At 34.4% G+C, this 72,089-nt stretch overlaps 3 protein-coding genes across 4 annotated transcripts; all 3 read left to right on the forward strand.

Annotated features, from left to right (window-relative positions):
* Positions 1-33,351: 33,351 nt before the first annotated feature.
* On the forward strand, positions 33,352-35,077 carry LOC132266987 (cyclin-D5-1-like). Of its 2 annotated transcripts, none has more exons than XM_059768021.1 (5): positions 33,352-33,827; positions 33,995-34,081; positions 34,258-34,489; positions 34,651-34,784; positions 34,891-35,077. In XM_059768021.1, exons 1-5 carry the CDS (start codon positions 33,558-33,560, stop codon positions 35,020-35,022), a joined length of 855 nt encoding a protein of 284 aa, XP_059624004.1. In that variant the 5' UTR covers positions 33,352-33,557; the 3' UTR covers positions 35,023-35,077. The 2 variants fall into 2 exon arrangements, with proteins under 2 accessions (XP_059624004.1, XP_059624003.1); XM_059768020.1 differs by having other exon boundaries at positions 33,355-33,827; positions 34,258-34,552.
* A 5,567-nt stretch (positions 35,078-40,644) lies between these two features.
* Positions 40,645-46,216, forward strand: LOC132266989 (mitochondrial outer membrane protein porin 2-like). The gene is made up of 6 exons (XM_059768022.1): positions 40,645-40,805; positions 40,966-41,033; positions 44,816-44,926; positions 45,018-45,104; positions 45,205-45,413; positions 45,529-46,216. Exons 1-6 carry the CDS (start codon positions 40,757-40,759, stop codon positions 45,833-45,835), a joined length of 831 nt encoding a protein of 276 aa, XP_059624005.1. The 5' UTR covers positions 40,645-40,756; the 3' UTR covers positions 45,836-46,216.
* Positions 46,217-48,107: 1,891 nt separating this feature from the next.
* On the forward strand, positions 48,108-51,864 carry LOC132266990 (protein SRG1-like). Its single transcript, XM_059768023.1, has 4 exons — positions 48,108-49,062; positions 49,315-49,562; positions 50,582-50,906; positions 51,339-51,864. Exons 1-4 carry the CDS (start codon positions 48,811-48,813, stop codon positions 51,603-51,605), a joined length of 1,092 nt encoding a protein of 363 aa, XP_059624006.1. The 5' UTR covers positions 48,108-48,810; the 3' UTR covers positions 51,606-51,864.
* Positions 51,865-72,089: the final 20,225 nt, after the last annotated feature.

The raw sequence follows: 72,089 nt of genomic DNA on the forward strand, positions 1-72,089 counted from the left end.
ACAGAGTGTTTATAGCATTGACGGAGGCGAGGACGATGACATAAAGCAGGGGCAGAGCCGGTTTTCAAAGGAATAGAGCCGGCTGCATAGGATTTTTGGACTACGACTCTTTGTGAAAGAGGGAGCCAACTCCATGGAATTTGGGAGCCGGCTCCCTAGGTCACAGAGCCGGCTCCCAAAGTTAGGGAGCCAGCTCCCTTGTGTGAGAGCTTACTCTCACATTTTGAGAGCAAGCTCTCGTGCGTAGTAACTTTCTGGAGTTTTTTATTTTTTTATTTTTAAAGCACATGTTTGTTTTTAGATTTCTGGACTGGTTTGAGATATCAATGGGGGTTCTAAATATTAATTTTTATGGTATATTAAAACCCTAGAATGCATAATCTTCAATTATATGCTAATGGTTTGCGCAGTATGAAAGGTTAAATAACTTTGCATACTGTTAACAAATGTAAGGGATTTAAATTACTTCACTTTATTTTAGTAATTTAATGGACTGTAATATAAGTTTTAAATTTGTGTCGGATGCATAATAGGGTTATCTACTTCTTTGATTTTATTATGCTTTTTTTGGATTTTAATTGATGAACCATTTAAATTATGTTCTATCAATTATGTGAATATTGTTCGGGATTTTAATTGATGAACCATTAAATTCTATTATATCAATTATATGGATATTGTTCTGGATTTTAATTGATGAACCGTTAAATTCTGTTTCTATCAATTATATGAATTTTGGAGATTTATTTGATGTACTATTTTAAATGTTGCATCATTTAGAGATCATGTGCATTATATGCACTGGTATAGGACGGTGGCATATTATGGATGAATTAGATCAAAACGTTAATTCCTACCTACTCATACATACGGAATGGATTAACTAAAACAGTTAAATCCTACATGGATTCATGTCTTGTTAACTTAAATAGTTGAATGACATACTGGATATTTGTTTATGTTTCTGTATTAGGATAAAGTTTATTCTAAATCCTAATTATATGTTGTGTCTTGGTGATGAACAGTTGACTAGCACAACATTGATTTTGGATGGAATTTATATATATAATTATGGTACTGCGATATGAGTTTGAGTCTCAGAGTCGACGGTTAGGGAACGTATATACAGTGGATGCGTAGCTGGCTATGATAGGTTGAGGTATACCCTGTTAGGCTTAGGTACTCATGCCCACTCAGGTGCGTTTTGCATGTTACCTTCTATTCAGGTTGAAACCCCCTTTGTAGTTCAGTGAATGTCCCTTAGTGTGGATAAATATATTTATAGTTATGGATTATATAGCTATTGCTGAGTTATCTAGGATGTATCTGCGTATCGGATATCTACTTAGACTGTAGTTAGAATGGAACTTGTTTGTGGGCCTGACCCACCACCATTTTTTCAGGTTTTCATCAGGGGTGGGGATTGTTCGTGCTGAGCAGGGATCGTCTACTTCACTCTTCCGGATTTGTTTTTACATTGAAGATATCTTTATATTTCAGTGTTCTGATGTAGTCACTTATTCAATTGGGATTTTTCTAGGGGTCCACATAGTATGGATTCCTGAGTTGTATATTTGGAGGATTACTTGTATTAGAGAAATTTATTAATGGAAATTTATTTATGAGGTTTTATTTATCATTTAGTTTCTGATCAGCATTTTTTTGGTTATTCTCGTTTATCCTATTTGTACTCTATGTTCGATTATTGCCTAATTGTTTTGATATCCTCGGGTATTTAGGCATGGGCCTGGCCAACCCGTATCTGAAAATTCGGGGGTATCACAGTTGGTATCAGAGCACTTCAGGTTCAAGTGTCCTTAGAAGTGTCTTTCGTTATATGACTTCCGTGTTGCATCTCTTAAAACTTAAAGCCTATATTAGGATTCGTTGTACTCTTTCTATGGTTCGTTAGGAGGACCTAGTGTCAATTATATTCTGTAGTCACAGAATGGTTGACACTAGGAAGATGATGGGGTCCAAGGCAAAAGCGATAGAGACCCAATGGAGTAAAGGAGTACGTCATCGAGTTCTTTGCCAGAAACAAAACTTGGGATCGAAGGTTTAGTTTCGGGGTTGGCATTACTTAAAAAGTATAAACCAATGAAGGATTAAGGTATATGTGTTAGGTTACCACATATCGGGGCCACACGACTTTAGGTGATCTCAAAAAGGAGACAATCTCCGAAGAAGATCCTAATAGAGGAGATTTCAACGTATCCAAGAAAGAGGATACTAAATCTTAAAGATAAAGGATCATATGAGGGTAATCTTATTTGCTAGTAGTATAGCGAATAATATTAGTAGAGTTGGTATAGATCAATCTACATATAGTTAAGTTTTCTTATCATCTCTAAAAGAGGTGTATAAGAAGTATTCTTCAGGAGTTTGGGGATTTGATGGAGTTCTTATCAGAACGAAATACATGATTTTATATCATGTTCAGGAGAGTATGGGGATTATGTTGTGACGTTCTAAGTTAATTTATTAATCCACGTTAGACGGTTTGCATTCCGCGTATAAGGAGGATATTGGTTAAGCCTTTGGTATTTGCTTAGGAAAATGGATGTTACTATTAAGCTATGTTTAAAGTTTTTTTGTTTCAAGGTTGGATGATTACCTACGAACCTATAAAAGGAGATTTTGTGAAACAATTTTTTTTGTAAGTTAATTTCGGAGGAGATTTTCTTTTCTAGAAAGAGCGATGTATTCAGTAGGATTCTATTTTGTTTTATTGTCTGTATCATATGTGTTTTATTTTCGTTAATTTTTTCAGGATTGGGGATATAGTTTCGTTGGGGACACAAGTAGGTGATCAGCCAACTACTGTTTTAATAACATGGAGTAATAGCGCTATTTACGCTAGGATTGTAATACCCTGATACAAAAATTACTTTGGTTAGCGTAATTTAATTTTAATTTGACATGATTTATATATGATTATTATATGACGTAGTTTATTTTGTGAATTTTACATTTTGTATCAAGCTTACTAATTATAGCTCAATTAGAAATAATATTAAGAATATAACTCATAGGAGTGGAAGGAGTGATACATTTGTGTTGGTAGAATACCATGAAATGGGTATTGTTGACCTTAAGGATTTCATCCAATGACAATCTATATGTTTTGATGATAACAAACCATTAATGGTGTTTAAGGACTAATGTTCACATTGAGTATTATAGATGATTTACATTTAAAGAAGAACCTCAATGAAGCTATAGAGATCATTCCAAGTATTCCATTATTCAAGATCACATCAAGGAAAGCAATGGATACAAAGAAGACTTGAAGTTGTAAGAAGCCAAATGCAAAGTCCATCCAAAAATAGTTTGGACTACAACGAGGAAGAAAGCAACTCAAAGAAAGGATGAAAGCAAGGATACCTCAAAGTCTAAAGATCATGGACAAAGATTCAAGAAAGGGGTAGATAGAATGGTGAGTGTTTAGGATACAATGTCAAAGTATTTGTGAATCCATTTGAAGCTCATCTCTATAGGACCATGCATGTCATCATTCATAAGTTCCTATGACCATTAGCAATAGACTATGCACATCATTCACATATATAATAGACACATGAAGTCATTGCTAAAGAATGAGTTAGTTCAAGCTTGCTTAAGCTTTGAAAGAACTCATTACTTGTGCTAGAAATGTTAAGACCATGCACATCAATTACATGATTCACTTTGGTCTCTAGAAAGTAAATGCTAAGGCTTAGAACATATTTGCTCATCTATAAAGCCTTCATTACAATGACTTGGTAACGGACTTTAGGACCCAATATCCGCCTGATGAAAAACTATCTTTTTGGTTAAGTATGAAAAATGGCTAAGTGTGAAAAATGAATTTTTGAAATAATGATTATTTCAAAATAATTTTTCCCGGTAATAACTCTTTATACTTCAAATAGCCTAAACTGATTTTATGGGATTTTTTCATCCATTCTACAATGGTCTACATACGGATTTATTTTTACCAAAACTGTCAAAAATCCAAATTTGTACTAAAACTAAATTTCTACATTTTGATTTAGTTGGATTTTAATTTCCTACTATTTTTTATTGAATCTAAATGGGGGGTACTTCCTTATTTACATTGTTAACTTAAAGTAAATGGACATATAAATACTGTAAAGACATTTACTTAAATGTTTTCAATGTTTAAATGAAAATAAGGTGTATTCAGAAGTCCTGTAGAAAAACTGTCCAGTTGAACTGTCTGACACACTGTCCCTAAAATCTGATGACCATATAACCGGTTAGGAAGTTTCATCTAACCGTTTAGATGAGCTAAACAGAAAGCAACATGGTCGAAGCCACCTTATAACCGGTTAGGAAGTTTCATCTAACCGTTTAGATGAAACAAAACAGAAAGCTTGATCGTCTTATCCGCACCTTGTAACCGGTTAGAAGAATTGTTCTAACCGTTTAGATCAACATACAAAATATTGCATCTACCTTCTCGTAACCGGTTAGGAGAACTCAAGTAACCGTTTACATGTACTTAAACAGAATACGATTTTTTCTTAGCCAATGATGTAACCGGTTAGAAAAAGCTATATAACCGGTTAGATGTGCTTTAACAGAATGAAACTTTTCTTGGCCATTGATGTAACCGATTAGGATGAAGCTTGTAACCGTTTAGTTGAACTAAGCCAGAATAATGTCTTCAATCATTTGCATTCAAGTAACCGGTTAGACAACAACTTGTAACCGGTTAGATGAGATCTAGATTTCATCTACTCGAGTAGTTTAAGCCTTGTAACCGGTTAGATGAATGGGCAGAAGCTTCCCAACGGCTATTTCAACCATCTGACTTCCTGGGAACTTACCATAATGCCCTCAAACGGCTATATTCTTCCAAGGGCCTATAAATACACAATGTAAGGACATTGTGGGCATGCAAGGGAGCCAACACTTGAGAGACCTCATTAAGCATTAAAGAGAGCTTTTGTTCTCATTTTTTCTCTCCATCTCTTTCATTCGTTCATATACTATACTTGAGAGATTCAATTAAGGATTCGAAGAGCTTTTGCTCTATTCTATACTTGAGAGATCCTATTGAGTTCAAAAGAGCTTTTATTCTTCACATATTTCATCTTCTCTCATTCATATAATTCATAGAGTTTAAGCTTCATTGATATTCATATATACTCTAGTTGAGAGCTAAATTTGTATATCTATCTTGAGAGAGATTCAATCTTGTATTTCAACTACAAACTTTTCTACAAACTTGTAAGGGTTGGTGTGACCCAAAAAAAGCTTAGGAGAAGGGTGTTCTCCTAGCAAGAGAAGCAAAGAGTTGCTTCACGTAAGAAGAAGCCATAGTGGATTGGGAAGTCTCAAGAGGGGTCTAAAGCGAGGAGTAGGAGTTTCCGAACCTCGCTAAAATTGTCGAGTCATTGTTTGCAATTTCTCTTCCCTTATCTCTTTTATAATTGTGCTATTAATTGTTTATTTTCATATCTTGAATTTTGCATAATTGCTCAAGTGATTGATTAGAAATTGTAAATCTATAAATTGCGAAAATTGGCCATTGACTCTATTCACCCTCCCTCTAGAGTCAATCATTGGGCAACAATTGGTATCAGAGCCTAACTCTATTTAAAGGACTTAATTATCTTAGAGTACGATCATGGCCAACAATGGTAGTATCACACACTTAGAAGGATATTGCAATGATCAACCTCCTTGTTTTGATGGAAATGATTATATCTATTGGAAAATTAGAATGAAAGCCTTTCTAAAAAGTGTTGATATTGATTTGTGGAAAGTTGTTGAAAATGGTGATCATATCCCAACCAAAGTTATTGAAGGGAATAAAAATCTTAAATCAAAAAGTGAATGGGATGAAAATGATCATAGATTAGTTAAATGTAATGCTTTAGCCATATGTTATCTTTATTGTGCATTAAACAAAAATGAGTTCAATAAAATTATCTTTTGTAAAACGGCTAAAGAAATTTGGGACTTGCTTGAATTAGGCTATGTTGGATCAAGTCATGATAAGGATTCAAATATAAATGAACCCTCTAGCATAAATGAGATGCATTTTAGTTTTACTAACATTGCTAATCATTTGAATGTTATTGATAGAATTAACTCATCCACCTATAGTGAAGATATTGAAGAAATGCAAAAGAAGAGTATAACACTCCAAGCTTCTAGCAAAGAAGTAAATAACATCAAAGATGTGGTTAATCTTTGTCTCATGGCCAATGAAGATGAGGTAAATTCTAATCATGAATTGTTTTATTTAGAAACGTCCTATAATGAATTAGTTGATGAGCAAAATGAATTACTTGATGCGTTTAAAGAGTTACAAGGTGTGCTAGAAAACATGCTTGTGAAATGTGCTTCCTTTAAAAAGGAAAACCATGATCTCCTTCAAAGATATGAAAAAGTCCAAACAGAAAATGACTCTTTGAAAAAGGAAAATCATTCTCTTATGCAAAAATTAGAAAAGATTCAAATTGAAAATGAGTCATTGAAAAATGAAATGAAATGTTTATTCTCTAAAGAGTCTTCATCAATTGATCTTATTTTCGAAAATGAGTCTTTAAAGAAAATCATTGATGATCAAAATGATATTTTAGCAAAATTCACTAAAGAAAAAGAGAATTTGAGTATTATGCTTGGTAAGCAAAGAAATGTATTTTTCAAAAATGGAATATGATATGATTCTTACAATAAAGATGCATGTTTATTGAAAAAGATAAAGTTCTTAAATGATTCATTTGATAATAGTTCTTTTCAATATCCTAAATGCAATTATTGTAAAAAATTAGGACACATAATTCAAAATTGTCCATTTAGAAAGAGGATAAGGACTAAGAGAATTTGGGTTCCAAAAGGAACTTATGAGCCATTATCTAACTTCCATGGACCCAAGAAAATTTGGATACCAAAAGAAGATTTTCTAAATTTTCCTTGTAGGATTGCTTGATGGCATTGTATTTATTCAAGGATTATGAAGGAAGCATCACACCTTGGAAAAACTCCAAGGGCAAAGTAATCGGTAAATGCTAAAGAATATTTTCATGCTCAAAATTAACTGACTATATACTTTCATGATATGTTGAAATCATCTATGAGCATCAAAAATGAGAATGCATTCTCATGCCAATGATCATTATATATGAAGAATCCTTAAAATGAGAATTATACTAGACCATTGAAGAAGATATACATTATAGATTTTTTTGGTATAATTACTCATTGTTTATGCAATTTGTTTAAATTCATGCCTTCATTGATTGTAAAATAATTTTTCATGTATTACATTTCTTGAAATTGCATTTGAAGATTTTCACTTGAATTAGAAGAAAATCGCTCTAAAAGGTGTAAGTCTTGAGAAAGAACTTACTTTCCAATGAGTTAACATTCTTTGAAAGAGAAATCTATTTTTGGAAAGAAAAGCTCTTCCTTAATTGTTGAATCCTTCAAGGATTTAAAAAAATGGGGCACTTATTTCATTTTTGCCCACTTAAGAAGAATTTTATTCTTCGAATCATTTCTTGAATTTAATCATGGATAATACATATGGAAATATATTATGATCCATATATGAAATTATGATTTCCACTCAATTGTTACTTATTTCATATTGGTTCATTGGGTTGTATTTTTCCATAAGCATACATACTTATTGAATTGACAAATGCACTAGCATGCTAGAAACATTTAAAATTCTTATTTTGCTTGAAACATGTTAATTAATGAGAGTACCACATTTGCGCTTTATTCAATTAAGTTTCAAAAGGAACCATATCATGTGTACTAACTAGTGAGGACCCTAAAAGAATTGGGTACCAAAGAATACCACTTGAGTATGCTTTGTAGGTTAAATACCTCTTCCTTCAAGAACAAGTGAATTCACAAATATGGATGGCTAAAGCACATGAAGAGAAATTAAGTTATGATTTCCCATTGCTAACAAAAGGATGAAGGATACATTACATTGAGAAAACATGCCAAAGCTAATGCAATTAATTGCTTTAGTAAATATCTCCTTCTTCATCACAAATGTGTTTTTAGTTAATAAGCTTGAATATGACTTGATTATGCTAGATAAAAAGTAGTACGTGATTATTTTCATAGCATAATTAATGTGGTTGGTGATCTTGACATAAATGCTACCTGTTGTAAAAATGTGTATATTATAGATTTTGGTATTTTTGCATGAAAGTAGTTTATTTTGGCATATAAGTTATGAACATGCTACACAAAATGATTTTCTATCTTTCAAATGATTTTTAGATTAACTATACCCAATCTTTGTGAAAGATTTACTTTTTGGAAGATATGCCATCAAAGGAAAGCATACACTATCTCATGTAGACCATCAATACTATTTCATTTGAACCTTATCAAATCTATCAAAGTAGCAATGTCTAAAAAGTCATCTATATGCTTTTGCCATCTTAAATGCTTAATCCACTTTATTGGGTCACTTCCATGCATATAGAAAATAAGATTGTTCATCTTGAAAAGGTTTTGAGGGACTTAAGAATCAAATAAATCCTCACTTGAAAACCTAAAGGAACAAATCTCATTGAAAGAGCCATCTTATGAAAAATAAGAATGAAAATTTCTAATTCTTTCCTAAGAATTGATGTATTCACCACCATCCAATTGATCATTCATTGGTGAACATTCTATATGTTTTGGATAAAGGAACTAATTCTTTCTTAAAGTTGTTATATTTTATCCTTGTTCCTTTACATTCACATCATGATAGGCAACATGTTTCATTATTGGTAACTAAGCTAGAATATATCCCCAAGTCTTCAACCAAGAAGAAGAAATTAAATGAATGACCTTGCATATATTACTTGAATTGAAGCAATAAAAATACTACATGTTTTTGCATTAAATGATTTTTAGCAAATGCATTTTTAATTGACTTCACATTCAAAGGTCTTTAAAGATAAACCACCCGGAATTGAAATGCATATATTTTGAACTACAAGTTTAAAATGATCAATAGCCTTAAGTGTTTAAAAATTAGCTCCTAGAGCTCCTTTCAAAAGGCTTTGTGGTTTTCTTAAGAGTGATGGTTTTTGATAAATTACTATATATATATATATATATATATATATCATCATTTTCAAAACCACTCATGACATTATGTTGATTGCACTCATATGGATGATATTGTCTTTAAATCAACATTTATGTTTTGTACAAAGAAGTTTACCCAAGCATGTAAAATAAATTAAAATAAGCATGATAAGTAAACCTGTTTTCTTTTAAGGTGTGAAACTTATATATTGTTTGCAATTTCTCTTCCCTTATCTCTTTTACAATTGTGCTATTAATTGTTTACTTTCATATCTTGAATTTTGCATAATTGCTTAAGTGGTTGATTAGAAATTGTAAATCTATAAATTGCAAAAATTGGCCATTGACTCTATTCACCCCCCCTCTAGAGTCAATCCTTGGGCAACAGGTATGTACCAAAGTTGTGTGTGGGTGTGTTTGATACCAGGTGGTGTGTGTGTGTTTGGTGACTGTAAGTGTAAATGGGTGTGCCATGAGGTGATAACATTATATATATATATAAATACATAGTATATAGTATTAAATGAAGATATATGTGGAGGTTTCCACACTTGGCCTCACTGGTGCTTGAAGTTTTCTAGATATATATTCATTATTATATTAATTGAATTAAAGGTTTGAAATAAGTTTTGTTGTTTGAGTAGTATATGCATATATTATTATATTATAAAGGAGGTGATGTTCCAAGCTTTCTAGAAAGAAATTAGCTGCTAGCACATGGGTTTATAAGCTGCCAGCACACACACAATGGACTTATGCATGCGTAAGTTGAAGAGTTTTAAATAAAATTTATATTGAAAGAAAAAGGGAAAAAGAAAAGGAATAGAACAGAAGGGGTTTTCGGCCATAGTAGGAGAAAAGAAAAAGAAGATAAGAAAGAAGAAAAGCAAGGGTTGCAGGAAAAAGCTCCTGTAGTTGAGGTGATAAACTGTTCTTGGAAGGAATTCTATGTATTCATTAGTTTTCTTTAGTAGGTTGTAAATTCCTTTTAAATTATACAAAGTTTGCTGCAAATTGTAAGTATTGTTTGGAATTTTCATCTACATGTTTAAAATTTGAATTTTCATTTCAATTGTCTAAACAAGTTGAGATTTATTTTTGAAGTGATGACTATTATTAAATTCCTTTAGAAATAAGTATATCTGGTTTAGGGATTTTGCATATATCTTGAAGTATTTCACTTAATTAATTCAATTACTAAATTATCTAAGTTGAGATAATTGTTAGTTAGTGGAGTTGTGAATTATCAGCCACCATAGACTGGTAGTAGTTAATTAAATGCACCATTGAAGTGTTTTGGAAAGAAGCAGCTAAAGAGAAAGGAAGAAAGAAAGAGAAAAGAGAGAAGAATGAATTATTAGTTATTTAACTTTTGTACACTAGCAGTACATGATAAAGAAGTTTTTACTTCAAAGTTTAGCTAAAAAAATTTCATTGTTTGGTCTTTGGTAATCAATTCAATTAATTGGTTATATACTTAGTAATAGCTGCCATGGATGAATTGATACCATGATTTTTCATTCAAAGTATTAAGTTGGAAGTTAATATTTGACCCGAATTCTAATTACAATTGTATACAAAAGTTAGGATTTATTATGAAGGTTGTGATGAATATTATTTGTTTCTCTTTAGACATTGATATGATGTGATTATAATTTTGTTCAGGCAAGGAAAAAGAGCAGACAACTTCAACAATACCAAAGGATAAGTGAATAAATTGGAAAGTAGTCAAGGTGAGTGTACTCACTGGAAGTTTTATATTTGAATGTGATAATTGATGTATTGAGAATGTTTATATGAAATGAGAATTGTTGATATAATATGAATATATTATATAAGTTCCATACTCTGGTCTAGAAGGACAGTAATATATTATATAAGGTCCATACTCTGGCCTGAAAGGAGAGTACTACATTAAATAAGGTTCATACTTTGGCCAAAAAGGAGAGTACTATATTTAAATAAGGTCCATACTCTGGCCTAGAAGGAGAGTACTATATTTTAATGTCTGTAATATGTTAATGAAGTTTAATTGAAGGCATCAGATAATATTTGTTTATATTACTCTGATGTAGTAGTGTTACATTCAGTGAGCTTTAAGCTCACTCCTTCCATATCTATATCTTTCAGGTGTCAGGTTGGGTTGCTACTGCTAGGTCTAGAATCTTGATCTGTGACTGGGGAAAATAATATTGTAGTAGAAGTTAATATTGAGACTTGTAAGTAACAGTTTAATTTTCTTAGAACTTGCAAGGTGGATTTATAGTTATTTTTAATTGTAACCTTTTAAGCAGGCACTCTGAGATATGATGATGTCATGTATATATGAGGTTAATACTGATGGTTAGATACATTCCAATTATTCAATTTATTGAATATTGTAAATTAGGTTGGGGTGTGTCAAGGATTGTGAGCATGAGGTCATAGGATTTGGGAGATATACATAATTCTAGCCAATCTATTTGACCTAGACATGCGTCATTGTGGTATGTTATTTGGGATGGGATAATTAAACCATCATTACAAGTCAAATAATCTCGTACGATTAGTTTCATATACTTTAACGCCATGATGACTTGTCAGAGGTGCTGACTTTGCTGAACATTTTCTTATAAATTTCAAAAGTTGTTCTCAAGTCGGAAGAAAGATTTAGTACTGGATTAGGTACTTATTAGAATGACGCCAAGTAAGGATAACAGATTAAATAAATCTTCATCAGTCTATGTAACGGCCTTGGTTTTTCAAGCCAGTGCATCCTGTGATGAACCGAAAATTGACCCAATAACGGATCCGAATACGTAAGCAAAAATAGAAAACAAGACTCTAAGAAGTCAAATTGACCTTCTATGAAGTCGTGAAACTCAATGAGAACTGATACAGAAACAGAAGATCGAAAATATAACAAATAAGCCCGTAGGGGCAAAATAGTCATTTTACATAAAAATGACGTCCCTAGAATGTATATTAATCCCGAGACACATCCATGACTTCCCGTGAAGTCACGGAACTCAAAAGAAAGTAGCGGAAACAAATTAAAAGAAAACTGGACAAATTTAACACCAAGGGCAAAATATGACCTCTCAATGGCCAAAAATGCCTTAAAATACAATAAATGAAACAAAAATGCAAAACCTATAACAAAATGGTGTTTGGGCCTTGGCCACACCTCATACATGATTATAAAGACCCTATGAAAGAAAAAGAACGGAATTCCCACACACGATGCAAACATGGTGAAGCAAGGACTTAACATTTTCCAATATTTTCATAACATTTCGTGACATCAAGAATTACATAAGATGCAATATAAATGTCATTGGTGGCCTCATCACAAGTCAGATACATCGTAAAAGGTGTACTTATGTACACATTGCATATATGGAATCAAAGATACAAGTTTTGACATACAAAGCTACAAATAGGATTTCATGCCAACATCTTCATGAAAATGATACTTCAAGTCTACGAAACTTCCATGGCTTAGTGTGCATCCCAAATCAAGGTCCCTGTACCTGAAAAATGTCCCCACTACGTGGGTGAGTAACATAAAGCTACTCGTAGGAAATAAGCAAGCATCGACCTAACGTTTTACAAAGTTATTACATTAACTTAAAACAATTCAAAAGGGTCATGCCACCTAACATCTATGTCAAATGTGAGACTCAGGGAGCATCCTAAGCTACCTTAAAACATTTCTAGAATAAATCACATCACTCATGAATTCAAACAATATAGAAGCATGTTATACAAAGTAACAAGATATAGATCTTCAAAGCCATTGGCTTGAAATCTAAAATGTGAAAATAATTAAAGTGGGTCATACCATCTAACATCTATGTTCCAAATGAATCTATAGGATCATTCCAAAGTTACACTTGAACAATATAGCATAGATGTACTTAACAACATCAAAAACCTGCAATGATTCATTAGAAATCATAATGCCTGAATGTACTTAACAAAATCAAAAACCTGCAATGATTCATTAGAAATCATAATGCCTGAATGTACATAACAACATCAAAAACCTGCAATGATTCATTAGAAATTATAATGCCTGAATGTACTTAACAACATTAAATCGCCAATAACCAAAACTACAAGTCACATTTAAACATTGGTTCCCAACTTGAAATTGGATGCGAAATCAAGTAGTGGAAGACTTGGACATCAAATCTTGGATAAAGCCAAGACCTAAACGGTTATTCCGGGCATTAACTCGCTGGGAATACCACCCTAAGTGTGCACTATAAAGGGGGAGAACTCATACCTCCCGCACTAGAGCCAAACTCTAGCCATGTCTCTGTAACAATGTCCCAAGTGACTCCAAAATAAATAAGTCAACTACTTATAAACGAAATATATATAAAGCACGAAACTACATTCCATGCACAAGTAGGTTGTAACCACACAACTCATGTTCTAAATCCACAACTACTATAGGATGACAAATGTCGAATCTTCAGAGCGCGATTCGTTACGCGCTATAATAACAACACATGTCGAATCTTCAGTGTGCAATTCGTTACACGCTATAACAATATAATTCAATATTGAAAGCATAAACTGAAGAATCTAATACAAGTCTAAAATCATGCTTTAAACATACCACCAATGTCAACTCATGATTAAATCAATAATGCGATAGAAACGGAAATTAATCAAGTAAACTAATTAATTTATCTAAATTTCAATTCTCAACCAAATGGTCCCTAATTAATACATGTCATACAACATAACTTGATCATTACATATATTAATTCAAAAACTTAATTAGGCTATTGAAACAACAAATTGGAATTTAATTAAATCATGATAATCAAATCCCTAATTTCTAAAACAACATCAAATGGTCCCAAATTAACATACGCTAGTATACAAGTCTTAGTCATCAAAGTTATCAAATTAAAAACTTGATTAAGCCAATGAAACCCTTAAATTGACTTTAATTAATCCTTTTAATTAAAATCTTTCGATTTTCAAACTCATCCAAATGCTCTCAAATTAAAGTATATTAAAGAATATATCAAGACTTAACATGGGAATTAATCTTTCACAAAAGAAAAATATTAAATAAAAGTTACAATTCTTATTCAAATGACCCAAATTTAATATATGTTAACAAACATATTAAGGCCTAATTTATCATCATGCCACAATTTAATTCTAAGCCATATATATCTTTGTAAATTTAATCTTCTACAAAGAATTAAATATTACTAATTTTCTAAATTTGATATAAGGCATGCATACAAGTTGTATAATCATGAAAAACACTCAATACAACACATACAAAATCCTAAAACATCCCCTACCTCAATTGGAATGAAAATCCCAATTACCACCGAAATGAAATCGCCCCAAATTTTTGATCCGCAAAACAGATTTTTCAGCTTGTTACCTTCAACTTGGAAAATTCATAAAAAATTCAATTCTAATCCAAATTGAATGAATCCAAAGCCCAATGAAAGCTTAAACACTGTTATTTGATAATATCAATTTAGTTTAACAAAATATTTTTCCAATTGAAACATTTTTTACCCACAACTTCGAAACAAATTCTGCCCAGAAAACATATTTTCAGCCTGTAGCTTCCAACTTTGAAAATTCTTGAAAAATTCATTTGACATCCAAATTAGGCAAACTTAATTTAATTTTTCAGCCTGTAATTGAATTAATTGTTTAATTTTCTGTGTGCGTAAGTATTTTGTTTACATTAAGTGTTGAATGAAATTATTTGTTATTTGATTTTGATGTGTATTTTATTTTATTTTATTTTTTTTAGTTTAAAATGATGGATTTGGATAGTAGTAATAGACCAACAGTAGGTCTCATGGACTACTTGAATAGAGGTTACAGATTGGTACGAATAATTCTTATATATGGTTGGTTGTATATATATATACTCGCGTATATAGATTGGAGAATATAGATTGTTATTATTGTTTGTTATTTATTTTAATGATGATAATAATAATATTATGTTACTAGGTTATATATATATATATATATATATATATATATATATATATATATTAATGAGAAATTATATGTATATAATTGGTTAATACGTATAGGGCAGTATATGTATATGTAATTGTATTTTTATTTTATTTTCTTTTTTTTTAGAATTAGCCGACTTAGTATTAGGTTGGTTTAAACCTATATATATTTGTAATGTTGTCTGCCTTAGGGTTCATAAAACACTATTCATGCCACCTTATAGACAAGAGTGGTAACAGAGAATTAAGAGAAAGAATAGAGAGGGGAGAAGAGAAACCCCCTGAGACCGGAGAGAGGGTTTGGGCAAATTAATTAGGTCGGACCAAGGAGGAAGGTCGAGGGCTATTTGAGGGTCAGAACCAGAGTAGTATGAGGCTTGGACGGTGGCCAAGGATCTTCGGAAAGAAACTAAGAAGAGGAAGTTAAAGGTTTCAATTCGAAACCTAGAGGCAAGTTTTATTCTTACTCTCTCTCTTTGACCTGTATTCTGTGCATGCCTAGGTAATCTCTAGGAACTAAACGGATATTAAATGGATTTAGTATGCATGTTAATTCAAATTTTAAACTGTAATTTACGTGATGAACGATTTAGTTTGATTTTCTGAATAACTTGTTTTAAATTCCTATTAATGATGCATACTGGAGTTTATATGTTTTCCGGGTAACTTTGGGACATAGACGGATTTCTAGGAACTTAAATAAGACATTATAGAGTGTTTATAGCATTGAAAGAGGCGAGGATGATGACAAAAAGTAGGGGCAGAACCGGCTCTCAAAGGAATAAAGCCGGCTGCATAGGATTTTGGACCACTGCTCTTTGTAAGAGAGGGAACCGACTCCGTGGAATTTGGGAGCCAGATCCCTAGGTCACAGATCCAGCTCCCAAGGTTAGGGAACTGGCTCCCTTGTGTGGGAGCTTGCCCTCACACTTTGAAAGCAAGCTCTTGTGCATAGTAACTTTCTGGAGTTTTTTTTTTTTTTTTTTTAAAGCACAGGTTTGTTTTTAGATTTCTGGACTGGTTTGAGATATCAATGGGGGTTCTAAATATTAATTTTCATGGTATATTAAAACCCTAGAATGCATAATCTTCAATTATATGCTAATGGTTTGCACAGTATGAAAGGTTAAATAACTTTGTATACTGTTAACGGATGTAAATGATTTAAATTGCTTCACTTTATTTTAGCAATTTAATGGACTATAATATAAGTTTTAAATCTATGTTGGATGCATAATAGGGTTATCTGCTTCTTAGATTTTATCATGCTTATTTTGGATTTTAATTGATGAACCATTTAAATTCTGTTCTATCAGTTACATGAATATTGTTCGGGATTTTAATTGATGTACCATTAAATTCTATTCTATCAATTACATGGATATTGTTCTGGATTTTAATTGATGAACCGTTAAATTCTGTTTCTATCAATTATATGGATTTTGGGAATTTATTTGATGTATTGTTTTAAATGTTACATCATTTATGGATCATGTGCATTATATGCACCGGTATGGGATGGTGGCATATTAGGGATGAATTAGATCAAAACGCTAATTCCTATTTATTCATACATATAGAATGGATTACCTAAAACGGTTAAATCCTACATGGATTCATGTCTTGTCAACTTAAACAATTGAACGACATACTGGATTTTTTTTTTTTTTTTTTTTTTTTTGTATTAGGATAAAGTTTATTCTGAATCCTAATTATATGTTGTGTCTTGGCGACGAACAGTTGACCGGCACAACATTGATTTTGGATGAAATTTATATATATAATTATGGTACCACGATATAAGCTTGAGTCTCAGAGTCGACGGTTAGGGAGCGTATATGCAGTGGATGCGTAACTGGCTATGATAGGTTGAGGTATACCCTGTTAAGCTTAGGTACTCATGCCCACTCAGGTGCGTTTTGCATATTGCCTTCTATTCAGGTTGAGACCCCCTTTGTAATTCAGTGAATGTCCCTTAGTGTGGATATATATATTTATAATTATGCACAATATAGCTATTGCTGAAATATCTAGGATATATCTGTGTATCGGGTCTCTGCTCGGACTGTAATTACAATAGAACTTGTTTGTGGGCCTGACCCACCATCATTTTTTCAGGTTTTCATCAGTGGTGGGGATTGTTCGTGCTGAGCAAGGATCGTCTACTTCACAATTTCGGATTTGTTTTTGCATTGAAGATATCTTTATGTTTCAGTGTTCTGATGTAGTCACTTGTTCAGTTAAGATTTTTCTAGGGGTCCACATAGTATGGATTCCCGAGTTGTATATTTGGAGGATTACTTGTATCAAAGAAATTTATTAATGGAAATTTATTTATAAGTTTTTATTTATCATTTAATTTCTGATCAGCATTTTTTGGGTTATTCTCATTTATCCTATTTGTACTCTGTGTTCGATTATTGCCTAATTGTTTTGATATCCTCAAGTATTCGGGCGTGGGCCTGGCCAACCCGCATATGAAAATCCGGGGGTATCACATTTCATGATTTTCCTAATACTTGTGATTTCATTGAGGGTTTATTATGAATATCTTGAAATTACATGTGATACCCCCTAATTTCGGAACACGGGTTGATCAAGTCCGCGCACAAAATTAGGGGATATCAAAACAATTAAAGTATTTAAACAAGCACAGAGTACAAAAAGAAATAAAAAGAATAAATAATACGCTGAAGAAAAACTAATAAATAATAATTTTCATTAATTAATAACTCTCCAACAATTACAACTCGGGAATCCCATAACCCAAGGACCCCTTAAAACATTATCTAATAATCCAATACTACTTAAAAGTACACAAGATGAATAACAGTCTCTCAACTGCGGATCCTCAACCTCGAGACTGGAACTTCTAATAACCTGAAAAATAAATCGTGGGTTAAACCCTACGAGCAAGTTCTCTCTACCAGACATCTGAAAACCAATAAATAGATCATCTCTGATCAAAATCCAACCTAATAAAGAATTTAACTTTAATATAGCATGATATACATATATATAACAATTATATATACTACACTAATCACATCCACTAATAGATTTATTAAATTTCCAAACCTATTAAACAATGATTAAAATAATAATCATACCAAGACCAATCCACCATTTTTTTTAAAAAAGAAACTCCTTTAACCTGAATTCCATCCTAATCAGTTGTTTAATCATTTAAACAATAAATTATAATAAAAGAAATGCTCTATTTAATCCCAACCCGATAATGATTTTAATTATTTAAATCACATATCCAAAATCCAAGCTTTGATAAATCATCCATGTCTTCCCCAATATTATTTTATTAATATAAAATAATACACTAACCAGTAAGTACTAAACTATTCTCATTTAAGAATATCTAATCATAATCCAATCTATACATACAACAACCATAGATGATATTTTAATCATCTAACACATAACAATGTAATTACGCTTTGGCAAATCAACCATGCCATTACAAATATTTTTATTTATATATTCGCAATTCAACCATGCCTCCACAAGTATATTTATTTATACATTGGCAATTCAACCATGCCTCCGTGTATGTATATTTATACATTGGCAATTCAACCATGCCTCCACAAACATATATATTTATATTTTTAAACTAGCAACTCATCCATACTTCCTATGTATCTATTTTATTCATACGAATACTTAGGCATTATATTTACATCGATGGCAACTCATTTATGCCTACAATTCAACCATGTACCAACTTTAAACTGAACGATAGCTAATCCATACATAAACATCTCTTGCAGATTATAAACATATTACAAATTTGCTAACCAGCCTATCAAGATATATCAAATAAGAATAGTAATAATAATCATCTCAAATAATATATACACATATATTATTCAATATGTATATCTATGTATAATACATTCCTTAATAATATTTGATTATTTAAAATCATATATACATATATATAAGTAAATATGTATGTATACACCTTATTCTATACGAATCGTAACTTAAATCAACCATATATATCCACATCTATAATTATATATATATATATATATCTCCTTCCATGGCAAATAATTTAATTAATTATATTTACGCTAATTAAATGGTACTAAATATCTTAGCAACACTGTAAGGCTTTCAAAACACCAATAACACGCCATTTAATGGTTAATTTCAACCCCAACAAGTTTAAAATAAATTCTGGATAATCACCGGACACCACAGAACCTCACTAGAACCCCAAACACTTCCTCACGCGCCCTCACACGCCACCAAATGCTCCCACACTCTCTACACGTGCTTCCACGCGCCATCATTCACTAGCAGGCGCGTCCACGCGCCTGCACGTGCTCACACGCGCCTGATCCACTCTCGGCGCGTGTTGGCTTGCTCTGATTGGCTCCCTCTCTCTATTCTTGTGAGCCGCGAAGTACTAGATCCCTTCAACTGTTGACCAGACCTGGTCAGCAGTCCAGATGCCCATGTGCTGCACCACACCAGATCAATCCACCATCCTTCAACTCCACCTATGGTCGAGATCAACATTTGCACCATCTATTTATGTGCCGCATCACACTAGATCATCCTTCAGTCATCAAGACCATTATATTGTCCTGATTTGTGGCGCATCAAAAGTTTTATACACTGCGACACACTAAATTAAAAATACCTAATTGATTGTGCCGTCGATACACAATGACATTATAACAGTGCATATAAATAAACAGTATACTTATATTCCAAAAATATGAATACAATTCAATTAAATCCCTAAAAAAAAATATAGAAACCTCCTAGGAAATTTAGAAAATTACAGAAAATTTTCAAAATTTCTAGAAACCCTAATTAACCCTCTTGGGTCACTGATCAAGCATAACAGTTGATTTTAAATATATACAACATATATATATTAAAATCCATCAATCCTAAAAAATAAAATAATAATAAATTATGCTTCTAATATTCCAATTTAATCCTGATTTAATCAAATAAAAATAACTTTATATATATATATATATATATATATATATATATATTTATTAATACGTTCTAACATGATTTAAATTAATATATTTAGTCTAAAATTCTGATACTCAAGGTGATAAACTTATGGGTCCTAAGAGAAAAGTTAGAAAAGAACTTGCCTGAAGGTTTCGAAATGAAACCGACGCTTCAATCTTGGATTGTCTCTTTCAATTCCAGCATCTTTTTTCTCAGATCCGGCCCGCTCCTTGTTAACTTCCTCTTCTTCTCTCTCTGTCTTTCTTATTTTTCTAACGTGTAAACTTTTTAACTCTAAACCTTATGTGTATATTTATACACAGTATAACCTAAATCCTATTCCTAGTAGGACTACCAAATAAAATAATAAAAATAATACTCTTTAAATAATATAATATATATAAACATATATTATATCACAAATACATATATATATCTCCCATAATTAACCATTGGTTAATTAAATCATATATTATATATGTATATATATATATATATATATATATATATATATATATATATATCCATAAATATATATATCCTTCCGTAAAACTTATTAATTAATTATATTTATATATAATTAAATATATATATTTATAATTATACCAAAACAAATCATTTAAATAATAAAATAACCATAGACCTTTATTAATTAACCTAATAAGGTTTCATTCCAGCCCAAGACCATATCATTTGATCCAACATTCCTTAAGCCCAACCCAATTAATTTAAATAAATAAAATAATTAAATTAAATCTAATAATTACAAAACAATTAACAATCAATTCACACAAGCATAAATACACACATTACAAATCAACAATTCAATCATATCATTCCACAAATCATAACATCACACCAATTCATCAAACATAATCGCGAAATATAGTTTAATACAAATAAGACAATTAAATCATAACACTTAATTAAATAAAACAAATCATTTAAAAACAAAATAAAAGCAATTAATTTCAATTAAATCAAACAAATCAATTAAAAATAAAATAAAATTAATTAATCACAATTAATAAATCTTTTAAAATATCAGGGTATTACATTATTGTGAAGACCTTGTGGGCGGGTGTGCCGTGGGCGGATGCGAGAGACACTGTCAGGCTATCACACTGGCGAGTTACGGGTGCACAGTCCCACATCGCCTGGGTAGAGGAAAGGTGAAGTGTTTATATGTAAGCGTGTCACCTCCAATTAGTATGAGGCCTTTTGGAGTGAAGCTCAAGAGCAAAACTGTGCGGACTCAGGCCCAAGCGGACAATTTCATACCATGTGGTGGAGTAGGTCGTTACAAATGGTATCAGAGCCTGACCCAGCCGGAAGTGTGCCGATGAGGACGTCAGGCCTCCAAGGGGGGGTGGATTGTGAAGACTTTGTGGGCAAATGTGCCGTGGGCGGGTGCGAGAGACACTGTCAGGCTACCACACTGGCGAGCTACGGATGCACAGTCCCACATCGCCTGGGTAGAGGAAAGGTGAAGTGCTTGTATGTAAGTGTGTCACCTCCAATTGGTATGAGGCCTTTTGGGGTGAAGCCCAAGAGCAAAACCGTGTGGGCTCAGGCCCAAAGCGGACAATATCATACCATGTGGTGGAGTGGGTCATTACATTACACTTATGTTAAGTAATGAAAATTTCGTTGAAAGTCTAGTATGAAAATATTGTATGTAGCACTTGTAATTACTTGTAGGTAAATTACTATATTGCATGGTTAGTAATTGTGGCCTACATTAATATTAAATTCATATAGCATAATGTGTAGTACATTAACTTGCCACTTTAGATATGTAACCTTACTTGTGCTTGGTAGGTAGTTTCATGCATTGAAATTATATAAATGTCATGGACTTGTTGATTTTTGGAAGCTTGTAAGGATATGAAATATTTGATGGCTAAGGTTTGGCTCTAATATGGAGGATAAGAATTATCCTAAGTCATAGTGCACACTAAGTAATAACTTGTGGGTCGTAATTACCCGAAATAACTTGTATGGTCTCGTGGCCACATATCCTACTCTTTCCATTATTTGATTTCGCATTATATTCCAAGTTGTAAATTATGGATTTCTTATAACTTGTGATTTGGTGATTTTAGTTTCAATGCGGTTAGTGTACTTGTTCATGTATACTTGGATGCTATGTGGGTATCATTTCAAATATTTGTATAGCTTGAGATGAACTGTGACGACCCTAGATTTTTAAACCCAGTGCGTCCTGTGCTGACCCATTGATGAGTCCGAATGCGGAAGCAAAGTATCGAAAATATGACAAAAATAGTCCCAAGGTCAAAATGGTCATTTTAAAAAAAATATAGATTCGGGTATTACCGAGCACACCGCTGGAAAGACAACGAAAAACTAATCGATATGGACTTAAGAATTGCATGATTCGGAGTTCGAACGAAAGAGAAACGACAAAACAAAGAAAAACGAGCAATAAAGCTAAAAGGGTAAACTGGTAATTATCCAGAAATATCCGGGTGTAACCGAGCACACCGTTGGATAGAAAATGAAAAATTAATCAATTTAAAAAAATAATTCACTTGATTTGGAGTTCAGAGAAGGGAGAAAGGTCAAAAACAAAATTGACGTCGCGGCGGCCCGACGAAGGCCGTGACAACTATAGTGCCGTCAACCCACTACTGCTGCAACTGAGAGTAAAAACGGGTATCTAAACGGACTTTTTTGGAAAAACTCAAAGAAGAAACCCCCCCCCCCCTAAAATCAAGTTTTCTACCCGATTATGCGAACGGAAACCAAAAAAATGCACTGTGAAATGCCCAAAATGCCCTCAAGAAAATCAGGTCTATAAGTTGAAAATCTTTTCAAGCTACTGCCCAAAGAAAGGAAATGGGGCTTTGGAAGGTTTTTAAATTGCCTAAATTGAAAATACAATCTTAAAATACAACCACAAGACCCCCGGAAGTTTTGGATTGGTCGTCACACTTTTCAAAAAAAAGTCGATGAATAGTACCAAATACATTTGCACTAAAATCGGCAAAAACCTGACAGCAATGATTTTTCGGAAAAAAATAGATTTTTGAGGGCCAAGACGGCATTTTCTGGAAAAACATAAAGAAGAAACCCCTTTCAAAATTGAGTTTTCTACGTGACACACAAGGAAAAATGAAAAAAATAAATTATGAAATACCCGAAATGCCCCTGGAATAGAATAGGGTAAAACTCCCTAAAAATGCTACTTAGAGTTTTTGTTTCATTAAGGATGGTGTTGTTTGCCAAAGTGAGCATGCAAGCATATGTAATGTGATAAAATAGATGTGTTGCAATGGCCTATGGCCTCATGGCATGTCATATGCAAAATAGAACCCTTCAATGCATTAATCTCATAATTTCCATAGACAAACAATAAAGTTAGGTTAACATACTTGTCATATAATTGTTCTTGGCCCTTGGCCTCCTTACAAACACATCCATAGAGTATCAAAAGGTGCACTTAAGTGCACATTACATGACTTGAACAATAAATACAAGTTTTTGACATAGTAAGCAAAATGGAACAAGATATGCTAACATGTGCATATTCTAACATAGCAAAAAAATACTCCAAGTAGTCTAGTAAGTCTAAGATTGTTGTGCATCCCACATTATAGCTTCTTTACCTGAAAAACACCCAGTAACTTAGGGGTGAGTAAACAAGTTTACTCGTAGGGAATGCATGGGTTTATCTTTGTACCAAGTTTGCAATTCAATACAATTTAATTCATATTATCAAAGTGATATTAGAACTTTCAACATAGCACAATGAGATATAAATTCACAAAGTTAACAACTTGAAATTTAAATGCGAAATCAAGCCAAAGTGGATACTTGGATATTGCCCAGATTAAAACCGTACTCTTGAGATCACTTTAGGGCTATTAACCCATGGGTACCTTCCCCTAGTGCGCACTATAGTTGTAGAGGGACAATCCCCTGTACTAGAACCAAGTCCTAGCCTATTCATATTCTTGATAATATCTCAAGTTTCCAAAATCAACAAGTAGAGCAACAAGTCATGATATGTGATAAAACACAATGAGTTCCATGGATTACATGACTAAATCATTAGCTTAATATGGTAGAAATTAAGTAGACCAACTAGGTAATTTCTCTAGATTTCAAGAATTGTCCAAATGATTCCAATTTAATATATGACATGGAGAAATTCATGGTCATGTTTTATATCAAGTCACAAATGAATTACAAGCATGGTACAATTAATTTGAATTTAAATCAACATTAATCAATTAATCCTCTAGATTTAAAAGCTCATTTAAATCATGCCAAATTAATACACAACAAAGATCAAGTCATGGTCATGCCATTTATCAAGTCTAAAGTGAATTTCATATAAGTTACCATTAGTCATTTATTTCTTATTTCAATACAAGACATGCATATAACTTGGATATCACTATAAGAACAATTAAATTACTTGGAAGATAAATGATAACACCCCTACCTCACAAGAGGATTGTTCCTCTTGAATCCAAGGCAACCGAGCTTAAAAATTAAAAACTAAACAAGGGTTTTGTAGAGTAGAGTGAGAGGAATCTAAAGTGTTCCAAGCTTAAAGGTCAAAGGTGAGTGGAAGGTAGCCAAAAATGAAGGTCAAAGCTTAAGGCTTCAAGCTTCTTCCATAGAGGCTAGGGTTTTCTTTACATGAGAGGGAGATGATGAAGCTAAGTGTGAGAGAATGTGAGTGGAGGAAATAGAAATCCTCCACTCACTATGTGGTCTTACACCATGGTCAACACACACTAGTTTGGTCAAGTGTACAAAAACCCTTCTTTAAAACCATAATCCCAAAGTGGCCCAAAAGTAATTTGCAAGACTAAATGTGAGACCTACACTTGTTATCAGCTTAAGGTTCCCTTCTAGGTTTAATCCTAAGCCTACACTTGTCAACCATCCAAGCCAACAAGTGATCCAATCCTAGTCCAACAAGTGGATGAATCTCCACCCTTCATGTGTCAATAGATTATGGTTCCAAGTTTCTTCACCCAAATGCCTACAAGTGGCACCATAGGAAAGTGACACTTGTTACATTTTTGAAAAATTGCAAAACGGTCCTTTTTGAAAATATCTTCAATGGTCCCTAAAACGAAAAATAATTATTTTTTCTAATTACACTAAAACCCCTCAAGTTCTGAATAATTACCAAAAGTCATACACCTATGCCCTTTACAAGAAAATTAAATAATTAATATGTTTTTCTACAAAAGTAAAAATGTAGATATCTTAGAAATTAAATACCATGGATGCATGCAAAGCCGAAATTAAATTTGAGCACAAAAAGTGAGGTTATGCAAGGAAAAATGGAAATCGAGAAAAGACAAAAATGAATAGTGACAAAAAATGAAAAATGTGAAAATAACTCGGTCTTTAAAGGAAGTTTTCAATCCCAAGAAAAAAGTCTCAGAAACCATTTTTGAGCACTCGAGACGACACTAAGTGACAAGAAATAGAACCTAGAAAAGAAATTTCAACGAAAAAAATTCATCCGTAAAATTTAAGGAAGAAGGAAAGGAATGAAAATGACCGGGTCATTACATGAACCCTTGGAGTACCTTGAGAATATAGACGTTAGGTGGAATGCACCCTTATGATGGTTTATGTTTGGTTCGCGTTGTACTTGAAACTATAGGGTATGCACATGCATCACATCCTACAAGTAACTTGATTATTTACCCTAATTGTTTGAGTTATTTTGCAGGTAAAGAAACTTTGTTTTGGGATGCATCACATCCCTAAGTTTCTTTGATGCCATGAAGTATTTTGTTGTATTTTGGAAAATATGCAAGTGTTAGCATGTAGTATCATTTTGGTGTAAAATGCTATTTTTGCCTTGAATCATGTAATGTGTACCTAAGTACACCTTTTGTTGCTTAATTTATATGTATGACATGAGGCCAAGGGCCATTAACTCTAAAGTTTATAAGTGTGTTTTTAAAACTCAAGCATTGCCATTATAGCCTACTTTGCGAAAATGGAGGTTTGGTAGGTCGAAATTTGTAAACGGAATGTAATGAGGTCGTAGGCCATTGTAGCATGTCTATTTCATCATAATACGTTTGCGTGCATGCTCACATAGGCACAATTCACACCATTTTATGAAATGAACTTCCTTTGGACATTTTTTAACATCTTATTTACAAATCTGATGTGAAGGCATTTTAGGGATTTTACCTTGACAAATAAATTCCGATTTTGATGTGGTCACGTAGAAAATATGATTTTAGGGGGGGTTTCTTCAAGTACTTTTTAAAGAAAATGTCGTCTTGGTCAGGAAAATCCCATTTCAAACTCATTTTTCTGCATTTTTTACTGTTTCTGCTGTTTTTCTGCAACCTGGGTAGGTTGAACCGGTTCAAGGGGGGCTGAACCGGTTCAAGGTGTGTCTTTGGTCCAGCATGGACGTTCTGCCCATGTTGAACCTGTTCAAAGAGGCTGAACCGGTTCAAGTCTTCCAGAACTTGTTTGCAGGTTCAGCTTTGGTCTTCCAACTTTGAACTCTCATAACTTCTTTGTTTCAACTCTGAATTGGTCCGTTCTTGAGTCTAAACTAACCACGTCAAAAAAAGCTTTCCAATGATACCAATTAGAGCTTAAGATTCCATTTGTAACTTTAGATATTCAAGTTTTAGTGAGGTAGTGTTAGGATTTAGTTTGAACCGGAAGGGGGTTTTTCTTCTCTTGACTTCAAGACTTGATATCTTCTTTGTTCGGACTTTGAATCAAGTGATTCTTGAGTCCATCTATGTTAAATTTTCGTTGTCTTCGCAATGGTGTGCACGGTGGCACCCATTTCAGTCTTAAAAGACCATTTTGGCCCTAGGTTCATTCTTGTCCGTCTTTGAGACGTCGTTTCCGCATTTGTTTTCTTTGGGTTTTGTGACTTCATTGAGGGTCACATTGATGTCTAATAGATGTGTAGTATCTCTATAGACCGTTGTTTTACCTTTTACTTCCGCATTCTGGATTCATTATTGGATCTACGTTCGGTCTATCATAGGACGCACTGGCCTAAAAATCAGGGCTGTCACAAGATTTGACTAAACCCTATTTTGTCCTGTTAAAAAATTCACTATACCAAATTTTACTCTTATTTTGGGACGGGTTTGTTATTGGTACGCCATCCTCGTTCTTATTCCGGTAAACAAAATACCGACTTCGCCTTTTGTACTTCTTTTAATTGCAAGGAGGGACGGGTTATGACACTTTTATTATTTTGTAAAATAAAACTAGTCCATTGTACGCGAATTGGACTAATAAATAAGTTGGCTCAACTTTTAAATTACTGAGTAGTGAATATTTAATATATTAATGGATACTTTCAGTAAAGTAACAAGGTCTTAAAAATATTAAATATATATTTTATATATTTATAAAAAATTTAAAGGTACATATATAATTAGGGTAGGGTGGGACGGGTTCATCAGTAAATCCACCCCCGCCCCAAATTCGTTTTGAATTTTTAATTATTTTATCATACTCGTATCAAATCCATTTAAGGGCTATCAAATTCACCCCATTAAGGGCGGGGCATGGGTCAAAAAAATTTGTCATCCCCACGTATGAGTATCATTTCAAAGAGGAACTAGGAATATTCCCTTCCTAATATGAGTTGGGATCAAGTGTAGTACAGTAAGGGTTGCACTTTGATCCACATCGCACAGGTGATAGTGCACCAGTGTGAGATGTGAATTCTCAAATGTGTAATACTAGAATTATATTTTCTTTGTCTCATAAAAAGTTACTGTAGAATTTTTTGGAAGCTTAAAGGGTATTGATAAAAAATAAAAATACATTTATCTCCATTTGACTTTTCAAATAAGACAATTATTTTGAGAAGACTAAAAAAAAAGATGTATAATTAAATTATGATGGAGGGAGTATCAAAATATTCTATACGGATAATTAATATATAGCAGTATCACTGGGCCTCTCAAATTCAGATGGTATAATATTTCCTCCAAAAAGAGTTTTTGAGAGTTTGAATTCCATTTAAAGGATCTTATGCACATGTTTAAAGAAGAGGGTGAGAGGTCGAGATTCATTAGCGGGAAATATAGAACTCTTAATGGTCTTGTAAGTTTAAAAGTTTGAAATTATCTTGAGGTCACTTTCAAGAGAGATTTTTTTGATAATTACCAGCTCATACTAGTAAAAATTACGTGTGCATTCTAAAGTGCTCTAAGAAACTCAATACGATTGTCTTAATCCTAAAAAAAATTCTCAATAATTATCGGGTACATGTAAAACGGGAGAAATACATGTACTCGGTGGTAAATTATTTATTTGAATGGTGTATGAGACTTGACATCACGGAAAGAAAATAAATAAATAAATAGCAACCATCATGGTAGGAGGGGCTATTATTATTGAAAAAAAAATTAAAATTGGTAGGAGGGGCTATGGTATCCCTCTTTCAATTGGTGGATCCGGATGGTCCAGCCTTTCACACGTGAACCCGCTCCTACCCGCAATCATGTTCACGTGAATTCATAAACTATCATCGCTACCTTTCCTTAGCTTATTTCTCAAATCACCATAAACTGGGAAATTTTGGCACTGGGGCCATATATATAACATAAATAATTATCTATGCATTAATGCAGGATGATGGCATTCAATTCACCAAAATTGTGGGCCTTTTATGGTTATCAGTAACTTGTAGATATCTCGATAGTCTGAGTTAGTGTTTTTGGTAGATTTTTGAATATTAAGTTCAATTATTTGTATTTAATAAATTTAACTTTTAACATTTGTTGTCTCGAAAAAAAAAAAAAAAAAAATTATTTCTAACTTATTATATGAGAAAATTTTAAATTGAACATAGGTTAGAAAACATTATGGGCCATTCTTTCATTATGTTCATACACTTTTTATTGTATGATTCAAACAATACCTAATTCAATGTAAATTTGATATGTAAATAAAATGTCTAAATAATTAAGAAAAAAGCTATAATTTGCAACTCTCAATCTCAGAGTTGATGAGTCGAAGTGGTCAAGTATAGAGTTGCTCATTTGATATGTTCTACAAGTTAATTAAATAAGGCATCGAATTCATTTTATTTCAGTCGAAGACGCTAGTCGATGCCTTGATGCTTGTGGTTCAAGGCATTGGCTAACCCCTTCGGTCTCAAAATTATTTTTCTTTTCCTTTATGTAAACCCCACATAAATGAGTTGAATGACCGTGATTAAGGTCACTTTGAAAAGTAGGTCATATTAGGCTTCAAAATATTATTTTGCTAAATTATTTCAAATTGTGTAGCACTTCAAAGATTAATTGTACAAAAATAACTTGAAGTACCTTAACTCTAAAAAATAATAAATTATTTGAGTGTCTTCTTTTTTTTTTTTTTTTAAGAGTAAGACATATTCGACTTTTTTATATGAGTAAAAATTACGTGACATATTTATCACTACTCTTAATTATTATAGTTTTATTTTATTCTATTTTTAAATTTTTTTTTATCAAAATATATATTATTTATTAAGCCAGTTCATTAAGGTCAGAATATATTGGTAACTGCATTGGGGATAAACTTTTTATAATTAAGTGGTAAAGTAGCTGCATTAACCATTTTAATTTGATAGGCATTAATCTATTGTTAGCCGATTTAAATTATATTCCACATCCTTTAATAATCCAGTTTTTGGATCTTGTATTCTCTTTAGTTTATATGATTTTTTACTCTCTATATAGAAATATTAGGAATTGAAAAAATAAATAAATGCATAAAATATGACAGATTTGTAGAATTGAGTTAAATAATCTGCTAAAGATGAATTGAATAACAGATTAACAGTCACTATATATAGATTGGTTTATTATATATTCTATATAATTATGCACATATTATTATATGGTGATGACCAAAAAATATTCAACCTTACTTCTAGATTGGAGCTGCTTGATGCCCATTCAAAATTTACAATTTTTGAAATTAAGCTTTTCAATGGCCACGAAATCTTTAGCTCGGAATGATCTCTCTTTTTAAAAAAAAAAAAAAAAAAATTATTAGAGGAATTATATATGCAGTGAAATGTAAAGAGAGGAGGAGATATTTGCACAGCACTTAAAAAAAAAAATTATTAGAGGAATGATATATGCAGTTAAATGTAGAGAGAGGAGATATTCGCAGTGCAGTTTTCAACATCTATATTACTATTTAGAAAGTGAAGACATTTGTAATTTTAGCTTCACAAGTCAATGATCATGCTATTTTGAATTACATAACTACCCTTTTCATATATGATTGATCCCCAACTCTATCTCAAATCTTTAATGTTTTCTATATCTTGGATGGTATTCTCTCTCTTTTTTTTAAAAATATATACATACATATATATATATATATATATATATATATATATATATATTAGAGGAATGATATATGCAGTAAATGTAAAGGGAGGAGATATTCGCACGGCACTTTTCAACATCTGCACTACTATTTAAAAGGAGATGACATTTGTAATTTTAGCTTTACAAGTCAACAATTATGCTATTGTATTATCTTTTAAAAAAAAAAAAAAAATTATTAGGGGAATGATATTCTCAGTAAATGCAAAGGGAGGAGATATTCGCACGACGCTTTACACTTTTCAACGTCTACACTACTATTTAAAACGAGACTTTTCAACGTCTGCACTACTATTTAAAAGGAGGGGACATTTGTAATTTTAATTTCACAAGTCATTGATTATGCTATTTTCAATTACATAACTACCCTTTACATATATGGTAGATCCCCAGCTCTCTCTAATTTTTAATGTTTTATTTATCTCAGACAGTATTATCTCTCTTTTAAAATAAAATAAAATAAAATAAATATTAAAGGAATGATATATGCAGTAAATGTAAAAAGAAGAGATATTTTCAACGTCTGCACTGCAAGGAGATGACATTTGTAATTTTAACTTCACAAGTCAATGGTTATGCTATTTTGAATTACATAACTACCCTTTACATATGTGGTTGATCCCCAACTCTCTCTCAAATCTTCAATGTTTCATGTCTCTTCTAACCGGCCCAAAAAGAAAATTTATAAATAAATTATTTGATTTGGCAGGAATTATATATAAAAAAAAGTTACAATTATTGAATAAATTATTTCTTTTTATAGCATTTAAAAAACCTATATATATATATATATATATATATATATATATATATATATATATATCTCTGGTGAATAAACTACCTGTTTTGACACGACCCAAACAAAAGAAAAAAAAGTATAGCACATAAAAGAAGAAAAAATAAAAGACAAAAAATAAAAGAAGTACCTTTGTTGAATAAATTCTATTTTTGACAAGACCAAAAAAATAAAAAATAAATAAAACTGTATATGTGTTGAATAAATAATCTCTTTTAACCGGCCCAAGAAAACAAATACCAAAAAAATGATCCAAATTAATAAGTTATACTCTGTTAGATAAATTATCTCTTTTGACATGACAAAAGAAATTAAAAATAAAAAGTAAAAAAGGGAAGTAAATAAGGTAGAAAAAAGAAGAAGTTAAATTTATAGTATACATGATAGTTATGGTATTTTAAAATATAAAAATAATGCTTTAATGAGTTTATTGATTTTATTGTCATTTTCTCAAAGAAAAAAAAGAAAATAGATTGTAAGTATAAAAAAGTGAAGTGCAATGACACATCCCAGCTTAAAAGCTACAAAAATCATAGAATACCACTATCTCCTTCTATACATATCTTAACAATTTATAAAAATAAAATAAAAATTCATATTACGTTCCAGGAAAGAATAACACCTAACCTAATGACAAGAGCCATGTAATCTCCTTATTAAACATTTGAATTGAGAGATTTATAATATAAAAATTATATTTTGAGATTTACATAACATAGCTTACACTTTTAAAATATATATATATATATTATCAAAAAGATTACTTTGAAATATCCGCTGTAATTACCTTCAAAATCTAGACTTCACTTTTAGTGAGACTCAAACCAAAAACGCAAGGAGAATATTCTCAAAAGCCAAGTTGCTGGTGCATGCTACACAACTCTCTCTCATTAGACTTAGGTGTTGATTGATTACTCAATTTAGTGACGCTTATTCAATTAAGTGGGTTTGATATAACAATTTAAATATCACTAAAAACTTTGATATAATAATTTAAATATCACTAAAAACGGTAAGTGTCATTTAAAATGAAGTAAATTTTTAAGTGATAGGGTCATCACTAAATGCTCAATACTAAAAATTAAAAAATATATCAAAAGAATATTTATTTTTTAAGTACCACTTAAAATTCAGCTCTTAAAACATATTTATTAATATATATATTTTTATTTAAAAGCAATTATTTACATAAAAAACATGAAATTTTGTTTTGACAAGTAAAAATCATATACTCCCTTTATGCCAAAATAAGTATTCATCTTTCCATTTTTGTCGCCCTAGAATAAGTGTCCCATTAAAAAGTCAATGTACTATTTTTGTAATATTATTAATTTAACCTTCTTACATTGAATCTATAAAAAGTAAACCATCACATCACTGTGGACTCATTAGGGGTAAATTTAGTAATTCATTCACTACTAAGTACAAGAAAAAAAATAATAATAATCATTCTCTTAAAAAGTTAAATTTTAAAAAAGGGACACTTCTTTGGGCCGGAGAGAATATAAAAAATAAACTATAAAAAGAATAAACATTTGTAAGATTTTTTGTCCAAAGTTCAATAATTCCCACAATATATATATAAATATTTTTTGACACCAAACAGAAGCAATCACATAGAAGAAAGAAAATTACAATCAGAACGAAGGACATCCAATAACCACTTGGGCCATATGCTCTATTCCAAGTCACCATAAGCGGTTATAAGCGTCTTCATGCTCAAAATATGAGCTACAACCATTCCTCTCCGAGAACCCAAACCTGTAAAAATTTGGTATTCCATGTCTTGTCCTCTGAACCAGCACTGGTGGTACCTTATATCACATTAATAACATTAAAATCATGGTCAGCCTATTCACATTATAGTGCTAAATATATACACACACACACATTATACTATATGATACGTTAAACGCTATATAGATTATAATAAGAAAATGATACATGCCACTACATGAAGACAAAACTTGACATCCACAGGCCAACCTACCACCAAACTTTAAGGGCAGTAATGTATTATACTGTTATGTATATACCAGAATCCCCTAACATTTGGAGAAATATAGGAGTGTGCCCATATACATAATACATGGTATATTGTATATGAATGAATATATATACTGTAATGTGTATAACCGCTGAACAACAACGCCTCTATATCTCATCCGCTAAATTTGGCGGCACTAAACCCGCCATTCTCAAGATTTAGCACCAGATTTTCTCCTCTCGCTCTAGATTTCTTCAATCACTTCAAGATTTTCACATACCCATTTGCTAGGTTTCGTTGATTTCGGTCGTTGATGTAGCAATATGGAGAAGAGCTCTGGTACTTCGGCCTCTCTCTCTGACCTTTTGTGCCGAGAAGATCAATCTTTTTTGAATGAAAACCAAGACGACACAGAGTATATACTGAGTATGAACTCGAACCCATGTTCAATCTCTGAAGACGATGATGAGTATATACAGAGTTTGATTCGAAGAGAGACGAGTCCTGATTCAAGCAGCTATGTTTCTTCAGCAGTCTTTAGCCAGAGCTGGTTGAATCATGCCCGCTTAGATGCCATCAATTGGATTCTCAAAGTTCGTGTATATATATATATACACATATACATATATATTCATGTATTGTCTATATTTGCAGTGTTCTGTTCTGCATTTTTGTGGGTTTATTGTATTGTGTGTGTATACACTATGTTCTTCATTTTTGTGGGTTTTTATTGTATTGAATATTTATTGAATTGATGCAGTCAAGAGCATTCTTTGGGTTTCAATTCCGTACAGCTTATCTATCAGTGACATACTTTGATATGGTTCTTTCAAGGAGAACAATTCCTGTGAGCATCTCCTCTCTCTCTCTCTCTCACACACACACAAAGTGGGATTTGATAATTGTGTTCTTGGTGTGATTTGGGGATGTTCTTTTGGTGTTTGATAGAATGGGAAAACACACACAAAATGGGATTTTCATAATTGTATTAAATTTACACTTTGTTCCTTTGGTGTTTGATAGAATGGAAAATTATGGGCAATTCAATTACTCTCAGTGGCATGTTTGTCCTTGGCTGCAAAGATAGAGGAGAACCGAGCACCGGCATTGTCGGAATATCTTGTAGATGAGTACAGTTTTGAGAGCTCTGGGATTCAGCAAACTGAGTTGTTGGTTTTGTATACATTGAAATGGAAAATGAGTTCAATGATCACTCCTTTCGCTTACCTCCACTATTTTTTCGCCAAGTTTGTCGGTGAGTCCTGGCCAAAAGAGTTGGTTTCTAGAGCTAATGAATTCATTTGGGTAATTGCAAAAGGTATTATTTAAACAATACTAAAGACTGATTTCAATTTGGATTTTGAATTTGTTGTGTTTTGTTTATTGATTGTGAAAATTTCGAATTCTTGGATACAGATATTAGCTTGGTGGATAATCAACCATCTGTTATTGCTGCAGCAGCAGTCTTGGCAGCTTATGATGGTCAATTGACAAAAGAGAGAATGGAGATAAAGATTGGTTTGATACCATCATGGGGGTCTCAAGAAAAAGTGAGTTTTTTTCTTGCTATAATCATTCAAGTTCAGTACTTTGATAGTTGAAGAACATGTCTAGTTTTAAAATTGTGTTCATTGCATTGCATTGCTTTTTCAACAGGAACATATAGTTTCTTGTTATAAATCAGTGATTTCCCCAAATTTATTGCCAACCCATTCAAGCTCTACTGATGTACTTGAAAACTCTACAATCACCTCTGCTGCTGACACTAAGCGACGACGAATACAGTGAATCTCTGATCAACATATCCCTTCACAAAAAAAAAAAAAAAAAATGAAAAAGAAAAGTAGTCATCATCAACCATAGTTAGTGGAATTGATCTTTCTGTGAAGATTTTGGGTGTATTTTGATTGGATTAGACCATTTTTTTTAGTGAAAGATGATTCTTGTTAGTAGATTGATTATAGGTTTAGTGAAGTCATTTACCAAAAGATGGTATGACTTGGAGAGTTGGAGGTGAATAGGTGATTAGGGGGTTCCATTTTCCAATAACCACAAAAAGTTTGAGCTAGTGACGACAACCAAAGCAGATAGTGAAAACTGAAAAGGGGGAAATAAATAAATAAAGGACATCATAGCTTTAACCCACAGTGAGAGAGAACTAAGAGAAGCTGACCAAAAGTCCAAAAGCCATTTAAGAAGGAATGAAGTGAGAGTCCACAGAAGGCTATTGAATTGAAGACTGTTTGTTGATAGTCACTGAATGCTACTATTGCTTGCTTTCCACCCTTTTTTTTTTTTTTTTTTTTGAGTTTTGTTGTATTTCTTTTATTTTCTTCTTTCTTATGCCATAATAGGGGACATGTATGTGTATAGAAGCATATCTTGCAACTCTCTATCTTTTTGATGGGGTGGCTTGGGATGCCTCCTCTTGTCTTTCAAAAAGGCTGAAAGCCATGAGGGAATGAAGAGTTGTTTTTGTTGGATTTGATGTATCCGTGTTGCATTTGGGCCATCAACAAGTATGAAAAAGGTGAATGTGATTTGATATGTCTGAATGTTTGTGGTTGCTTTTTGGTTGATGGGGCTTAGCTTCTCTTGTTAGCACTGTGTTTGGGGCCATGAAACCCCCCAAAAATGCATTTTGGGAATCAAATAGTAGGGTCCTTTGTGGGATTATAGTGCTTGATTGAACTTCAAATGTTTGATTAGAAAGTTTACCAAATTGAATTGCAGAAAAATAATGCAAAAGTTGCCTTGAGGTGTAGTTTCAAGCAACTTCATCCAAGAATGACTTCTGATTGAACTTTTCTATATATATATATATATATATTATTTTTTAAAGTTCAAGCAAATGCATACAGTTCCTACAATATTACCTCTAACAAGGCTCGAATACTAATGCCCATTGCATAGTTGAGCTATGTTTTGACTTCATATTTTTCCTAATTTATTGCAGATAATTGAATTGGATCATTTATACATTCATATTTCAAGATATTTTTTTTGGGCTCATTTTTGTGCTTATATTGTAACTCTTATAGGACCTTCACTTAGTCACCCTTGAGATAAATATCTAGAAGAGGCCATCAAACATCATTGTATGGCAATTGGAAGCCCTTCTTGGTTTTATTTATTTGACAGTTATGGTTCCATAATTCACCCGTAGGACACATGCAGTCTTTCCGGTTCTACATACATTGGGCAATTATCAAAAAAATTCTATGTCAGACTCCTAAATTTGCTTTGATTATTAAAGCTTGCAGTCTCCTGTTCCACCTGTTCCGAACAATTATCAAAAAAAATTCCTATGTCAAGGCCCCTTGAATTTGTTTTGATTAGAATATATAGTTTCCCGTCCCACGTGCACGGAGCAATTACTGAGCCTCTTGAATATGCTTTCAAATGCACTCAAAAAGCTAGTATTGTTTTCAGAAGAAACACATGAATGTTGGGATAGGTTCCCCTCCACTTTCATTGATGAATGAGTGTGGGGTCCAAGGCTCTCACCCTCTTGAAGGGAGTGGGGTTCATTGATTCATGGCAAATTTGGTGTCAGAGGCTCCATCCCCACATGCCTCGTAGAGCTCTCAAGATTTCCAGTCTGTCAAATGTGTACAACATTGTTTTTTAGTTTACAAATGCTACTAACATGCTCTCACTCAAAAACACTCTTCTTCTTGTAAAGTTGTAAATGCCTCCTCTGCAAGACTTAGACCACACAGTTCTGTGTGCTCCAGTAGGTTGGAATGCATGCACATATATATATATATATACATACATATAGATATATGCGACTTACCAGTCAAAATCACAATGTTAAAGAGTGCAGGTGATTTTGGCTTACATCACCAACATGGTAAGAAGTATGCTTTGTATACTATCTGACTTTGTTGATGTAAGTAAAAAAAAGTATTTACTGTTGATTTTGTTAAAAAGTCCAGTTGGAATTGCTTTTAAATCTGTTTTCATTTTTAAAAATTGTTTAGATGTTTATTGTAAATTACTTGTTACCATTTTTGTTAAGAAGAGCTTTTAAATGAAATTAGACACGATCCATTAAAGGGTTAAGTGAAAGCAGCCTCCGCTGGAATTTTTTTATTTGCAAAATTATTTATAAATTTTTTAAAAATCTTAAAAATATCCCTAATCAATTTTTAATGATACCCCATTGTATATTATTATTGTTCAAAGCTGCCCCTCTCGTATAATTCTATAGGTCCACCACCGAATGAAGCCGCCCCTCTCAAACAATTTATTGATAAAAGTGGTTTTTTTTTTTTTTTTTTTTTTTTTTTTTTTTTTTTTTTCAAACAGTAATGTCAAATAGGCACATTGAGTAAAGAAAATAAAAACAATTTTCGACATTATTTTTCAAAATACCAAATTATCCTTCTTAAATCAAATAATTCTTTCAGTAAAGAAGTTCAATAAAAATAAGATTTAGTTATTATATTGTAACATATGACCAACTCAAGGTCAAATGTGAAATGTAATAGACAAGCTCATAATATCTTTCTGGCTATCTTTCTTTTTGTCTTTTTATTTTTACGTTCTTTACATTTTTTTAAGAAGTATAATTTGGTGAAAGAATTATTTTTTCTGAATTTCTTGAGTGAAAGAATTATTTGATTTAAAAAATGATAATTTTATAATTTTGAAATAAGAGCTTATAGGACATTTTGGATCAAAATAATGATCTCAAAGCATATGTAATTTATTTTTTTTAATTCAACCAAAGTGAAAAACAACTTCTAAAATAGACCCAACTGTTATTCAAGACTCCTAATTGGATTTATGTGTAGTTTTTTCTTATATTATCACATAAGTAAAAATTACATGTTAATATTTAATTAATTGGTAATATAATGTCAAAGGAGCCATCATATTATTATATTTATTATTATTTTTTCAAACTGAAAAAAAAAAAGAAAAAGACAAAAAAAAAAAGAAAAAAGGAAGGAATATTTCAACCCACATTCCTGTCCTCGAAATTCATCACATGCAAGTATGCGAGTTTAAGAGGTGGCAATTTACGAACACATACAAAACGTCATGCTATGAGAAGCCTAGGGGTTGGCATCGGGCTTGGGGGTAGGCCCAGCTAGCGACTCCCAAGACTTGGGCCGGCAACCCTAGATGGTTCGGCTGCAGGCCTAGTTCAATTGGGCCTCTCTGATCGGGCCTGATTTTGGTATTAAATCAGGTGTAATTTTGACTATTACAGATCTAATTGCATTTAGAGATGGCAATGGGACAGTTTGGGGACGGGAAATGTCATCCACATTCCCATTCCCGTTTTGAATAGTTACCCCTATCCCTACTCCAAAACCGTTTATTAAACGAGACTAGACGAGTTTTGTGGAGTATTTTTATAAATGTAATACGAACCTAGCAAAAGTAAATAATAAAACAAATTTTCAACTATTATAATAAAAAAAAAAATTTCACTTGTGCCAAAAAAAACACAAGATTCATAGAAACCTAAGACTAAAATTATTGTTGTGATATCAAAATAATACATTGAAGTTCTTAAATAAGAACAATACAAAAGAATTACCTTCTGGAAAAAAAGAACAATACAAAAGAATATTTAGTGATTGGAATATAATAAATTAGTATTTGCATATTATATACTTAATATTATTGAATATAAAATAAAATATAAGTACAAAATTGAAATTTATTACTCTAAATGACTGGGGTGGGGTGATTGTTTCCCATTCCCATATCATGATCATGCGGATTTTCAACCATAATTTTCATTCCCGCCCCAAAATAATTTAACCACCCTCCATAATCGTTCTAAATGAGTGGGATATTTTTCCATTCTTAGTTGCATCACTTTCTACTTTGAAAAAGGAGAAAGTATCATTATACTGCAATTTTCGATGGTGTATTAAAAAGACTGTATATCAAGAGGATCTCATTGTGTTATTGAACCAACTTTAGCAATCAAACACCAATTTATATTCATTTTAAAAACTACAAAGTTCAAAGCAAAACTACATTCTTTGATCTCGTGTCTCGTTTCTTCTTTTTCATAACTTATCTAATCTAAATGGGAGGGGAGTTGAATTCCCCTCTCTAATCATACGAGGGGAGCTCGAGCTTCGTTAGCAATGGCTTCTAATAATAGAGTCTTCTTACTAGTTAAAAAGTCACACACACGACATCCCTTACTATGTATATCTCACTCTCTTTTTTTTGTCATATCTTCTCTAGAGTGTTCTTGGAAGATTGGGATTTGGGGTGCACAAAAAATTAATAAAACATGTGAATTGGTTTGAGCTGAACCGAATCGCACCGTATGGACGGTATGGTTTGGTCCGAATTTATTACAATTCGATATGATTCTAAAAATAAAAAAGTTTGATTTTTGACTTAGGTCTATTAGGAACAAATCCAACCATTAATTATATATATTACATTAACGCTAAATCCTAAAATCCCAAATTGTTTTTCCGGCCACTTAGTTTTTAAACTGAAACTGTTGTTAAGAGTTGAACAAGTTTTTTATGATTCAGTTTGGTTAAGTTCCAAAATTAAAACAATCGGATTTCAATTCTAATTTTATAAGAATTATTGAGATTGGTTTGATTTTGCATTCCTTACTTTCATAACTGACTATTTTTTATTTTTAAATTTCTTCTATAATATGATCAAGGCCCAAATCACACAATTGAGAACAAGAACAACAAAATCTAAATTATACTAGGAGAGAGAGAGAGTTTAGAAGAATAGTGTGAAATAGATTAGATAGCAATTATAACATTTTCTCGATCATATATTCACTCTTTTTCAAATTAAATGTTTACCTTTTTATTTTTAGTTGTCTCAAAATAAATGTATTATTCAAAATCACGTAATATTATTTTTTGTAACATTATCAATTTAATCTTCTTGGATTAAATTTATAAAAAGAAATTCATCATGTGGGTCAAGTCATATAAAGCGGTAGCGAGAACAAATTCGAGAGCAGGAGCAGAAAAATTAAGTTATAAATAATGAGAATTTGAGTTAGAACACGCACACAAATAAAAAGAATAATGTGACTTAGGATCCACTATCAATATACATAATATTTAATAGTGATTGATTCATTACTAACATAATAAAAAAAATATTAAAACTCATTATTTTAAAAAGTTAAAATTTTAAAAAGGGATGTTTAATTCGAAATGGAGGGAGTATTTTTTAAAAATTTAATCTAAAATATTTTCAAACTTCTGGAAGGTCAGGTAATTTGTCCCTTTTTTTTATTTTCCATTTTTCTTTTATTACCATACAATTTGGTTTCGCTACATGTGGGCCATGTGGCCAACTCACAGCTTCCTTCCCCCTCCCTACACATCTACCGTTCGTTTCACCATAATCGACGGTAAGTCACAGCCCGTTATAACACCTGGCTTCTCGTTCAAGCCCGATTACATATTTTCGTGGTAGAAACCCTTATTTCCCCACCCCCGATAAACAGATTCATCTATTCCTCTCTCTAGTTTTCTCTCTCTAATTCTGGAAAAAAATGAACAAGGGACCTGGACTCTTCTCCGATATCGGCAAGAAAGCCAAAGGTAATCAATTAATCATACTTGTAGTTCATCGATTTTACTTCTCTTCATCAAATTCTTCATTGTAATACGTACGCATGTATATATATATATATATATATATATATATACACACACGCACATACGTGACTCTCGTAACATCTATGTATTGCTTTAAATGTAGATCTTCTGACAAAAGATTACGGCACGGACAAGAAATTCTCCATCTCAACTTACAGTGATGCCGGAGTGGTACGAATTGATTGCCTATGTGTTACTTGGTGTTCTCGTTCTTATTATGAACTGCATGATTCGATTTCATTGTTTAGTTGGTTACTTAGGGTTTTAGTGGATTGCATTGAATAATCTTTCTATGTTGTATTTTTCGCCCCCACTTTAGCTTTGTTTTAGCTCAAGGGATTGACAATGTGCTTAGGTCGTTTGCTGTTTTGGACTAGGGATTTATTTATTTATTTATTATTATTTTTGCTCTGGTATTGATCTGGAATAAATTCCTGAAGTGATCTGTGATTGAATTGGAGCTCAAATTATATTGTTTTTAAGATGGGGATGCTCTAATCTTATTCCGGAGCTATATTTATTTTATTTTATTATTATTTTTTTATTTATAAAGAATTTGTTTGAAGATTGTGTGTTCAGGTGAGCAGCCATATAAGTATGTATGTATTTATGATTGTAGTTAAGAAGCTTGCACAAGGACACATGACATGGAAACGACATGACACAGATACTTGTGAAAAAGTAAAATACGAACACGAGAGTAAACTTTATACTATATAAAAAAATTATACTGTACATGAAGAGTAATTTTTTATCTATGGACGCAGTATGAAATTTTGAACTTATTAATTATTTAATATTAAGCACTCCTTCGATAGAGTAAGACATAACAAGTTATGAGACAAATCTGCTTGTTGATATATATACGTGTGTATATATATATAAACATTTGTATATGTACAAAAAATTTGTTGAGTCCTCCCCTACTGCCATTTCCGCTACTTCAAGAGGACATTTCTTCTCTCTCTCTCTCTATTTTTTTTTTTTTTATATATATTATTTTTATTATGTTCAAGCTTTATATAAATTTTATATAAACCTTTGATTTGATTATATGTAGAATTGTACTTTGTTTCTATAATTATTGATCAGCGTTCATGGTTTATTGGTCACATGGTAATACATGTTTGAAGAAGCATCAGTCTAAATAAAAAATTTATTTTTAAATTATGGAGTATACACGTCCAAGATGTGTCTGGCACCTATGCATATTGTCTAATAAGTGAATAGAGTCTTAGAAATGTTCATGCTTCTTTACTTCTTAAAAAAACAAGGAAATGTTTGTGCTTCTTTGGTGTGTAGGAATTCTTATACATACATTTCTATCACTCTAGGTTATATGTGTGCTTTTTATGAAAATGGAAGCAATAAAACATAAAAGAAGTCTAGAACTTCCCACGTACCCCATCTTATGGCTTAGAGTTTTTTATTTTATTTTATTTTTTATGTTGTATTAATGTTTATGAAACATGTCTATAAATTTCTATTTCATCTCTACCTAATTTTTATTTTTATTTTATTTCTTTTTTGTTGTTGTCTTGTGTCAGCGTATGCTTTTGAATGCTGGATAATGTAGACTGGACCTGTTTTTCTTAAAGGAGAGAGTATAAGGTTGTAAATTCCATTCTCAAAATGATGGGGGAGTAACATTGGAAAAAAAAAGTCCATGACAAATATGAAATAAGCATATCAAAAACTTTAAAAGGCAACATGAAGACTTATATGCTTCTCCCATAAGTTATTGTGCATGTGCAGATATGATCTCAAGATTATGACATAACTAGATGATGCAAATTTACAAATGAAGCTTCTCTATCAATAGTTCAACTAGGTCATAAATTATATAAGTAACTTGAATTCGATTTGTTTATTAAAGTTGAAATAAAATAGGAGAAAATAGGCTTAGATGGTATGGTCATATTCAGTGTATTAGTACATGCATTGTTAAGAAAAGTTGACTAGTTAAAATATTAAACAAGAAACAAAGCTGTAGACAAAAACTAAAATTGGATAAATAATAAGGAAAAAAATTAAAAATTAAATTTAATATGAGACTCAACTTGTGGAGTATGATAGAAGAGTCTAAGAAATTGTTCATGTCCGAACCCATCCAATTTAGTTCAATGCAAGGATGATGATGATGATGACATTTAGAGTTCAGTAGACATACCAAAGAGCTTAATAATATATATACTGATTTTATCATCATAACTGCAGCTATGATGAACTTTTGGAAATTAACCACGATTTAAACTACCTAACAAATTTTTGAGGTTAAGAAACAGCGAAAGGCATTGAATCTTATACTTAACTTTTTTGTTTTCCTGAACTGCCTTAGCTGGGCAATGGTGTTGAAGTCTGAAGCAAATTCAAACAAATGTAAAGGGACATTATTATTTGTTGAGGAAAGAATTGATATTAGATTTGTTGAATTGTTTGTTGATATAGATCACTATTATTGCTTCTACTTCATCTTGTTTGAAACTAGTTATTTCAAATAAAAATAAAGCATTTTCCCAACATATTTTTCCATCACTATTATTGCTTCATCACTATTATTGCTTCTGCTACATGAATCATATTTTTCCATTCTGAGCTATCTAAGACCATAGCCTCAGTCAAATCACATGGTATCATATCTTTATTTGCCAACTCTATCATGTTAATTTTGGTCTTCCACTTCTCCTAGCACTATTCTCAATTTGAGCCATGTCATTCTTCCTTACTGGTACACCTAGTGGCCTTCTTTGCAACATGTCCAACGATTCTCTCATTTTATTTCTAATTGTTGCTACTTCAACCATCTAAAAAATGTGTTGATTTCTAGTTTTATTCTTTCTTGTATTGCCGCACAACCATCTAAACATTCGCATTTATGCTATATGTAGGGGAAGTTTCTTTTGAAAACGTGGTAAGCTTAAGCAGTGGGTCAAAACCATGAAGAAATGTGTTAAAACGGGAAGTTTTTGGGATGAAGTTTACGGAAAGAGTATATATTAAGGATGAGAATGAGGAAATAGTGATATTGATGGCTGGGATATCTCTGAAGTTCCATTTTTGTTGACTATCGGTTAAAAATTACAAGAGTGAAGAAAGCATTGCACGCAACACTAGATTGGACATATGAACTGAAAGTATATTTTGATTTGTTGTGTAATGTGTTATTTGCCTGTCAAAACGAAGGAAATACTTTATGGCTTGGGTTTAAAATTTTAAAATCAATGATGCTATGATTCATAGAATGTGTAGGCCCAATGATGTTGTTTTGAGATGAGATGTGAAGGTAGAAACACTTGAAGAAAAAAGGAACTTTGGTCTGACAACCTTTCCTTGAGAAGAAATCTTTCAGCCCTTACATTTTACTATTAAAATTATATTATAATTTATTTTCCTGTAGCATGGTAGTTTCGTTTGAAATTTTGCGTAATACAATATTTCCGTGTGGTGTTTGATATTCTTTACTTTCAAATTTTTTTGACTTGTGTGTTGCTGTAATTGTGGTGTTTTGAAATCATGTATACCTGTAGGATGTCTGCAAAAGAACGAAACAGTTGCAGCCTTCGCAGGGTTTTTCTTGCACTTATTGGTTTTAGTTTATTGCTTTGAAGAATGGTTTTGAGTAGGACGGCCTGGATTTTAATACAAAACCACCGGCATAAAGACAGTGATTGATCTTTGTTAATGTTCTCATCTATTTAAATGTGTTTAGTGGGTATCCCTCTAATTAGTTAAGTAGTTGTGCATGCTGTAAAAAATTGTGTGCAACATCATGGATATCTAAAAGGACCATCAATGCTTGCTTTGCAATGCTTTGTTTTCAAATTTCATCTACTGGCTGTGTTATAGTTGTTTCTTCCTCTTGATGTTCAGTTGTCATTTGAACTTTCATGTTAACAGGGAGAAACAATCCAATGTTAAACTGTAACCTTTTCATTTCTCTTTGGATTTCCTAGGCCTTTACATCAGCTGCAGTTAAGAAAGGAGGGTTCTCAACTGGCGATGTGGCAGCATTATACAAATACAACAACGCTGTACTTGATTTCAAAGTTGATACAGAATCAAATGTGCGTTGCTTGCTACCTTGGTCTTCAAATTTAAACTGAGAAACACTCCTCCTCAATGAGCATCAATCTGTTGTCTTCCTTGTTTTGGCAGATATCTGTGACTGCTACTTTCACTGACATTGTTCCCTCCACAAAGACTATTGCTTCGCTCAAGCTGCCCGATTACAATTCTGGCAAGGTACAAGTTTTAGGGTGCTTCTAAGCAAGGGAAGATTATCTGTTGATATAATTTTGATCTTCTAATTTTCTGAAGTCGCATTTGTTTTTTCAATGTGCAGGTGGAGGTTCAGTACTTCCATCACCATGCAACTTTCACCACAGCCATTGGTCTGAACCAAACCCCTGCTATTGATCTTTCAACCACCATTGGTACCCCAACAATCGTTTTTGGTGCAGAGGCTGGCTACGACACTGCTTCGGGTAAATTCACCAAGTATACTGCTGGCATTTCCGTGGAAAAACCAGACTCTTATGCTTCAATAATTTTGTAAGCCCTCATACTCACTATCAAGAATAATAGTGTTTTAGCAATAATAGCAACACTCATTTCACTCGAAACATTGAAAATAAAACACTTATATGTAGTTGTTTTTCCCCCTCAGAGCCGACAAAGGTGACACTATCAGGGTATCACATGTCCACTATCTAGATGAATTGAAGAGGAGTGCTACTGGGGGAGAGATAACTAGAAGGTTCTCCACGAATGATAACACATTCACCTTTGGAGGGTCATTTGCAGTTGATAATCTGACAGTGGTGAAAGCAAAGCTCAACAATCACGGAACGCTGGGTGCCCTCTTGCAGCACGAGCTCATGCCGAAATCAGTTCTTACCATCTCCAGTGAGTTTGACACCAAGGCCTTGGAGAAGACTCCCAGGTTAGGTTTGTCTCTTGCTCTGAGGCCTTGATGGTTTTTAATTGTCGGTCGGAGATGATACCTTGCGATTTTTTTTTGGCTATTGTGCCTGAATTGAAAGGAAGGGCTCAATAAGGAGTTCCATATAGGATTGTTAGGTTCTCAATGATACTGGATGCATTACTTGGATATGCAGGTCCTGCCATGTACACTATTTCTTTTATGTGCAGGTTTTTTTTGAGAGTTTTATTTATTTGTTTATTATTATTATTGAAAAATTAAACAAATACACACACTCATATTTATTTTCATTAGATTGGAACACACCCGATCTTTCCTTCGGGAAGGACGACTTGTACCAGCTGAGTTATTGTCCATTGGATTTATTGGAGAGTTGCCTACTGTGTATTTTTAATGTTATTTAGCCTTAAAAGAGTTGTGATACAGAGTTCGATTCCATTTATAAAACAAAATAAAATAAAAGGAAAAGGAGGAGGGGGAAGATAAATCCTCTAATTGACTTTAAACTATTTGGTTCGTTATTTAAAGAAGAAATAATAATAGAAATATATAGGGGGGAAAATTAGTGATATAAAACAAAAAATAGAAAAGAATAAAACATTAAAAAAATTCCAACTTGGTCATGAATGACTTTAGTGGCCAAACCCTTTCTTTTTGTTTGTAAATATATAGATTAACTTGGTCACAAAAAAGCGTACACAAGGAATACATGAAAAAAGACAAATTTTTTCGAAGGCATTTTATTTTATTTAAATAATCCAAATCTTATCATATTTTCCTTTTGATAAGAAATTTACACAATTTTGTTTTTACGAGAATTTGAACTTTGAAATTTCTAGGGGCTTTAAAATGTGAAAAATTACCAACTAGACATCATTTTGAAGAAATATAATAAAATTACCTCATGATTAATAATGTAAATATTTTTATATTTTGAGGATTAGTTTTGATTTTTTTATATTTATAGAAAAATTTATTGTCTTCTTAATGAAGTTAAAATCTTAAAAGGGATATATATATATATATATATATGTATATATATATATATATATATTGGGCTTTGCCTTTAGCTTAACGTCAACCCTAGCTTTTGTGTCCCTCTTTAGTCACCCATTATCATTTTTTTATTATTCACAAATGCTTCTGTCACAAAATTAGGTTCAAATCCCCGGGTCACATACAATTTAATTTGTACTCTCTCTATTAATATATATATATTCACCTTATATATATTAAATTGTATGTGACCCGGGGATTTGAACCTAATTTTGTGACAGAAGCATTTGTGAATAATAAAAAAAATGATAATGGGTAACTAAAGAGGGACCAAAAGCTAGGGTTGACGTTAAGCTAAAGGCAAAGCCCAACCCAAACCCTCCTATTTTGACTTTGTCATGTTTAGTTTCCCATTCGATAGATAGATAGATAGAAGCGTATACTACTACTACTCTCTCTCTCTCACACACACACACATCAAAACAAAGCATTAAAAACTCCGATCTCATCTCTCCCTTTCTAACCAGTCCACAATGAATTAGCCAAGCCTTCTCTCTTTTTTTCTACTACCATTTTTTACCCTTTTTGCTTCTTAGATTTTGACTAAGCCCTACTTTTTGGTTCGGTTTTCAAATTAAATGTTGACGGGATACCCAATTACCGGAATTAGTCAGAAATTGAGGAATTGTTTGATTTGTCATTCATAAAGCAGAAAATTATTTTTGAAGAAATCTTAAAACGGTCAAATCAAACAGTTTTTTTTTTTTTTTTTCAAAAAACAAAAAAGTATTCTCAAAAAACTAACCCCGAATCTCCCAATAAGAGACCAAGGGCATGGGTCCACACACATCCTTTCTGTTTGGGATTCAAAAACACAACATTCTTCACCTGGTATGGTTCCACACCCATGACCCATCCTTTCCCGTTAGATTAAAAAACCCAACGTTCTTCACCTTATATTCGGGGGTTTTGAATTCATAAAAAATTATAGTAAATTTTCTTAGATCCTAAATTCAAGGCGCTAATTTAATACTGATAATGATTTATATTAAATTTTCTTCAATCCCAAATTCAAAGCGCTGATTTGATACTCCTAAACACAACGTCAAAGATTTTAACACTCCAAATTTTTTTTTAAGGGCTAATATATTACTTTTGCCCATTTGGGTATGCGCCCTTATTCATACAGGATCCAGAATAAAGGATTGAACTTGAATGAAGCTTGGGTTAACCGGTTTCCGGTTTGGGATGTCGAACATAACGGATAAACAAACATAAAATATTTTTTCTTGGAAAGTATTTTCTTTTTCAGATAAAATATTATTATTATTATTATTTTATTTTTTTGGTGTTTGGCTGAGGTTTAGGTTAAGTTCATCGGGCTGGGGTGTGTAAAATAAGTAAGTTATTTTTGTTAGGTTTTAATATGTTTATTTTGTAAATATTTTACAACCAAAACATTAGAAAATAAAAAATATATATATTTTTATAGTTTACAACCAAAACACTAGAAAATGATAATTTTACAACGTGAGACATAGTAAAGATTAACTTGCTTTGTATTGTGGGAGAAATTTTTATACACTTTGTAAGATAAAAAGAAATAATTAGGAATAGTCAAAACTTAAAAAACTTTTAATAATTTTGAGAGGGGGCATATTTACAATTACCAAATAATATGAATACAAAATTAAAAAATAAAAAATAAAAAATTTAGTGGGGCAACTGCACCCACTGGGCCCTACTTTGGCTCCACCCTTGTTTGTATGTATGAAATATGAATCACAAGGATAATATGTCTAAGGCTTCCAAGCCGCTTTTAAGGAAAAATGAAACTTCAACACTTGTCTTAAAAAACATGAAAACCTATTATAAGGAGCAGAACCAAACCTTTTCTGTCATACTGTCCTTGTGATGATCACAACAAAAACTACAACACGTAGAGAGAGAGATTGAGAGAGAGAGAGAGAGAGAGCACCTGCCTTGGATTTGCGCGCGGGAGTCGAAGCTATGGAACCAAAGGGTGCAAGATTTGGGAGCTCCCTCCTTGTACCCTGTGTTCAAGAGCTGGCTAAGGAATCATTGGTCACAGTCCCATCCAGGTACGTGCGTGATGATCAAGATCCTCCTCTGATCACACCATGTACTGATTCTACACGCGACGTCCCAATCATCGACATGGAAAACTTGCTTAGTGGAGATCATATGGAGATGGAGTTGCAGAAGCTGGATTCTGCATGCAAAGAATGGGGTTTCTTCCAGGTGCAAGCTTTGTACCTGTACATATAAACTAAAATTAGTTCATTTACTGGAAAAGTTGAAAGTGAATTATTGATTCATTTGTCTTCTGCAAATTCAATCATTGCGACAAAAAAAGGTTCTATATTTGATCCATTGAAATTAAATTAAGGCTTCAACAACAGAGGAGTCATATAAAGAAGTATCAAAAAAGGCTTTTTTTTTTTTTTTAATTTTTTTTAAAGCGTTGACAAGTGAGAAAAATAAGTGTTGCAGGTGATAAACCATGGAGTGAGCAGTTCAACAGTGGAGAAATTAAAGGTTGAGGTTCAACAATTCTTCAACCTTCCGATCGAAGAGAAGAAGAAACTATGGCAGAAACCAGGAGAAGTTGAGGGATTTGGACAGGCCTTTGTTGTATCTGAGCAGCAGAAGCTCGACTGGGGAGACTTGTTTTTCTTGACTACTCTTCCCACCCATTTGAGGAAACCCCACTTGTTCCCCAAGCTTCCTCTCCCTCTCAGGTTTTCTACTCTCTCTCTCTCTCTCTCTCACCATTTATATATATATAGCATCATGATTCCTGTCATCGGATCGCGGGCCGGATCACGGTCAATTCGATCCAAATCCGATAAGCAAAATAAGCCGTCCGATCCGATAATTTGACGGATTGTTACATAGTCAATCCGAATCCGATACTCACTCTATCGGATATCCGATCCGATAAATCCGATCCGATTGTAAATTATATACCCTTTTGCAATTTACATAAACACAATCACGCAGAATGTGTTCTGTAATCCCAGACTAGTTAAGTAAGTTTCACGTTTTATAAGTAAAGCCGCAACTTTGACAAAAAGAACTAAAATCATCATCATAAACAGGAAGAGAGAGAGGAAAGATGCAAAATTAGGGTTTGTAATAGATAAAAGAATAGGAAAAATAGAAGAAAAAGGAGAGAGAATAAGTAGTAAGAAACTACTCCCATAGGTTTCGCCAGTCGATCGTTGGTTCCCCTTCCCCTTCTTGCTGTCGATCAAAGTCTCCCCCTTCACCTGAGTTTTCTGAAGTATACTGGAGTTCTTCTTGTGTCGTGAATTTACACAGGTTGTGGAGATTTACTCCTATGCAGATGAGAACACTGGTCTTATTGTACAATAAGGTTGTGATTACATCGGTACAAATCTGATGGTGTATATATATGATATATATATATATATATATATTTTATTTTAATCGAATCGAATCGGATCAACATCCGAATAATCGGATCGGAATCCAATCCATTGACAGGTCTTATTCATGAATAACCAAAGAAATACTAATAGCAATCTGCTTTATAGACATTTTTAGACAGGTAATAGCTAATTTTTATTCGCCTTTCCGAAGTCTTCATGCTTGTAATTTGAATCTAAACTTGAGGAATGTCTGAAAAAACAAAAAAAAAAACAATTTGCAAAGGTGAGAGAGTGATTAGAAAAACAGTTCTCAAGTCCACAGCCAGAGTTAGTTCTGATGCCTACTGAGTTTTAATTTCATGCAGAGATACCCTGGAAATTTATGCAGCTGAGTTGAAACAACTTGCAATGAAGATACTCGATTTCATAGCTAAAGCTCTAAAGATTGAGGCTGGGGATGTCCGAGAGTTGTTTGAAGAAGGGATGCAGTCAATGAGGATGAATTACTATCCACCATGTCCGCGTCCAGGGTTGGTTCTCGGCCTCACCCCTCACTCTGATGCTACTGGCCTCACCATCCTACTTCAAGTTAATGAAATGGAAGGTCTGCAAATAAAAAAAGATGGGATGTGGGTACCTGTCAAACCCTTACCTGGTGCCCTTGTCATCAACATTGGAGACATTTTGGAGGTAATGGTGACCATAACGTAATGGAAAATGCTGTTTTACATGAATGAATTATCATGATTCCTTATTATAATTTCTGTGACTGTCTACGAGTTTCATTCGATGATGGTCATCTACCTAATTTGAAAGTAAAGGTCAGCCAGTGACAGGATGATGTATTAACTTCATTGTTGAGAGGGAAACAACCCAGAGATAATGGCCACGAGTCATGATGGAACTAACTTAAGCTTCTAAAATCTTCAGATATTCAATCAAAATCAAATAAATTATAGGACAATTAAAAACTATAAATCCTATACAAATTATAGGGCATTTGCCAAGGAAATGCAGGATATGATGTCTAAAAGTGTAAAATGCTTCAACAGATCCTAGAATAAATGTTCTGGTATACCGTATATCGTGTTTTATATTCTGCTGCATTACCTTGTTTTGCAGATTGTGACCAATGGAGCTTACCGTAGCATCGAGCATCGTGCAACTGTAAACTCTGTGAAGGAGAGGCTCTCAATCGCCACATTTTATAACCCGAAATATGATGGAGAAATGGGTCCTGCGCCTAGTTTGATTACCCCACAAACTCCAGAGGCGTTCAAAAGAGTGGCAGTTGCAGATTACTTCAGAGGCCTCTTTGCTCGTGAGCTCAATGGGAAATCATACCTAGACGCGATGAGGATTAACAATGAAGAACGCAAGAGTAGCTGAAACTAGTACAGATAATGCTGCCGAAACCTATATTATCGTTTGATTGTTAAATAACAAGCTGTAAGGAGTTCTATAAACACATGAATGCCAGCCTTCAGTGTTTGCATTTTTGTATCTTCTGTTTTCCAGCATGTACACCAGCTTCAACCAATTCTCCACTTTTGGATCTCTACCAGCACTCCATGCAATGTTTTATTCAACGCACTAAACTATGTTTCTAACTATTCGTACACATGAAATCTACCATTTATTTTTCTTATCTAGTTGCAGAAATGTTAAAATTGGTGTGCTTTCATTCTACTACAACCAGAAACCTTTATCACTTCTCCCTCTGTCATCAAGATTCCTTCAACTTGAATAACAGTAGTGTTTACTAGAGAATTTCATTGTAATTGGGCATGACCAAATCATAGAAGGTCGGGCCAACTTGATCTTAATTGCACCCGTCAAGAGTCTAATGCTATGATTTTCCGTGTCTCTATTTTGCCAGCATATGGACTCTGCTATATTCTTTAATTGTAGTTAAAATTATCCCGCTAAATCAGGATGCAGATCAGTTAGCGGTCATGTCCTCAGATCAGGCTAGCATCAGACATGAAAAAAACTCATCTGCCAACTAATGTTTCTCCTTCAAACAAATGATAAAGACAACCATCAAATTAGGAGACCGTCAGAGCTTCCCAAAACGCCAACACATTCAGGCAACTGTGAAAATCACAGGCAAAATTTTACAAAATAGCTAGTCCTTTACCCAAAAATGTTGATTTGGGATATGCTACAAGGACAATGGCGTCTTCCCAATCCACACCTGAGTAATCAAGTTCATACTACTTCCAAAAGTACCTCCGAGTAACGCAAATTCCTTTCATTATAATGTAGGAAGAAAACACAATCCTTGCAGCAATTTGTCTCTGAACCTAGCGTATTCATGAACCCCAATGTTGTTGAGCGCATTGACCCTCAAATGTGACTTGAATTCAATCTTCGACCATGAGCAAGAGGTAACCACCATAACACTACCTCGTGAATTTTCTAACTAAACTAGAAATTAAATCAAAGTACATACTCTAATTTTAATCAATGAAATTTGCCAACCATTCTTAGCATAAAGATTATATCATCACATCCTAGCTATGTCACTATACAAGCCTGCCTCTTTGACCCTGTCATACCATATTTTGCTGTTTGGGTATGTGACATACCATATCCTGTTCCCGTTCCACGTTCAAGAGATTTCTGTATTCCTTTTATGTCAACTGCATTTATGAAAGCCATTTTCTCGGAGTTACAAGGGTGCAAACCAAGCAACGGGTAATGCAGGTGTAATGGCATACAGACAAGAGGAAAAAAAATGACACAGGAAAAAAAAAAAATTAAGTTGAAGGGCATGACGGTTGTTCAAGACAGTAAACACTGACATCAAGAATGAGAATTATATATATATATATATATATCAACTCTTTTTAGTTGATTGCAATTCGGGCTTCCATATCTACATCTCCAAAGGCTTACAACCTTACCTTACAAGGCATTTTATTCTATGCTGCTAATCGAGTCTAGCATCATCAAGCTTACATAAAATTTTTGAAATCAAATCCCTCACTCCATCCAGCCAACACTTGCATAACCAGCCATACATCCGAAAAATTCGGCAAAAAGCCAGAAATCTTAATGGGACCATACCCATTAAACCACATTAATCCTGTTGAGGATATTTTAATAAAAATCCTTATTTATTGTTGTTTATTAGTATTTTTTATTTGTTTGTTAATTCCTATAACTATTTCACCATTAACCCTTACAACTCAAGCATAATATACAAAATTCCCAACAAATCCTTCTCAAGTCGCCTTATTATGCTAAAGGAATTTGAAGATGCAAGAAAAATCCTCTCTCAATTTGGACAGAATAATTTTACACTTCCAGAAAATTTCCAACCCCTTTTTCCTCTCTTTTCAGTCTACTTATGGACTTCTATAATCAATTTGGATAGAATAATTTTACACTTCAAGAAAATTTCCAACCCCTTTTCCCTTTCTTTTCAGTCTACTTATAGACTTCTACAAACATTCTAGAAGCTTCCTAACTAACTCTTTATGCTGGGCTGATCCTTTAGGCTCATTATTGATATAGGCCCATTCTCTTTGCTCTGAGATTGAGCTTCCGAACTGAACCTCCGGTCTTTGGCCCAATAAGTGAGGATCTGATTGACTAGAGTGTTCCATTCAGACCTGTTTCCAGTTATCTGGGTCGTACTCGGCCCATGCTATTTTTGGTATCCTTATTTGCTCCCATAATCTCTCCCAAATTAATTAGGATGAGATTATTGAAGGGACCTAATCACGATGAGACTGCTCAAGGTGATTACGTGAGGAAGTGAATGGTTGGCTTAGAGACCCATGCTTTGGGATTTGAAGCATCATCATTGCCGTCGAACCACTTTCTCTTTAAAACCTCAAACCTCAAGCTCTTGACCTTACTTTGCCTTTGTCATCTCCACCTTCAAGCATCATCTCTCCAAGTCATCTTTGCCAATAACCAGTCTTCGCCGGTGAGCTTACCTTTACCTCTCCGGTGAACCCTTCCTTTGCAACTATCTGTTTCTCATTCCGCCATGGTGTATTGAGCAAATCCCCTCTCTAAGGTTAGGTTCGATTCTTTGTTGCTTTTCGAAAGCTTTATTCTTTATTTACTTTCCTTGAAATAAAGAGAATCTAAAATTGAGAATCACCTTTGCCATTATTATGGCTCCTGACTTAGAGGCTCTTCGCTCAAGGAACGAAATCCCTAACGACGTTTCCCTTAGGGTTTATTGTGACGGCCCTGGTTTTTAGGCCAATGCGTCAGTGATGAACTGAAATGATGATCTGATAACGGATCCAAAATGTGAAAGCGAAAATAGAAAACAAGACTCTAAGAAGTTAAAGTGACATTCCATAAGGTCGTGAAACTCAATGAGAACTGATGCGGAAGCAAAAGATCGAAAATATGACAAATAAGTCCCTAGGGGCAAAATAGTCATTTTACATGGAAATGACGTCCCTAGAATGTAAATTATTCTCTAGACACATCCACGACTTCCCGGAACTCAAAAGAAAGTAGCGGAAACGAATAATAAGAAAACCGGACAAAAATAGCCCCAAGGGCAAAATGGTCATTTTAAAAAATATAAAATCGGGTGCTACCGAGCACACCACTTGCAAGATAGCAAAAAATTAATCAAGTTAGACTCAAGAATCACTTGATTCGGAATCCGGATGGAAGAGAAAAGTCAAAAAAAAGTTTTAACGTCACCGCGGTCGTGAACAGTAACCTAGACAAAAATGCTGAAATCGTGTGCCATTTTGAGGCACTAAACGACATTTTATGGAAAAACACAAAGAAGAAACCCCCCTTAAAATAATTTTTTCAAGCTGGCCATGTCAAAAGAAAATTTTATTTATGACGTGAAATTCCCAAAATGCCCTTACAACAGACTTTTTCAAATAGTGCAGATGCGCACAGGAAATCAGATTTGACACGGGGTTTTCAGGACCAAGATGACATTTTCTGAAAAAATATGAAGAAGAAACCCCACCTAAAATCGAGTTTTCTACCCAACCACATGGAAGGAAACGAAAAAAACACATTGCAAAATTCCTAAAATGCCCCTAGATCAGAATTGGACAAGAGGGCAAAAGTTGCTACAGTAACTGTTCTGATCTGAGAGCAGAAACGAGCTATCAAACGATTTTTTCTGAAAAAACCCGAAAAAGAAACCCTCCCGAAATCAAATTTTATACCCAGCAACATGAGAAAAATATGAAAAAAACACACTGTGAAATAGCCAAAATGCCCCTCCAAGAAATCTAATCAAGAGGGCTAAAAAGCTGCTGAAATGCAAAACTGAAAGCTGAATTTTACGAGAGATTTCCGGTACCAAGACAACATTTTCTAGAAAAACACGAAGAAGTAACCCCCCCCTAAAATCACGTTTTCTAAGTGACCATGTGAAGATCAGAATTCATTTCTCGAAGGAAAATCCAAAAATGCCCTAAAATCAGATTATGCAAAAAATGTCAAAAGTAAATCCATAAAGTACTCATTTTGTGAGAAATGACTCTAAACTTGGAAACGATCATGCAAACAAACGTAACTTAGCTAATAGGACATACTACAATGGTCCACGGCTTAAAAATATCGCCGATGCAAAATCCGACCCCCCAACGGCCAAAAAGGCAAAAATGAACATAAAAGGGAAAATTTGAAAACAAAAATTATGAAATGGTTTCAAATTACCGTTCGGTCATTGGCCACACTTCATGCATATTAAGTAGGTCCTAATAAATATGCTCATGCACACTTTGCATCACCCGATTTTGAAATGAACCCTTAAATGTTTGAATTTTACTATTTTAGCCCAAAATGCAAAGTATGAAACTAAAATGCAAAAATGAAAACAAAATGGTGATTAGCCCTTGGCCACACCTCATACATATTAAATGAATGCTAGATAATGAATTTCATACCCGATGCATACTCCGGTGCAAAAATGTCATGCTAAAACCCTAATTTCTTATATATTCTCATTAAAGGCAAGATTTCAACATTTATGAATATACATGAACTTCAAATATGGTTTAGCCCTTAGCCTCATATCATATATATAAAATGAGAATCAAAAAGTGTGATTAGGCACACATTACAAGTTTAGAACTAAATATACATATTTGACAAATAAGGCTACAAATGGCTTTTCAAGCCAACCTTCACAAGAATGGAACCTTCAAGTCCACAAATCATTCAAGCATAACGAGAATCTCAACCTTGATTTCTGTAACTGAAAATTGTCCCCACTACGTAGGTGAATAACATAAAGCTATTCGTAGGAAATGAGCATGCATCGACCTAACGTTTTACAAAGTTATTACATTAACTTAAAACAATTCAAAAGGGTTATGCCACCTAATGTCTATGTCAAAGGTGAGACTCGGAGAGCATCCTAAGCTACCTTAAAACATTTATAGCATAAATTACATCATTCATGCAATTCAAACAACATAGAAGCATGCTATACAAAACAACAAGATATAGATCTTCAAAGCTATTGACTTAAAATCTAAAATGTGAAAACTACTAAAGTGGGTCATGCCACCTAACGTCTATGTTCCAAATGAATCTATAGGATCATTCCTAAGTTGGATTTGAACAATATAGCATAGATGTACTTAACAACATCAAAAACCTGCAATGATTCATTAGAAATCATAATGCCTAAATGTACTTAACAACATCAAAACCTACAATGATTCATGAGAAATCGTAATGCCTGAATATACTTAACAACATAAATCGCCAATAACCAAAACCACAAGTCACAATTAAACATTGGTTGCCAACTGGGAATTGAATGCAAAATCAAGTAGGGAAAGACTTAGACATTAAATCTTGGATAAAGCCAAGACCTAAACGGTTATTCTGGGCATTAACCCGCTGGAAATATCACCCTAAGTGCGCACTATAAATGGAGAGAACTCATACCTCCCGTACTAGAGCCAAACCCTAGCCATGTCTCTGTAACAATGTCCCAAGTGACTCCAAAATAAACAAGTTAACAACTTACATACGAAATATATATAAAGCACGAAACTACATTCTATGCATAAGTAGGTTGTAACCACACAGCTCATGCTCTAAATCCACAACTACTATAGGATGACAAATGTCGAATCTTCAGAGCACGATTCGTTACGCGCTATAATAATATCACATGTCAAATCTTCAGTGTGCGATTCGTTACATGCTATAATAATATAATTCAATATTGAAAGCATAAACTGAAGAATCTAACACATGTCTAAAATCATGCTTTAAACATACCACCAATGTCAACTCATGATTAAATCAATAATGCGATAGAAACGGAAATTATTCAAGTACACTAATTAATTTATCTAAGTTTCAATTCTCAACCAAATGGTCCCTAATTAACACATGTTATACAACATAACTTGATCATTACATATATCAATTCAAAAACTTAATTAGGCCATTGAAATAACAAAATAGAATTTAATTAAATCATGATAATCAAATCCCTAATTTCTAAAATAACATCAAATGGTCCAAAATTAACATACGCTAGTATACAAGTCCTAGTCATCACAATTATCAAATTAAAAACTTGATTAAGCCAATGGAACCTTTAAATTGATTTTAATTAATCCTTTTAATTAAAATCTCTAGATTTTCAAACTCATCCAAATGCTTTCAAATTAAAGTATATTAAAGAACATGCCAAGACTTAATTTAAAAGCATATCATAAGTTAATTTCATGCAAGGTAGGCCATTGAAACAACAAAATAAAATTTAATTAAATCATGATAATCAAATCCCTAATTTCTAAAATAACATCAAATGGTCCTAAATTAACATACGCTAGTATACAAGTCCTAGTCATCACAATTATCAAATTAAAAACTTGATTAAGCCAATGGAACCTTTAAATTGATTTTAATTAATCCTTTTAATTAAAATTTCTAGATTTTTAAACTCATCCAAATGCTTTCAAATTAAAGTATATTAAAGAACATGCCAAGACTTAATTTAAAAGCATATCATAAGTTAATTTCATGCAAGGTACGGCCATGGGAATTAATCTTTCACAAAAAAAAATATTAAATAAAAGTTACAATTCTTATTCAAATGACCCAACTTTAATATATGTTAAACAAACATATTAAGGCCTAATTTATCATCATGCCACAATTCAATTCTAAGCTATATATATCATTGTAAATTTAATCTTATACAAAGAATTAAATATTACTAATTTTCTAGATTTGATATAAGGTATGCAAACAAGTTGTATAATCATGGAAAACACTCAATACAACACATATAAAATCCTAAAACACCCCCTACCTCAATTTGAGATGGAAATCTTAAAAGCCACCAAAATGAAACGGCTCCGAATTCGACAATACTTCGAGGTTTTGTCGGGGACAACGCTATGAACATTAAACTCTAAAGAGGACTTACCAAAATCCTAACTTGATCTCAAATCCAAACTCAAAAATTGGCCAAAAATAGGTTCTAATAAGGGGGAAAGATGCGCGTAGTCAAGACAAACACAAAACGCAAAAGCATTATGACTTTCTAACAAAGGGAAGAAGGTTTAATTGAGAAAAGAAGGGTGGCAGCCTCCTTTGGGCTGCCATGGGAGTTGCTGGTCGTGCATAAAGAGGGGAGAAGATAAAAATTGAAATGTCTCATCCCCTTTTTATAGGAAAACCCTAAAAGTGCCCTGAACGGACCCCGTCGGGTCTGGAAAAGTGAAATTTGAGCAAACGCGCTCAAACGGCAAAACTCCATAAACGAAAAAGAATCAAAATGAGAAAAGATGAATAACAGAAGAAACAGCATCGAAAACTATTTCGGACGACCGAAACACAAGGGTGTTTTATTTCGGTCGACCGAACCTACACAGATTCAAATCTGAACGGCTATTTTGCCTTGAACTGTGTTCACAATAGCTCTATTTTTGAATTAGTTGTAGAAACTCTATAATAGAGTAAAGGGCCTTCGGGATTTAATGTTGTTACACTTGAGAGACATCTTTTAGCATCATAAGAGCTTTGTTCTTCATTCATATCATACTCTCTCATCCCATATCATTTATAGAGTATTAAGCTTCAATTTATTCATCTATACTCTAGTTTTGCATATCAATTTTTGAGAGATATATTTGTATGCAATAAATCTGATTTTCAATTTGTAAGGGCTGGTGTGGCCCAAGGAAGAAGAAGCAAGCTAGCTTCATATTTGTAAGGGTTGGTGTGACCCAAAGGAAGACTATGATAAGTTGTCTCTTAGCAAAGAGAAGCAAGGTATTGCTTTTAATCAAGGTTTGCTCTTTACCCGTAAGGAGGTACCATAGTAGATTGGGAAGTCTTAAGAGGGGTCTTGAGCCGAGTTCCGAACCTCGCTAAAATTGTCGTGTGATTGTTTGCAAATCTCTCTTCCCTTATCTCCTTTATATTCATGCTATTAATTACTCATGTTTAAATCTTGATCATTGCATAATTGTTAGAAGGGTTTTGTAGAATTTGCAAAACAGAAAATTGGCCATTGTTTGCCAAACACTCTATTCACCCCCCTCTAGATTCTATACTTGGGCAACAGTTTGACATTCAGCTCGTAGTACCATTTACCACTTACTTGGCTAAGTGCTTGGTGCTCGGCTAGAATGCCACTTGCCATTTGATTTTTTTACAAGTGTTTGGCATTTGGCTCGTAGTGCCATTTGCTACTTACTTGGCTAAGTGCTTGGCACTCGGCTAGAATGCCACTTGCCACTTGACTTTTTTTTACAAGTGTTTGGCGTTCAGCTCGTAGTGCCATTTGCCACTTACTTGGCTAAGTGCTTGGCGCTCGGCTAGAATGCTATTTTCCACTTAATTTTTTTTTATTTTTTATTTTTTATTTTTTATTTTTTATTTTTTTACAAGTGTTTGGCGTTCGGCTCGTAGTGCCATTTGCCACTTACTTGGCTAAGTGCTTGGCGCTCGGCCACTTGCCACTTGACTTTTTTTACAAGTGCTTGGCATTCAGCTCGTAGTGCCATTTACCACTTACTTGGCTAAGTGCTTTTTGCTCAATCAACTTTTGAAACAAAATGAGCTTTTTTTAATAAATCTTGAAGTGTATACACATTTGTAAGAACGTAATTCTAAATGAACACTGTTTAAGATGGAATTCAACCTTTACTAGTAGTATCTTTTTAGAGATGTGGCATTCTATGGTTTGTTGACCAATCTCCCAACCATGGTCTCTAAATTGTATGCCCCCTTTCCCATGGCCTCTGCAATTCTGTATGGTCCTTCCCAGGGTGACATCATCTTCTTGACAATTCCCACCTTCTTTTTCAGAACTAAATCACCAGGTGCAAAGTTTCTATGCTTTACCTTTTTGTTATGGCTATTCACAAGCGTTTGCTGATAAGACACGAGTTTTATTGCTGCTGCATCTCTTTTCTCTTCCAGCAAATCAAGTTTAAAATTCAGTATACTATCGTTTTGCCCTTGATTCCATGTCAAACTTCGTACAGTCGGAACTAAGTGCTCAACTGGTATTACTGCTTCGATGTCGTACGCTGTAGCGAACGGGCTTTCTCCAGTTAGCCGTCTAGGGGTTGTTCTATAGACCCACAAGACGTTCAGAAGTTCATCCAACCATTTACCTTTCTCATCCTCAAGTTTTTTCTTGATGCAAGCGAAGATTGTTCTGTTAATAATTTTAGTTTGACCGGTTACCTGCGGATGGCTAATCGCTGCCAACTTTTGATTGATTCCATATTCCTCTAGCAACTCCCTCATCTGCTTATTGTCAAGATTCGTCCCATTATCCATAATGATCGATCTCGGCACGCTAAAGCGACAAATGATATTACTTTAAATAAAATGCTTTACTTGAGTCTAGGTCACACTGGGGTACGGTTCTGCCTCAACCTACTTGGTCAAATAATCTGTTACAAGCAGAACGTATTTGTTCTATGATCTCGCGGTCGAAAGAGGGCCAACCACATCTATCCCCCATTGTGCGAAAGGCCATGGTTGGGTCATTATATGCAAGTCTTCAGGTGGTTGGTGGATCAGTGGTCTGAACTTTTGGCACTTATCGCATCTTCTAGAAAATTCTTTTGCATCTCGCGACATGTTTGGCCAAAAATATCCTTGCATCATTGCTTTATGCATTAGAGATCTCTCTCCTGAATGATTGCCATACACACCCTCATGGATTGTTCGTAAGATCTGCCTAGCCTCCGTGGGGGTAACGTATTTCAAGTCCGGTCCCGAGAAATACCTTCTATATAACTAATTGTGTACAATAGCATACTTTGCAGCATTTGATTTGATTTTCCTTGCCTCATCTCTCCGTTCAGGTAACACACCATCCCGTATGAAAGTCATGATTTAATCAATCCAGCTCGGCTCATATGGTATGACATTTACTTGCTGAGTGTCTGAACCAGATGGTTCCTTAAAGATAGATAACTGACATAACACATCAACTGGTATAACCCTTGCCTGTTTTTCTCTAGAACTCGATGCACTACAAGCCAATTGATCGGCATCCTTATTATATTCCCTTAGCAATTGGATGAACTTGATTTGATCAAAGTCTTTTGCTTTACGCATAACGGTGGAACAGTATGCCTCAATTGTCTCATCTTTGGTACCATATTCCCCCGTCACCTGCCGAATGATCAGTTGTGAATCACTAAAAGCAACTAGACTTTTGATCTTCAGTTCTTTGGCCAGTTTCAATCCTGTCAGCAATGCTTCGTACTCTGCTTCATTTTTGGTTGCTCGGAACTCGAGTCTAATCGCTTGACTTAGGGTGGTGCCTTCTGGTGTCTGCAGCTTGATCCCAATTCCTGCCCCCATCTGATTTGAAGAACCATTAACGAAAAGCTTCCATGAAGAGCTTCCGAGGTCTTCTTCTATGTCCTCTACATCATATTCGAGCAAGAAATCAGCCACTGCATGTCCTTTTATTGCCGTTAGAGGTTCATACGTAATATCGAATGAACTCAACTCTATGGCCCACTTTGTCATTCTTCCTGATAGATCTGGCTTATGCAGGATCACCCTGTAATAACCCGGTCATTTTCCTTCATTTCTTTTTTCGGTAATTTCTTTTTTTGTCCTTTTCTCTATTTCGTCTTTTTCCTTATTTATTGTTTTTTCTTTGCATAACCTCACTTTTCGTGCTCAGATTTGATTCCGGCTTTGCATGCATCCATGATATTTAATTTCCATGATATTTGTATTTTTACTTTCGTAGAAAAACATGGTAGTTGCTTACTTTTTCGTAAAGGGGCATGGATGCATAGTTTCCTTGAAACATTCTTGATTTTTGAGGTTTTAGTATAATTATGTAAAGTAATTATTTTTCTTCTTAGGGACCATATTACAATTTAATTTGGAAGATATTTTGGAAAAGGATATTTTTGTAATTTTTGGAAAGTATGATAAGTGTCACACTCTCATGGAGCCACTTGTTGGCATTGGGGTGGAGTCACTTGGAAGCATGATCTTGTGACATGTGGAGGGTAGATATTCACCCATTTGTTGGCCTAGGATAGGTGCACTTGTTGGCTTGGATGGTCGACAAGTGTAGGCTTAGGATTAAGCCTAGGAAGGAGCCATGGATTGGTGACAAGTGTAGGCACCAAATTGAGTCTTGCATTATGTGTGTGTGAGAGGTAGTGTAAGAACACCTAGTGAGTGGAGGAATATTAGATCCTCCACCCACCACATTTCATTTTATCTCATCTTCATTTCCTTTGTTCTCAAAACCGTAGCTTAGCCACTATTGAAGAAAAGCTTGGTTTAGAGCTTACTTCTTCATTTTGGCCTCCTTCCATTCACCTTAGACCTTTAACCTTGGGAAATAAAAGTTTTCTCACTCTCCTCTATAAAACCTAGTTTTGTTTCCCATTTTAAGCTTGGTTGCTTTGGATTATAGAGATTCAATTCTCTATTGAGGTAGGGGTGGTAGTTTGTTTATGCTTTAAGTGTTTTATAATCCTTTAGGGTTTAATATATATTGTGTACATGCTTTTAATATTGTAGTCTTGCATATTATAGGAAATACTCACATGTGACTTAGGATTTATTGATTTAAGCATGTATGATATGTATTTATATTGTGTAGAATTATTGATGTCATATATAATTCTTATTAACTTGAATTGCTATATTTATTGTGATGATAATTCTATATTCTTGTGGATTACTAATTGTAATTATTTTATAAGCTTTATTACTATAATGTTAAGATTTAGTATATAAAACTTATTGTTGAGGTATGATTTAAATTGTTAATTGGTGGTATTGTATTGTACATTATATCATGATGAGGACTTGTCATTTATTATGCCATTCTAGACCCTAAGACATAGTTTGTGTGGTTTCAAAATACTTGTGCATGGAAGGTGGTTTATATGCCTTAATTATAGTATATAAGTTTTGAACTTGATTATGATTTTGGATTCTCTTGGGACATTGTTACAAGTGACATGGCTAGAGTTTGGCTCTAGTGCGGGAGGTATGAGTTCTCCTCATTTATAGTGCGTACTAGGTGGTATTCCCAACGGGTTAATGCCCGGAATAACCGTTGAGGTCTTGGCAGTACTCCGAGATTTGATGTCCAAGTTTTCCACTAATTGATTTCGCATTCAATTCCAAGTTGACAACCAATGTTTAATTGTAACTTGTAATTTTTGCTATTGGCGAATTGATGTTATTAAGTACATTGATGTTGTTATTGTGTTGTTAAAGAATCATTTAAGTTAGCTTAAGATGATCCCTTAGAACACCTTGAACATAGAAGTTAAGTGGAATGATCCTTTATATTCGTCTATATTGATCTTGCAATGATATTGAAACTTTAGGGTATACGCATATTGATCGGTTGGTCAATCATACATCAACCTTCGCAATAGCACGAATCATTGTAAAATAGGGCTATTGGTCGGGTAAGTCGAACCACAGGGACTACGCTAGTCTAATACAACCTAAATGTCTAGAATCATTCTTAGAATGATGAAGGGTGTATAGAGGTTTTGTTGGATGTCACTTAAGCTAGGAAATTAAAAGTGCATAAAACAGTAAATTGCAAGAATTTAAGGGAGTGAGTACAAGTAAAGAAGGCTAGGGAAATGAATCCACCTCCATCCCTATACACATGCTAGGTTAAGATTAATTTAAGGGGAAAACAACATATATGATAGTCATGATACATAACAATACTAGGTTGCTATAATATCCTTAAGAAGTTCATTTAATTAGAAAGGCAAGAATAAACCATCAAAGGTTCACATGATCAACTACCTAAACTAAAATGTAGCTTAGAACATGCTTACTAAGCCAAGGATTATCAAGCCCTAATTTAAATGGTGAATGCACATAAAGCTAAGAATCAAGTATAGCCCATCAAAGGGAAACCCTAAGCCATGAACTATCTAGGTTCTCCAACTCCATGCCATTAAAACCATTCCATGATCTAACTTCCATTGTCACCATGGAAGTGCAAGCAATATGATTAAGAAAGGCAACCATCCAAGACAAGATGAATAACTCACAATAATCATTTAAAACATCCAACATTCATTACAACAAAAATGAGGCTCTTGACCATGGAAAGACTATCAAAAATACATTGTAATCCCCAAAAATAAACTATACTAACACATGCTTACAAGGGAGGGGTTTCATCACCTCCCTAGATGAGGTTTAGTTACCCATTGGTGAGCTAGAAGAAGGAAGAAGCATCATCCTCATCTCCATTTTCGAGCTCCTACTGTAGCACTCAAGAACACCCTTCTCCTTGCTCTCTTCTCTCTCCTTTCTCTTGCTCAAGATAAAGCTTAATGATATATGTGGCCTTTGGGTAGCCTTTTATGCTCCAACCATACCCTCTCTCCTCCAAGGAACACCTCCAACCACTTCATAAAGAGGGAAGATGGCATTGAGGAAACCAATGTGCAAGTGGGCTGAAATGAGCCATTTCCGAAGGGCATTCTGCCTGATTTTCGAGCGCACGCTTGGTGACTTCGAGCACTCTAACTTAGTGCAATGTGCAACATGCTCCTCTTGCTCAGTGCTGACCTATTTTGGGAAAACTGCTATAACTTTGTGCCCCAAACTCCGAATGACGATCTGTTTGAAGCTTTGGAGAGCTGATTCAGTGCTTTAAAAACTTCATGTTTTGATGAAGACCCAAATCTCAAGTCTGGTTGGTCGAAAATGGGGAGAAAGGCAGTACATCAGTGCTGCCAGGCAGTTCTGCACACCTCTGTTGTGAAGATCATAACTCTCTGCTCCGAACTCCGAATGATGAACCACTTGAAGATTTGGAAAGCTGATTCAGAGCTCTAAATCTTTCATGTTATGAGGGAAGTCCAGTTCTCGAGTTTGGAAGGTCAAAATGGCAAGGAAAGACCAGGCTCTACTGCTGCCAGAATTCAGCATTGGCACCCTTTTGTTGCTCAAGACTCCACAAGGCCTTATTCTTGTTCCATTTTGGCCAATGAACCTGAAAATGCATAAAAACATAGAATTGGAGTTAATCTACATAAAATAATTAATAACTGGACTTTGTTAATGTAATTTAGGGCGCTTGAATATACATTATTCGGCGCTTATCACACCCCCAAACTTACATTTTGCTAGTCCCTTAGCAAAACTACAATGAAAAACATAAAGAAAAGACAACCATGGGCATGCTACTACAAAAAATATCCTCCATGGTAAAATGAGATAGAAACATAGCTCAAATACAACTTGAAACAGACAAAAACTGGAGATGGGGTCATTGGGAAAACTACCTTGCATATATGAAGCATTGATACGAAAATTGGCTAAATACATTTCTACATACATGCATCAACATCAAAGTCTATATAAATAACTCAATTATCATCTCTTGAATGGAAATCAACTCTCGCTTCAGTGAAAGTGAATTGGATTCTCAACATGCGGCTTTTACTTTCTTTTCCAATTCCAAGGTACAAGTTTTCAAGTCAATGAATTCCCTTTTACATGAAGTCCCTAAGGCATGATTTTATTTTCAAGACAACTTTTGTTGCTTGTTAACAATTTATTTCAACACATAAGCGAAACATAGAATGGTTGTGCAATGCTGAAGTCCCTTAAGCTTTCTAACCAACCCTTGTAGCAAGCGTTAGGCCAACAACTCCCAAACCAGATGGCTTTAGGGTGCTAAGTGTAGAGACACTCCATAGGGCTTAATAGCTCAAGTTGGAAAGGCTACGAACTCCAACGAACCATGTTTATTACTAGTTTAATTTTTTTTGAATGACCGTGCAATGTTTAAGTCCCTTAAGCTTTCTAACCAACCCTTGTAGCAAGCGTTAGGCCAACAACTCCCAAACCAGATGGCTTTAGGGTGCTAAGTGTAGAGACACTCCTAGGGCTTAATAGCTCGAGCTGGAAAGGCTACGAACTTCAACTGGTCATTTTTTTTTTTTTTTTTTTTTTTTTTGAATAAACATGCCAAAGGTATCCATCTATCAGGTTCATCAAATCAGATTAACTAGGCCAAGGTCAAGGTCAATCAAGTTGCATGCCTCACAGTTAAGTTTCCAATGTGCATCTGTGCATTGTGAAGCTTATAAGAGTGTAAATCCAGCAAGAATCTAATTGAGGCATTTATACAGACTACATTGTATTTACATGATCATTTCAACTCAAATTTTTCTTTATTTTCAAAATTTTTCAATTGCTTCTATACACAAGGTATTAAACATATGTTTCATCTCCGACAAGTGTCAAGTTATACTATCATTGCTTAGCAAAAATTATGGAACCAAAAATATGCCAAGAATGCTTGATGCACCCCCAAACTTAAACGACACAGTGTCCTCAATGTGGACATGGATGCAAGTGAGAGACAAAAATGACAACGAGTATAAAAGGAACAACAATACCCAGGGGGAGGGAATGGCATTTGGAGACAAAAAAACCCCCAAACTTGAACCGGACTGCGCAACCTGGAAAGCAATATGAAGAACCAAAAGAAACAACCACAAACACATTAATAGCACAAGCATAAAGACAGAAAACGAATGTATCGAAAGTTAACAGAACATAAAGAACTTGCATTGCAAAAAGAGTTTACATGATGACAAAAAGAACTGTACAGGGATCATGTCGACCAGAGCAACCTATACATAGCAAATTCTTACAGTTTAAAAGGAAAACAAAATATACAAGAGAAATAGTTACAGATGAAACAAAAGAGAAGGTCCACACGCGCAACAAGCTACTGGCCAGAAGGTAAACGGGCGAGGATGGAATGGAGGAGAGATTGAGTCTTACGCCGTTCAGCGGAAGCCAAACGACGGTCCTCAGCGGCGACACGGCGGTCTTCAGCAGCAAGACGACGATCTTCCTCAGCACGTGAAGAAGACTCACACAGAGCCTGAGTGCACGCGGACAAAGAATGCTCAAAACGATCTAGTCGCGCATGAATACCGGCAATGGAAGCCCGGATGAAAGCCTGGTCCTGGTGAGAGTCGACCGAAGGCTCTATCCTCGCAGTGGCTGCAGCGGTGGAAACTGCCTCAGAAGGAGGAGGAGGTGGAGCGTGGATGAACAGGGGGGCAGGAGGCGGAGGGGTACTAGAATGGCTCAGAACATTGATCCACCGGCGCTGGGTAAAAATTTTGATTTTGTCGCCTCTTGGTTCGTGGGGAGGAACAACGAAACCCTTGTGCTGAAGGAGTCGAGTGATGAAAAACGGCAAAGGCAATTTCCGATTTTCAACTCGCGGAGCCCGTGCATTATGAGCATCATGCCAAAACTTCATAAAGGTAGACCAAATGAGCTCTGGGATGGAGAACCATTGGCCTTGGTCCATGGCATATAAGGCTTGCAGAAAGAGGCCCCGACGCTCGGTGCTGTGCACCAAAGGGCAAACATTGTGCTTGAAGACAGTGTCAATGAACCATAGGCGTTCCGGAAGATTGGTTTTGCGGATAAAAGACCGGGGCCGAGTAGGATCGTCAATAGGGCAAATGGCAGCGGCAATCTGCGCCACAGTTAATGTATCCGGCTCCTCATATAAAGGGAGATTCTCACGATTGACAATGTCATCGGGGCACTCAATGGGGCAACCAGAAACCTGAATGATGTCGGTCATAGTGAAAGCATAGGCGGTGCCGTCAATGGATGTAGTGAGAGAAATGGGTGGCTCTTCAGGGCACTGGAGATTCTGGTAGAAGAGGCGCACTACACGGGGGTAGGCAACCCTGGCAAGGGGTGCGCAAATGTGTTGCAGACGCCGGTTAGTCAATTCGGCGACAGCCCACGAAGTTGTGGGTAGAATGTCAAAGGCATCCGTGAGCGGAAATGAGAGTTCGTAGTTGAGTTGTTTGCGATCCCAAGGATCACGTGGTCGCTCACGAGTGACAGCACGGGCACCTGAAGAGGGTCGAGGAGGGCGAGAAGGACCGGCACGAGACATTTAGAGAGGTGGACTTGGTTGAGGAATTTCAGCGAACACCTGGCGTGCACCACAAAAAGGAGAAGAGGAAAGTGAGTGGGATGGAGGAGCAAACCCAAAATTTTTAACAAAGAAACAAGCACTAGCATTGACAAAGCAACAACAAATCATCAACAAAACCAAACTCCAACATTACTAGCCCATCCTCCGTGTAAAACACCATGAATGAACAAAGGAAAAGAAAAACTAAGGAAGAGGACACAAACCTGAATGTCAGGGTATCCGAGAGCAAGAAGGAAGGCAGGAAGAGGGAGGTGAGAGGATGGGTTGGTGAGGTATGGAGGTGGGTTGGTTATGCAAGTGGATGCTGAAGGTGGTGGGTGGAGGAGTGCCGAGATGGTGATGGGTGTTGGATGTTCATGCATGCAAGGTGTGGTGCATGCTGGTGGTTGTGCACTTGGTTGTGAGTGGGAGAGAGAGAAAAGCTGGTGTGGTGTGTGAGAGGGTCGAGCAGGTGGTTGGGGAAGGTAGAGAGAGAGAGAGGTGCATGGTGGGTGCAATGAGGGTGGGGAAGTTGGAGCCAAGAGAGGGGGATGAGAGTGAGGTGGTAGCTTCGGGGTTTAAAAGAGGGAGAGTGAGAGCTTGGTTCGAGCACTCGAAGGCCCACTTCGAGTGCTTGAAATGGGGGCAGAGAGTTGGGTGAGGGGCTCGGGTGTGGGAAGGGGAGTTCGAGCACTCGAGGCTGGGTCTTCGAGTGCTCGAAATTTGAGCAGTGTGAGGGTTTGAGGTTGGTTGTGATGGTTGGTTGTGATGGTTGGTAGGAGGGTGGTGAGCTGAGTGGTGAGGGGTGGAAGGGGTGGCATGCATGCATGGGCCTGCATGCATGCATGGCCGAGAGGGTGGATGCAGGAAGGTGGTAGTGGTGCATGGTGTTGGAGGGTGTGTTGTTGTTGTGTTGCCGAGAGAGAGAATGTGGGTTTGAGAGGTGGCATGCATGCATGGACGTGCATGCATGCATGCAGGGTGGTGATGTATGGTTTAGAGAGAGAGAGATGGTGGGTTTGGATGTGGGGGTTGGGTGCGTTGGGTTGAGGAGAGAGATAGGAGTTGAGGTTGTAGTTGAGGCATGCATGGTTGCATGGTTCTATGTGTGCGAGGTGGTGAGGTGGTGCAAGCATGGGTGAGTGGGAGGGAGGTTGATGGTGGGGTTGATCGAGCACTCGGCATACAGGTTTTGTGGGTTGATGAGAATTGGGTGGCATGTTTGGTTTGGTTTGGGAAGAAAGAGAGAGGAAGGGTGGTGTGCATGGTGTGAGATAGAGTTGAGGGTTTGCATGCATGCATGGGCATTCATGCATGCATGGGAGGAGGATTGATAGATGGAAGGTGATTGCTGAGTGGTGGGTTTGGCATGCATGCAGTGTGGTGAGCTGGGTGGTGAGGGAGGTGGGTTTGGTGTGTGGATGGGGAGTTGGCTGCGAGAATGGGAGTTGGAGCACTCGAAATGGCCTTTTCGAGTGCTCGATATTATGGCAGAGAGTGAGGGTTGGCTGGGAGGTGGCTGCGAGCACTCCAAAGGAACTTGAGAGGGCTCGAAAATGAGGCAGTGAGCTCATTAGGCAACATGGAGATGGAATTTGCAATGTGAGCAACATTATGCAAATTAGATGGAAAAAATTTTTGCAACTGCTGCACCTGAGGCCAAGCAATACATAGATGGATTTTCAGACATTGGATGCATTTTTCCAAACCAATGCATGGATGGAAATCAAGAACTTGGCAACTTCATGCCATGCATGGAAAATTTGGAAAATGCTTCAACTGTGCAAATTTTTTGTTTACAGCATGGAAATTTTTTTTTTTTTGTTTTCAATGAGTGCATGGATGAAATGGATTGAAATTTTGCATGGATGGAAAAAATTGAAATTTTTCATAGGAAATGAAATTTTTTTTTTTCATGGAAACTTTTCATGGAAATTTTTTTCTTTAATGATGCATGCATGAATTTAAATTGCATGGAAAAATTTACAACTTTTACAACATCACACAAAGCATGAATGAAATTTCTGAAGAAAATTTTTAAATGTTGCAAATTCATTCCATTCCAATGCATGGATGAAATTTTTTTTTTTTTTTTTTTTTTTTTTTTTTTTTTTTTTTTTTTTAAACTTTGCACTGCACACAATGCATGGATGGATTTTTAGAAAAATTTGGAAAACTTTTCAACTTCTTTCTAATGCATGGATCAAATTGGAAATTTTTTCAAAATGTAACACCTCTCCAATGCATGGATAGAAAATTTTTGAAAAAATTGTCAAATTGCTCAACATTTCTAATGCCTGGATGAAAATTTTTCAAACTTTGCATTTCATTTCCAATGCCTGGAAAGTTTTGAGAAAATTTTCAAACCTTGCAGCTTCTCTCTAATGCATGAAAATTTTTGAGGAACCATGATTCAACAATGCATTGAAAAGGAGAGGTTGTGCACATGAGTTGCATGCCAAAGATCCTATGAAATTGCTCAAAAGCGATAGAAATTTCCGGGAATGAAAATTAGAGCTAAGAAGGTCTAAGAGGCCAGTCTAAAATTGTGAAACACAACTGAAGACCATTTTAGAAAAATCAAATTTTTGGCTTATCGAAACCATTTCCCAGAAAATTTCAAGGCACGAGCAATTTAAGAAGGTAGAGAAGCTTGGAACATCGAAAGAATTTATTCCCTTGCTTTGCTAAATTTAATGTCGATAGCTAGACGAAGTTAGAGCATGCACTATTCCTCATAAATGGGATCCGTCAAGGGGACTTCCTCAACTTTTCGGGTTAGAATTGTGCTGTCAATGCAAGGCTTAAGCCTTTGGCCATTTACCTTGAAGAGTGATCCACTTGCAGGATCATGAAGTTCGATTGCTCCATGAGGAAAGACGGTAGTGACAATGTATGGACCATCCCATCTTGACCGGAGTTTACCGGGAAAGAGTTTCAAGCGGGAATTGAAAAGCCAGACCTTTTGTCCCGGGGCAAAAGACTTTTTGACGATGTGTTTGTCATGGAAAGCTTTAGTCTTTGCCTTGTAAATTTTTGCATTTTCATACGCGTCATTACGCAATTCCTCAAGTTCATTTAATTGCAACGCACGATTAGAGCCGGCTTGTTTGAGATCAAAATTGAACCTTTTTACGGCCCAATAAGCACGGTGCTCTAATTCTACCGGGAGATGACATGCTTTGCCAAAGACAAGTCGATATGGTGACATGCCAATGGGTGTCTTATAAGCTGTCCGGTAAGCCCAAAGTGCATCGTTTAGCCGTAATGACCAATCTTTGCGGTCCGGTCTAACCGTTTTTTCTAAAATGTGCTTAATCTCCCGGTTAGAAATCTCTACTTGACCACTCGTTTGAGGGTGGTAAGGTGTAGCAACCTTATGAATGACTGAATACTTAGCAAGGACGGATTTGAGATAACGATTTCGG

This window comes from Cornus florida, unplaced genomic scaffold (assembly GCF_030987335.1).
Source record: "Cornus florida cultivar Cherokee Brave unplaced genomic scaffold, ASM3098733v1 CherokeeBrave_3.0.0_Hap2_Chr07, whole genome shotgun sequence".
NCBI classification, from domain to species: Eukaryota; Viridiplantae; Streptophyta; class Magnoliopsida; order Cornales; family Cornaceae; genus Cornus; species Cornus florida.

Excerpts from the sequence above, each read along its gene's own strand:
- LOC132266987 (XM_059768020.1), top strand. The coding sequence starts at position 33,558 with ATGGAGAAGAGCTCTGGTACTTCGGCCTCTCTCTCTGACCTTTTGTGC. Across the intron at positions 34,082-34,257 it reads TTTCAAGGAGAACAATTCCT|AATGGAAAATTATGGGCAAT; the intron begins GTGAGCATCTCC and ends GGTGTTTGATAG. Across the intron at positions 34,785-34,890 it reads CATGGGGGTCTCAAGAAAAA|GAACATATAGTTTCTTGTTA; the intron begins GTGAGTTTTTTT and ends CTTTTTCAACAG.
- LOC132266989 (XM_059768022.1), top strand. The coding sequence starts at position 40,757 with ATGAACAAGGGACCTGGACTCTTCTCCGATATCGGCAAGAAAGCCAAA. Across the intron at positions 41,034-44,815 it reads CTTACAGTGATGCCGGAGTG|GCCTTTACATCAGCTGCAGT; the intron begins GTACGAATTGAT and ends TGGATTTCCTAG. Across the intron at positions 44,927-45,017 it reads AAGTTGATACAGAATCAAAT|ATATCTGTGACTGCTACTTT; the intron begins GTGCGTTGCTTG and ends TTGTTTTGGCAG.
- LOC132266990 (XM_059768023.1), top strand. The coding sequence starts at position 48,811 with ATGGAACCAAAGGGTGCAAGATTTGGGAGCTCCCTCCTTGTACCCTGT. Across the intron at positions 49,063-49,314 it reads AAGAATGGGGTTTCTTCCAG|GTGATAAACCATGGAGTGAG; the intron begins GTGCAAGCTTTG and ends TAAGTGTTGCAG. Across the intron at positions 49,563-50,581 it reads AAGCTTCCTCTCCCTCTCAG|AGATACCCTGGAAATTTATG; the intron begins GTTTTCTACTCT and ends AATTTCATGCAG.